General features: G+C 42.4%; 2 protein-coding genes across 2 annotated transcripts in view; both read left to right on the forward strand.

The window, feature by feature from the left end:
* Window positions 1–1,709: 1,709 nt before the first annotated feature.
* LOC306931830 (neprilysin-like) lies at window positions 1,710–51,357 on the forward strand. The gene is made up of 23 exons (XM_079513438.1): window positions 1,710–2,117; window positions 8,550–8,726; window positions 10,032–10,067; window positions 10,181–10,342; window positions 27,452–27,532; window positions 28,352–28,447; window positions 28,577–28,692; window positions 29,065–29,133; window positions 32,083–32,217; window positions 33,159–33,260; window positions 33,401–33,537; window positions 33,695–33,788; window positions 35,010–35,138; window positions 40,018–40,116; window positions 41,103–41,180; window positions 41,403–41,506; window positions 42,144–42,202; window positions 43,424–43,543; window positions 43,643–43,776; window positions 44,324–44,389; window positions 48,644–48,739; window positions 49,203–49,279; window positions 49,442–51,357. Exons 1-23 carry the CDS (start codon window positions 2,075–2,077, stop codon window positions 49,539–49,541), a joined length of 2,310 nt encoding a protein of 769 aa, XP_079369564.1. The 5' UTR covers window positions 1,710–2,074; the 3' UTR covers window positions 49,542–51,357.
* A 15,271-nt stretch (window positions 51,358–66,628) lies between these two features.
* Window positions 66,629–72,089, forward strand: part of LOC306932093 (extracellular calcium-sensing receptor-like) — a gene marked incomplete at both ends in the record, with an annotated part of 8,731 nt that continues 3,270 nt past the window's right edge. The window contains 5 exons of the mRNA XM_079513796.1: window positions 66,629–66,719; window positions 70,504–70,669; window positions 70,994–71,285; window positions 71,440–71,682; window positions 72,008–72,089. The exon at window positions 72,008–72,089 is cut by the window's right edge and continues 225 nt beyond it. Coding sequence (XP_079369922.1) covers window positions 66,629–66,719; window positions 70,504–70,669; window positions 70,994–71,285; window positions 71,440–71,682; window positions 72,008–72,089 — 874 coding nt within the window. The remainder of the gene's footprint in view (window positions 66,720–70,503; window positions 70,670–70,993; window positions 71,286–71,439; window positions 71,683–72,007) is intronic.

Genomic DNA, 72,089 nt, shown 5'->3' on the forward strand with positions numbered 1-72,089 from the left:
CATGTGCACGATTAGTTTAAAGTCCTCCACAGGATCCATTATTCCAAAGCCCGACTAGCAGAGATATATCCTAATGTGAACAATCGATGTAACCACGCCCCTGCAGATCTTAGTCACATGTTCTTTTTTTTGCCCCAAACTATATACATTTTGGGTCTCTTTTTTTAAAACTCTGTCAGATGTCCTGGCACTGGATCTCCAACCATGCCCTCGCATAGCCATCTTCGGGGTCCCCAGTGACACACTAATCCTTCAATCCACCCATGCAGATGTAATCGCATTCACCTCCCTTTTGGCACGAAGGAGGATTCTGCTCATGTGGAAATCCCCTTCCCCCCCACCTATATCGACCTGGCTGGTAGACATCATGTTTTTCCTAAAGCTTGAAAAAGTAAAATTCACAATTAGAGACTCAATCGAGAAATTCCATGCTAGATGGCAACCCTTCATATCACACTTCAACAACTTGGAAACACTCCCGAGCGATCAGTTGTAATTTAATTAATTCATTTAATTTAACTACTCAGCATCAATTTCAATGTCCCAAGGAGGTATATGCAGTAGGCTATATTATACAAATGTCTATTTGGTAATTGTTTGTGTTTTATTCTCTGTTTATATCATGTTTCTTTTTATTCATTTATTGTTCTCTTTTTTGTTCATCTTACTTACTCTACTATTTATTTTTCCTTATTTTGTTGTATTTAAATTTATTTTAATTCTTATGTTTTGCCTCCCCTAGAACCCATGGGAGGGTGGGAGGGTGAACGTGCTGGGCAAGCGTGACCACTCTTGGTCATTCTGCCCAACCTAAGGGAAAGGGTTGCAAAAAAAAAAACGGAGAATGTCACCAATAACAATAACGATGTAAAACTAACCTTGTACCTCTCCCTGAATAAAGAAATATATATATAAAAAAAAGATTCTACTTCTAGTCTATACATTTTGGGGTCCTTGACATGAAAAGGTTCATGGCAAGCATCCATTGATCACTGGTTCTGAACCAGTGTTCATAGCAATGCAGGCATTCCCTCTTTGAGTTGATATCATCTAAGTAGGCTGTTTCTCTCACATTAAGGTTAATAGGTCACAAACCCTTTGACCCTTGACTTGTTTGCTGAGTTAATTGGTCTGGCAAGAGTGACCTTTAAGTGAACTTTGGTGTCCGCAAGCAAGCCCAATTTATAACACATTATATGTCCTCAAAAAGGTATGCCTTTGGGGTACATATGTAGTTTTATTTTATTTGATTAACCATGCAAAACTTTTAATTTGTATTCATTTATTTTTGTGAAAAGAAGACCAACTGGGAAACGTTTCACAAACGGTTCAGTGATTTGCTCAATTCAATGGCTAAAAATTAAATGATCTTGCAGCCTCACACGAGTGCATTAAAGTAGCATAGGCTAAAGCATATGGAACATAATATCATTACATTAGACATTACAGTCTAATGTAATGATCTGCCATAGCCTATAGTCTAATGATTAGACTATAGGCTATGGCAGATGCGTGATGATGGTAGGCTACACTGTAGGCTACATTGAAATTGACTAAAGTAGGCTATCTGGAAGCGCATTAAGAACCTTGTGTAGCCTAAACCTCAAAAGCAGCGGTGACTCACGCCATTCACCTGAACCCCTTCAGCTATTTAGGAGAGCGTTCTGCCAATGGTGTGACAGGGTCACTTTTAAACGCCGCCTTGTAGAGGAAGCAGCGACTCGCGGCACCCGGGGAACTTCACCAGGCTACTTCACTGCCCGTCAGAACATGTGGACAGAGTCCACTGACTGATCACATTATAAGAATATCTGCGACGCGAGAGTCTGATGGATAAATAGACGACCATCGACTGATCGACGTACTACATGCTAGACACGACACTGCATGTAGGCAATACAGAAAGCACTGTGTGCTCACTGAACACAGCCAAGGAAGAGCGAGGCGGGATCCGTTAGACTAGACTAGAGCGTCAAATCACGGTAAAGCAAGTGAGATAATCACCGTTACCAAATTTTCAGTCCGCGCTGGTTCGCTCTGTGGATGTGATAGATGTGTGACTAGTGGGTGTGTGATGCCCATATATATCATCGACCGAAAATTTCCTGATACCCCTGGTAAGTCGTTTAATGCACCTCTCAAGAAGGCAAGCACGTTGCTGCGATGCGATGCCTTGTGTGTCCGCGCGTGCGTAGGCTAGTTGTGTTTGAGAGAGTGTGTGTGTGTGTGTGTGTGTGTGTGTGTGTGTGTGTGTGTGTGTGTGTGTGTGTGTGCGTGCGTGCGTGCATGCGTGGCAGCATACATGCGTTTGAGTAAGTAACTATATCACGAAGCGGGCATGCACCACCAGTTGATCAAGCCATTGCTTGGAGTTTTGAGTGTGCAACAGGAGATGGCACGCAATTAGATGCGTGCGTCTTGTTCAGGGCAGCAGCAAGCAGCATGCTGCGCGGCGGTCTGGCCGATATATGGCCAGCCGCCCAGCCCATGCTGCCCAGTTGACAACTCACCAACATAGCCCTAGGCTATATGTACTGTAGTGTAGTATGGTATAGTGCACTGCACTTTTGAATATGTGTTCTGAGTGTTCACCTGACAATAGAAGCCAATCAAGCCATATAATGTTATTTGAATAATTATTCATGTACCTTCATAGGAATTACACTGGACTCTATGCACACTGATGCGTTTTTCGGAAAACTGACGGAAAAACGCCGCTACAAACGCAGCAGTTTGCAGGGACCTTTCATGTTTATTGTGTTATCCTTTTAACAATCATTGTAAAATCGTACCACTAGACTACTATTTGCAAGATGTTTTCAATCAGTATTCAATCAATACATTTTCTGTGATAAATCACTTTAGGCTAGCCTATATCTTCCACAACACAGTCCAAATGAGTTTAAAAATGGATCAAATTCTGCCCTTGCTGGTCCATTTGGATGAAACAGTTTGACCATTAAAGGGATAGGCTATTCAATGGGAAATTCTAATTGTTATTTAAACTTAATTAAGAAGTTGAACATAGCACTATATTCTGCCATCATAACTTACCTTTGGACTTAACTCCATAGGCGAATAATGTGTCTGTCTCAGTGAATAATGGGCTTAATTTTGTAGTAGTTTGTGAGACCTCATGGGGACTGTCTATGTCTTAGATATAGCAGACAGCAGAGTGGAAGTGTGATTGATAGCCTACAGCAAATGTGGTGATGGGGAGACGCCTTCTGTTACAAGTGAAGTGAGATAATGTTGACAAGTAAATTATTGTCAGAGACCTGCAATTTATAACCTATTATGATTGCATGTGTGGAGGCATTTGCATCCCTTAAACATATATACAATGTTAACCCTAATGAGTCATACAGAAACAGAGCAGTAATTAAGTACCGTATACCATGTGTGTGTTTGTGTGAGTGAAAGTGTGCGTGTGCATGCGCGCGTGTGTGTGTGTCACAGTCAGTGTTCCCAACAGGCCTCACTTTGGGAAAGATTTATTTTGAGAAGAAGGTAGGATGTACGCGTTTCGGCCTGGTTGGCCTTCCTCGCCAACCATGCCGAACCGCGTACGTTGTCCACTCGTCAGAGGTAAATAAAATCATGTGAAAAGGACATGTAATGAGTGCTGGCATTTTCTTCATTTCAACTTGTATCTTCGAGCCTTGCACCTAGAAGGATTTTGTTCTAACCTGGAGTGCTGCGGGTTGTCTGCTTCAGCAGTACTTTTTTTCTCAGCACAGATGAAAGGTAACATGTTAACATGGTAATAGCTGTATTTTCCAAATTCCAACACTATGCACAAGAGGCATCATGATGAGACTGGGCTAATGTCACAGCATTTTAAAAGAAATATGTTATTTTCCTAAATTCCTATGCATCTTGACCTGGAGATATCAAATCTAAGCACAGTGTTTTGTTAACTACTGTATAACCTTTGATAATGGTGGTAAAACTACAGGCGTACTGTCATAATATTCACAAATCACTCTATTTAAAGGTATATTCATTGATTTCACTTAATTCAAATATCACTTTTTTTGGATAATCCTCCCTATAGAGTGTGCTGACCATAAGGACTTCCTCCCTGTCCCCAGTTAACCCCTGGGGTAAAAAAAAACCTAGTTTCGGTTTTGGTGGCGGGTGAGAAAGCCCTCATCCAATCGGAATGAGAGGGGCCTTCCTCCCATCATGATCGAGTGGGGGCGGGCCTTGGTGCACGTGTTGTTGGCCTGTTGCGCTTCCCCCCACTATAGAGCTTGTGCATGTGCACATCTTGTTACCGGGGCGGACCGGGGGGTTTACCAAATCACCCAAATCACTGAATGCTCCTTTAACACTATTAAATTACTAGTAAAAAGGAACATGGTGGTGGGGGGCATTTTCTAAACCCTAAGCCCTATGGACTTCTTTGTATGACAAAATAGCCAATCTATAAGCTCGCAATGTGACGCAGCGTGATGCGTTGTGAGCTCTATAACTATTTTTTTGTGTTTTTGTGGCTTTCGCCTTTATTTTATATTTTTTATGGAGGGACAGACAGTAGGCTGACAGGAAATGGGGAGAGAGACGGGGGGATGACATGCAGCAAGGGCCTTCGGGACCGGGAGTCGAACCCGCGGCACACTGCCAGACTGGATTACCAGCCAAGGTGCCTGGACCGCTGAGCCACGGCCCAGGCCAGCTCTATAACTTCTAGGGAATCTCTGTGTGGGTATACTGCCTGACTGTCCTTCATGTATCTTAAGAACTGTTCGACCAGTCAACTTCAAACTTTGCTATATGTATTGTACCAACTCAGTGGTTCTCCAAAAATATCTATACATCCACAAATATTTGTCTGTCTGTCTGTCTGTCTGTCTGTCTGTCTGTCCCTGTCTTTGCCCCGTTTATGCCCATATTAGGGGGTTCACTTCAGTCAGCATTGATATCTGTACTGTACTTTGATTATGGGTACATCAGGTATAGAGGGTATGCGCATGCTTAAAGTGAATGGCACATCGAGTGGCAAAGCAACATGCAAAGTGAGTTTAACATTGTTTAATGTTGTTTAATGCAATCGGACAGGACTTTTCTGTGTGGATGTATGGGTTGTCAAGGCCAGAAAGTAGTTTTTTGCCACTCAGTAGGCGTTCCTGCATAACTTCCGCGTTTGATGATGATGTCACGTGCATACCCTCTATTGTTGCACTACATAAATTCACAGAACAGTTTCTACCCGCTACTCGGCTCCCATCAGACTGTTGAACAAGGCATGGACACAGCCTGCCTGAGGTGTTCTTTTTTTTTAACTGTAAAATGTTTTGTTTCCTTCTTTTTTGTTTTACCTTTCCATGCTGCACAAACTAGTCTTTGAATTGAAACAGAACATTAAGAAACATTGCACAGAAACATTGTTTTAACCCTGCAGCCTCATGGCATCACATTATGCACACACCTGCTTAAATGTTTCTAAATGGCATGTACACACCGGAATTTGATGCTAAAGATGTACAGTGCACACCTGTATATGGTCCGAATGTTCTAAATATAAGGATAAGACATGCCACAGCTGTGCACGAGAGGAGGACAGGACAACCCAGAGATGTGAGCGTGCGTGCGAGCGGAATGTCAGGCAAGCTACATTACATGATGCACAGCTAACATGAGGGTGGAAGAGACCCCGGACATTTGAGCAGAGCGTCAGGCAAGCTACACTGTCTGACGTCTACTCCTTCGGTTGTTTGGCCTTCTGGCTGAACAACCGAACCGTGCAAACCTGCATCCACAATAAATTGTGCAGACTTATGGAGTTACGTTAAGCTGTAGCCAAATCTCTTCCAGTAGGCTACTGAGTGTTGTGTGCCTGCAGAGTGCAGACCTGCTTTTGGAAGAAACCAGTAGCATAGGGCAAGGGTTATGATGACATCATTAGAATAATTTGTTTTACCCAGTACAAAAAGGCATGTAGCAAAATAGACCATTTGGTTACATGTGTGATTTTGCGTGTACACTCAGAGTTACATTAACACTGATCATTTTACTGTATATTACACACACCTCTCATGCCTCAACATACTGAGAGGGAGTGAATTATGTATAAAGATTTAGGACCATAACATTCCCTCTCTCTAGGGTTCCCCCTGATCTGTTCCATTGGACCATTGCATTCTACATGATGCAAATCAGGATTACAACCGGTCCGGTACACATAATCAGTAATCACTGCCAACCCAACAATAAACTTTCTTCCTGCATGTTCAGTTTACACATGCAGCACATGCTCACATACACACACAAACTACACATACCCATACAAATAAACACACTTCTATGCTGTGTGACTCAAATTCAAAAGAATACTGCATCAGAGCTGTGATATACTACACGTTCCATTTTGAGCCGTCGCTCCCTTGAGTGTAGACAGTATAGAACCGTGGTTAAATAGGTGTGAAAGTTATTGTGCTGTTATCAAAGTGGAAGGCAGCCTGTATGGATGGTGTGAAACTGGGTGTCAGATAAAACTGTGACCAGTCTTTCTTGCAGTTGTGTAAATAGTTGTTTAATGAGAATGATTGGAGGCACAGTGGAACTGTACCGGCGCTGTGTATGTGTGTTTTGTGTCTTAAGAATTTGTGGTCTCTCGACTCGTTGTATTATTGCGACCACAGGTCGCAATAATATATGTGCATTTCCCGTCAGTTAGTTAGTTAGTCCGTCACCCCAGGCATGACCATATATGGTCATGCCTGGGGGTCGTGACATCACGTGACATCATCAAGGATGGAGATCAATATTGTCATCAATATTAAGTCCATATATGGGAATGCCCATATATGGAGATCCCTGATGTCATCAATATTGGCCAGCAACTCTACATCTGACCTCAAACCCTTAGATCTCTATACAGTATATGGGCTGATCCTTCCCCATCCATCCTTCCTCTTCGATGTCTCCCTTTTGACTGATACCTGTCCATTCAAACTCTAGACGGGCCCGCCCCAAAGTTATTAGTGCAGCCGTGACCGGCAGCCGGCAAAAACGAGAGTTCTCAACAGGCCCTACCTGGGCCCTCATCAAACCCTGTACACTCAAGACTCCGCTGCCACCCTTAGAGCTGACCTGTTCTGACATTCCATATGTTGATCTGACCTCTTCAAACCCTGTACACTCAAGACACGCTCCATATATGGCCAGTACAGAATTCATTCCATATGTTGATCTGACCTCCCATGCCAAAGCACCAGCGCTCGCCCAGCAGTCTGCTGTCACCCGGGCGGATAAAGGGCGAGGTCGCTACTCGCCCTCAGGCGTCTTACTGGTATTTTATACTCAATATTAATATTTTGTAGTTATATATTGTGAGCAGTCTGTGGAGCATGTCACACCAACATTTCGCTACTTGTACTGTAGCTACTTGTACTGAGTAAAAATCACACCTGTGTGAAGTGAGCGGTGCAACTATACTGTGTGGGGGTCCATGGGGGGTCCCCGCAACATCCAGACCCCCAGGAACCCGCCCAAGGGGGCGGCCCGGTTCCGGCGAGCCGCCCCACGTCCGAAACCGTCGAGAAATGACAGAGTTACTGTGTTGCAGCTTTCCGTGCTCGGACATACACAGGGACAGACACATATACACATAGCTGCGTAATGGAGCGGAGGTACCGCTCAAAAATATAAACTTCTTTCAGTTTCAATCCTTGAACCTTTGAAGCTGTGGGACTTCCTGGTCAGAGTGCACTCATCCCAGCTAGCATTTTAAGACAAGGTACCTTTTGACATCAGCTTGTAAAAGTGTGTATGGCAAGAGTGTGTGTTGTCTGTGTCTGTGTGTGCATGCGTGCGTGCGCGTGTGTTGCGTCAGTTAAGGATTAAGGATTAATTGCCTTTAGAGAGCTTGCTGGTTACATGAGTTTTCACTTGCCTCCAGACTTCAGAGGTGAAATCAATACCTCAGAGAAACCGAGAGTAAAAAAGAACCCTTTACTTTCTCTGCTATAGAAGTCATCTTTTTGTCTGGAGGATAGGTAAAGGGTAAGAAATGTTCCCACTTATTTATTTTCTAAGCTTGTTTCCCTTTAAATGTATTTTTTATTTGCATTTGATTTTTTTTGTTCCTTCGGTGTCTGCTGCTGCTTCCTCATCACGTATAGTCGACCTTTCATTTCCTCTCTTCGATTTGCACTTTGTTGACAAGTGACTGAAATGGGGGATTGATTCTATTCCAGACAACTACTTTATTGTACTGCTTTACGTTTATTACTTAATCGTGTGCAACAGCTTCTGAACGTTTTCATTCATTTCCTCCCCATTCATCTTAATTTTAGTGTACAATGGAGTAGAAGTTATCTGTAAACTGAAGTATCTTTAGCCCAGAGCACACCTGTAGATGTGTGTTACCTAAGTCTTACAATGGAGTAGCGCGCCACAAATATCTACAAGCTGTTACAGCTTGTACATTGGCTACCTTCGGTACTCGACTCCATTGTACAACAAATTCAGGCTCATATGTTCTCTTCCTTCCCTCTTGTTTCTGCCCTGATCTTCCTCTCTCGTCTCCTCTCCTACTGTAGGTGAGTTGATACAGCCAGCAGCTGACGGGGGAGAGCTGAGCATGACGGAGACAAACGCTCCAAAGTCGGCTAAGAAGCCAAGATGGACATCCCTTGAGATTGGTCTCATCACCATCGTCTCCCTGCTCTTCATCGTCATTGTAGCTCTCGTCATCCTCTTTGTCACACAGAAGACTGGTGAGTTCTGAAATTCTGACTTTAAGCTAGGGGTGTCCACATTTTTTCAAAGGGGGTTGAAATGTTTGAAAATATGAAAATAGTGTATAGGGCCGACTGCATCTCCTGGCAATGTAGCAAAATCTAACTAGGTGTGAAAAGGTCTCCACAAATGTAATTAAAATGAAATAAAGTAAAATAGTAAATACAAATAGCCTTGCTTTCACATCTTGAGAATACGACAACACAAGGTAGAAGCAGTTAGGAATCCTTACAAATTCTACCTGCCCAGGTTAATTTCAAAACGTTCCGAAACATCATAGTAGGCCTATGAATTTCATATGACTACTGTATAACCATAAATAATACTAGGAAGGAAGCTGCAGGCCATTTAAAATCTGCCCTCATGCTGCGATTAGCTCCTGGGCCGAACTTTGAACATGTCTGCTATAAGCGAACCACCCAGTTATGTTAGGATTATTCCTGCCAAATGATCAGCCAAAATGTCTCTCCATCAGTGAGTACGTAAACAAATAATTGTGCTCTTACAATTTGCATGCATAGAGTGAACTGAACATCATGACTGACTGCTGTATTCGGGTACAAGGTACAGTAGGTTATTATGCAGAGAACCCTAAAGAGCTTTTAGACTCTGCCCTGGAATCTGTGTACAATTATGGTCAAGTCATGCATACCTCATTGTTTTTAACCAAGGGTGTTGTTAGGGCCTCCACGGTGCGAAAGTACAATCACTGAGCCAGAGAGATGAATGCAGTGTGCAAAGGTCTTTTACTTTTCAACTTCCATACGACGCTGATACTGCCACAAAATACATTAGTGTCAAAGGAAATGGCACATGAAAGTGCATTATTATGACACAGGTGAAATAGCGTGCCTTCAAATTAAATAGACCCAGCGCGTGCGCGCGCACACACACACACACACACACACACGCCCGAGGGGCATTTATAAGAAATGACTTTAATTTGGGTTTTATTTACTGCCTTTTTCATGAGATCACAAGCAACCATGGTTTGGTAGAAGAATAAAATAGATTAAATCCACGTTATACAAGCAAAACAAAAACATATATATTTCTATACACACACACTGTATATACTGTATTTGTGAGGGTGTGTGTTGGTGTTTGCTAAGCTAATACATGGGGGGGGGGGGGGGGGGGGGGGGGGTACTGATAGACAGAATGATAGAAAATGAATTACTAGGCGCGTCAGTTTAGTTTTTGACATCTTACTTGATAATTACAAGATTATGTGAACCCTAACAATATTAGGGAGTGATGGCTTGTTGTGTATTTTATTTCAGATGAGATCTGCACTACGGCTGACTGCACACAATCAGGTAAGCACTGTGTGTTATGATGGTGTATGACTGTATGTGTGTTGGTCTGTTTGTATGAATGTATGAAACAAACAAATAAATAAATAGAGCTTATTTTCATTCCATCCATGTAGCATCTCGTTTGATTGAAAACATGGATGCCAATGTGGACCCATGTGACAACTTCTACCAGTATGCTTGTGGAGGATGGCTGAAGAAGAACGTCATCCCACAGACCAGCTCAAGATACAGCACATTTGACATCCTGCGAGATGAACTGGAGGTTGTCCTCAAAGGTCAGACTTGAGCCTGAGTTGTACTGAGTTGCGCGAGGGTGTCGCACACGGAAATAGCGGAGTTCACAACGCATCATTTTGTACAGCTTGTAGAGCTGTTATATTCAGTGCTTGACACCGGTGCGCAACCATGTATAAATCAGGTCATAACACACACTCCCACACACACATATGCATGCACGCCTGTACTCATGTGTGCACACACAGTCAATATGAAATTACACACGCACGCACGCACGCACGCACGCACGCACGCACACACACACACACACACACACACACACACACTCGCAACATGTACTATATAACATCATGCACATCATGAAGTAATGTTACATCTTTGTACTTGAACATTATTAAGCTAAAACGGCTATAATAACAGCCTAGCAGTGGTTTGAAGAGGCTGTGATTGGGCTGGGGGCATCACAGATGCTGTGGGAATTTGGCTTCAGAGCTGCCTACCATGTGAGCTAAGGGTTTGTCAACAGAGCTGACATCTCCAGTTCTCCGCTCTGGCTGTACGTGAGGACATCAACACATGGTGAGAAGGGAATATTAACACTGTGTGTGTGTGTGTGTGTGTGTGTGTGTGTGTGTGTGTGTGTGTGTGTGTGTGTGAGTGTGAGACAGAGAGTGTGTGTGTGTGTGTGTGTGTGTGTGTGTGTGTGTGTGTGTGTGTGTGTGTGTGTGTGTGTGTGTGTGTGTGTGTGTGTGTGTGTGTGTGTGTGTGTGTGTGTGTGAGTGTGAGACAGAGAGTGTGTGTGTGTGTGTGTGTGTGTGTGTGTGTGTGTGTGTGTGTGTGTGTGTGTGTACAGTAGCCTACTATACAGTACATTCCCACAAGTATAGTCGAATTTGAGAAATAGACATTTTGAGGACAATAATTGTATTGGTCATCGCAAGAGAAATGGTTGTGTCATGGTTAAAATAGATTTCTAGATTTGCGGGTAGAGTTTGGGTTGTAGAGTTATGCCAACTTACGGTAGAAGCAGACTCCGCCAGAACAGTTCGGTTCCCTGAATCTGAACAAAACTAGAAAAAGTGCAGGTCTCTACCAGGAGGATAGGAGTGTGTGTGATGTAAAATGATGCAAAATGTTTAGGAGTTACAAACATGTTTTGTGTGTGTGTGTGTGTGTGTGTGTGTGTGTGTGTGTGTGTGTGTGTGTGTGTGTGTGTGTGTGTGACGCGGCTTGGCCTGTTGTAGCGCCACCATGAGGCTGATTTGAAAACTGTCAAGTGGCATTTCTTCCTCAGCCTAGTAGGAATATGCATGCACAGTTTCACCGCAATCAGACGCTGCGTTGAGTAGTTGTGGCGATTTGTACAAAGCAGGCTACTCCTGAAAAGTTTAGAAGCCAATCGTAGCCAATCAGGGTGGATTATGAGAAATCAAACAAACCCGTCTTGATCACATATATGGAGAGCATGTTGGGACCTGAATGGAAACAAGACCGCAAGGTCTTTCTTCGGAAATCCCTTTGGACCAAAAAAAAAAAGCCTAGCTGTACATTGTGCTGTTTGCATTTCTTTCTTATTGTCTAATACAATATTCAATCAATCATGTGTACCGATTTGCGTGAAATTCGGATAAAATCTGAAGGAGTAATATTAGAAAATGTGTTTTACATATAGATATAAAGAGCAGATGTGAAAAATTCCAGGCAAAGGTGTTTCCTTGGCCTCTAGGGAGTTGGCATACAAAGTTATACACAGATCTGTGCAGTTAGAGGTAAAAACACTAATCGGCCAGTTATAGCGCCACCATGAGGCTGAGTTGAAAATATTCAAGTGGCATGTTTGGACAAAATCTGTAGGTGTACTGTCCAATTTTCTTTTGCACAAAGCGGGCTCCTGGTGGCGCTATAAGAGGCCAATGTGAAAACCTTGGGGCAGAGGTTCAGCTGTGGCATTAAGGGAGTGTGTGTGCAGAGTATGGCTGCGATCAAGCCAACGGTGCCGGAGATTAGCTGTCCACAGACAGACGGACACACACACACACACACACACACACACACACACACACACACACGGACGGACAGAGTGCAAAACATACTCTCTCCCCATGCCTTTGGCCTGGTGGAGACAAAAATGCATTTCATACTGCCACAGAAGATAGAACATCCAGAAAAGTCTGTGTTCTGGATGCCAGACCCCGCCCACCACGGCTTGTTGGTGGCGACTAGCTGGAGCCAAACAGCATACGTACACTACAGCCAACACCAACACCAATGTACGTGCGCGGGTCATGTCCTGACAGCACTAAGAAGGTATGAGAGTCTCATCAACCTCATCATGACACAGTCGGTTGCTACAGGGAAGATCATATTACATTGTGTGTTTGTGTATGTGCGCACACTGCACAGTGGTGTAAAGTAACTAAGTACATTTACTCAAGTAGCTACACTGTCCTTGAGTACAATTTCTGAGGTACTTTTACATTACTGGAGTATTTCCAATGTTCAATACTTTTACTTCTACTCCACTGCATCTCAGAGACAAATATTGTACTTTTACTCCACAAACAATATTCGAAACCTTTAGTTACTAGTTACTTTGTAGATTTTGATTATTATTACAAAACATACATTAACCACTTCAGCTCTACTGTATATACATTTCTGCCATTTGAAAATAGCAGATCTACAAGCTCACAATGCGTTAAGTGCGTTAATAAGAAGAAGAAGAAAATTATACATTTTTAACTTGTGAACTACTTTTGGTACTTTAAGTATATTTTGATAGCAATACTTTTGTACTTTTACTCGAGTTTATTTATTTTTATTCCAGGCGTTCACTTGTAAATATTTCTACATTGCAGAATTGCAGTGTTGAGAATTAGGGTATGCCCCACTTGAGTACTTGAGTACAGGCTCCAGACTCTTTAGCTTTAGCACGTCTCTAAGCTGTTTATCACTGTCAGATAGGCTGGAGATGAAACAGAATGATTCATTGGATTCAAGAGGGCTGTTCCAAGGAACATCAAGGACTATCATGACCTCTATTACCACGAATCAACCTCTTTATCTGTGATTAAATACAGTTTTGGTATGCAGCACAAATGTTCGTCTCAATCAGTGATTTTGAAACTTTAGTGTGCCCAAGACGAAGACACACCAATAGGCAAGTCAAAATATAAGGCACACCTTTATTCATAGCGAAAATAGTGATCATAAATAATATAGTATTAGTAAAGTAATGCAATTAATTGCATTGAGATTGTAGGTCTGTTATTTTTGCTATTTTTTAAAGTTTGAGGAAAAATTACGATTATTAAATTAAAGAAAATGACATTCAAACTTTTCAACTATACTGAGATGGCCAAAACGGCAGGTTGGATGTGGTTTGGGAACCACTGGTCTAACTGAGAGGCCTGTAGTTTGTGGGTGGCAAAATTACACACCGAATAGATGACTACATAGTGCACAGAATTCCAATGAATTCGTATAGCTCCTCACAACAAGTTCCTGTAAGCCTAAACTGTCACTGTGAACGCTGTAGCATTCCTGATGTGGGTGTGTTAGTAATACTCTGCTGACAATGGCAAGTTTGACTAATGACTAATGATCCATATCTACAGTAATTAGCTAATTATTGTTGACTGGATAAGCCGCTCATACGATATTACAACAGCAAAATAGAATGCAATAAAAGCAGTGTTTTTGTGGTGGGTTGTACCTTTTCATTTTGCCCACTGTTGTAATATGCACCCCAAATGTTGGGTGGACCTTTGAGGTGGTCCTAATTATACACATTGACTGCCTAAGACATAATTGATGTCCTATCAAATCCAACACTTCCGTGCTTAAGACGTATATGTACGTCCTATGGTCTTTATAGTGGTATAAGTTAGGTCTCGGGACGTATGCTACATACATTAGCATTGGGTTGCTGGGCGATGTAGTAAACAGAAAATGAACGGGAAACAATTTGGCCGCGCCCGTTGACTTGTAGTTGTTTAAGTTATTTCAAATGCCTTTATCTCTGATTTATTTCCCAGATTGCTCCCTGGTCAAAATAAGCTTTATTCAACGGTCCAAAATCAAAGGACTGACGATTGCGGTAACACGGTGATATGAGTCATAGTACACGTAGAAAGGAACATTGTTGAATATGTAGTAACATGATGTCATGATGTAACATGATGTCATGATGTAACATCATGTTGTATGATGAAATAAAGTAGTATATCCATATACGTACAAGCGGGTGAATCAATTATGTATGGTCATTGATTGATTGATTGAAAAATGTATTAACAGTTTGCAGAATTACAGTACATTTCAAGCACAAACTCAATACAAAGGCTGTTAACTGTGAGTGGACGACCCAATTAAGCATTACACTTGTTTCCAATAGGGTCCACCATGTTCAATTCATCAAAAACATTTAGAGACGTACAAATAGACACTTCTATATAGACAAAGGACAGAACAGGAATTCATCATAAAGGAGGTAAAAAGGGAAAAGAAACATATACAGTGAGGGAAAAAAAGGGGCGGGCGGTGGGGGGGATTCACGTTCAGCTCCGTTCATTTGTTTGTTTTCCTTGGAGGAGCTGCGTTGGGTCCCCAAGTCGGCTCCGTGGCCGTACCTTGAGTTGGCTGTGTGGCCGTGGTCAAGCAGTCAACAGTTATGGTACAATACTGTACCATAACACCAATTATCTGTAATGGACTATACTGATTAATTCTAGTGCATAAACATGTAGATACAGTCAGTATGTTTGTGACACCATGAGTTCTACTTTATCAAAGTTATAGACCCAAACATACACTATGCCACTGTTTAAGTACAACTCATCTAGAACATAGATAATGTGTGTATGCATCTTTGATATCTTTATCATGACTGACTGTATTCCTGTCTTGCCTTGACTAGGTTTATAGCTTCTGGATCATTCATGTCTCATTTGAGTCATTTGTTTTGAACACGTGTATGTCACTTCTGCAAATTTATAGAACACAAAAACAAATTTCACCCACTTTTGTTTTCTTTCTTTGTTTTCTTCTTTTTTTAATAATAAAGCTGATTCTGATTAGGCTATATTCTCTGTATGTGCTTAATATATAATATGAAATCTTATTCTTAGGGCCTACTGCTTGCTTAACAGAGAAGTAACTCATCTGTAAGATCAGTCACACACCACCCTTAATTTACCCTTGATTTAGGACCATAACAGAGGATTACGTAATTCACAACACCCACTGTTACTCCACAGCTGTGTGTCAAACTTTTGACCCCATCAATTTCACTGCCGATAAACATTAATGTTAACACCTGCAAACTAGAGACATCAGAGTTAAACTAACACTTAGGATTTTTACTGTCTAGAGTCTAGAGCAGGGGTGGGCAACTGGCGGCCCGGGGGCCACATGCGGCCCCCACCATCACATAATGCGGCCCACAGGTTAATATCAGAATAGTGATATTATTTCAGCTGTTGCAATTCCAAACATGCAAACATGACCTGCTTTAATTACACTTTAAGTCTATATATGTAGGCCTAGCAAAAAAAGAGTGAATGATGATGATGTTATTAAAATATTAAACTAACATATAGGCTAACTAACTATAACTAAATGTATTTGAAATTAAATAAAAAGCTTACTTTTCAGGATTGCAATTTCCAATTCAAAAATAGGAAAAAAAAAATCTGGATTTTAATTCAAATCTAGCAAAAATAGCTGATCTACAAGCTCAAAACGCGTCGCAGTGGGGCGGAAAACACCTGGACACAGCAGTGTTACACAGTACGGTGATTGTTTAGTGATTGTTTGATTGTGGCTATTCCTTCATTTCACTGCATTCGCCCTGTTCTTCAAAGTGAGTGAAGCGGACATTTTTTCATTCATGTCATCAAGTGCAATCATTTGTTATTCAAATTACCCATGATCACTCTTTTACTGTGAATTATGTAAATGATTGATCAATTCTCATACACTGCCTGGTTTACTCACCCAATTAAAAAACGTGCAGTAAACAAATAGCACATAATTCTATCCCATCATATACACCTTTGTGGATTTCGAAATCTCTCATACATACAGTAATTATCTCACCACAAGTGTGAATCAAGAAGCAGAAATTCACATTTAGCATTCAAATTATACTCAATTCCTCCAGGCTGTTTGGTTTACCAGTTAGCGCTGTCTTATCGTGTAAAAATCATGTAGAGTGAGAGAGTGTGTGCGTGTGTGTGTGTGTGTGTGTGTGCGTGCGTGCGTGCGTGCGTGCGTGCGTGCGTGCGTGCGTGCGTGCGTGCGTGCGTGCGTGCGTGCGTGGATGTGCATTGATGTGGTTGCTTGTGGACAGATAAAGCCATAAAAGATAGAGGGAAAGAGAAGGAGAGAGAAAAAAGAGGGAGAGAAAGAATGAGTGAGAATGACTGGAGTTAGAGAGAAGCAGCTGGCTTTTACGGTCTCAGCAGTCCCACTTGTTTCTTGTAGTTAACCACTTAAGCCCTATACTCCAGGGGTCTAGCCATGGCCCACTCCTTCCCCTCTACAACACCACATCTCTTTAGTATTGGCTTCATGTGTTTCAAACTGGAGTTGATGAAAACAACGGTTGTCTTGATGGATGGACTAATGCAGTGGCTCCAGACCTTTCCTGGATCAGTGTGCAGCCTTTTGGCTGCCCTGTTAAGTGGTCGGGTGGGTGGGCCATGTGCATTTTCAGAGCATGTTAATTTGAATGATCAATCGATCAATTGTGTTCCGGCTAGGATCAAGGGTATCACTTTTTATTTTTTTATACATTTTTGGGGCTTTCTCTGCCTTCATTTGATAGTGTACAGTAGACTGAAATGGGGAGAGCGAGAGACACGCAACACGGTTGTCAGGATCGGGACTTGAACCCGTGACATGCTGTCAGGCTGCATTAGCGGGTGCTCGGACGTCTACACCAATCCTCAGGGTTACTTTTTAATATTAATATTATCATAAGAATCTTTGTATTTTGCCAATAATTTGGGGGCCCACTTGCAATATCCTTGCGGCCCCGGCCCACAGGTTGAGAAGCCCTGGACTGATGTATTTGGAGGTGTAAGCCCCAGAAATGTGAGGCCTCACAACAGCACTGACCTCGTCTCAGGGACATGTCATCAGACGTGTGACCACTGACCCATGGGCTGGCTGCCGCTGCCTGCCTGTCAGTATATTACCCCCCACTGATGGATGGAACCTAGTAACCTACTGCTGCCAACAGCTGCAGTGGGGCGGAAAACACCTGGACACAGCAGTGCCTCAGGTGGTTTCATAGTAATAAATAGCTCTCAATCTTGTGTGTGTGTGTGTGTGTGTGTGTGTGTGTGTGTGTGTGTGTGTGTGTGTGTGTGTGTGTGTGTGTGTGTGTGTGTGTGTGTGTGTGTGTGTGTGTGTGTGTGTGTGTGTGTGTGTGTCTGCTAAATGCCTAAATTGTAAATTGTAAATTGTGTGTGTGTTTGTGCGAGTGCGTGTGCGTGTGCGTGTGCGTGTGCGTGTGCGTGTGTGCGTGTGCGTGTGTGTGTGTGCGCGCGTATAAAGGTTTGTGGATGCTTGTAAATACCTTCAATTGTTGTAGTTGTAAAAAGCTATAAAAGGTGGGTGTATGTTTTTTGTTTCTCTCCAATTCAGGTGTGGCGTACTCTGAAACAATTTGCCCAATTGACCGTGAGCTTTTTAATTGCCATCTTTTTAATAGGATATGTCAGCAGCCATCCGGTACCACTTTGTATTCAGTACATTGTAGATCTTCCATGGACTCTGTTAGGCACCATTTGCTCAGAAGAACTATGCATTTGCAGCCAACACAGAGGCCCCTTTTCCACCTAAAGAACTTTGGTTCTAGAACTGGTTCTGTTCTACATTCTTGGAATCTTGGTGCTTACAGCGCCACCAGGAGGCCAATTTGCAAAATAGGTCAACCAGACTATAGTAATTGTCACACTTTATTTTTTCTTCTAGAGAGTAACCCCAAAGTTTGGCACGCTACTTGTCCCACAGTTTTGGCAGTACGCACTTGATGTCAAATTGACCGGCTTCATCGGGAATGGTGTACTTGCTTTTTACTAAGAGATATATTGTATAGTTTAATTGATATTAATGTATTCATGCATTACATTTCCCCATTGGCTTGAATGGGAAAATGCGAAAACTCACATTCAAGTATTTTTTCCTCAGAGACCGTAAGGGCTACAGGTTCATAATAATAACAAAAATAATTAACATATAATTACATCGGTCGGCCTCATGGTGGCACTATAACAGCCCACTTTACGCTTTGGCCTATAACTTTTGAACCATAGGTCATACATCAAAATAGGCCAGTGGTTTTCAACCCTTTTCATATCAAGGTCCATTATTTATTCAGCATTTTAGCCACAGACCACCATTTGATGACATTTACCCTCTCAGATCAAAATAACAATTCTTCAACATGCTCTAATTGTGTAGACTTGTAAATTAATTAAGTAATGCAGATGTTAAACAATAATTTAACTCTTGAGAGCATAAAATGAAACCTCTCAAGCTCTCACTTTACGCTTGAACTAATTATGCTAAGGACGTGTATACACGTGTATACACTCTAAACTAGGGCGCTCTCCATGGTTTTGACCAAAAGAGCAATGTTCTGTCTTCATTTCTCACTTCAGGAAGCATCTCGTTTGGAATATAAACGCTTCTAGAGAGACTTTAGATGTACCAGAGTGAGGTAAGAACGGAAAATTATGCCTCCCGGTTTTGGGCAAGGACTATCTAAAGAGGACGAGAAGCGAAGACCGTACGGTGGACGCCATGTTGCTCCATGGAAGGAAAGAAACATGTGCAGTTGAGAACAGGAAGTTGTACATGCACACATTTGGGCCGTACGGTCTTCGCTTCTCGTCCTCTTTAGATAGTCCTTGGTTTTGGGGGGTAACGGAAGGCGGGGCTTTTCGGAGTAAAATATGTCTCATCTGCTGGCACTCTAGCGCCATTATTTTGAAAAAATCCCCAGCAAATGAAGTGTTAACCGTGCGTGCGTGCGTGCGTGCGTGCGCACATGTACATCATCACTGTACTACAGTGTTGTACCCGAACGCGTTCAAAGAACGATAGTTCACGAACGCGTTCTCATTTGGGCTCAACGTACTGTATTTCTGGCCTGATGAACGTCATTGTGAACGCGTTCATTTCTGGCGTGTGTGAACGTCACTTTCTCTCGTTCAACTTCGTTCAAGAGTGGGGGGGGAGTGGGGGTTACAGGCGTTTGTATCCTGCCACAACATTATGCTGCTTTCACACGGGCAGATGCAAAGCTACACTAGTAGCCTACACCTAGTCACAGAACAGTGTCGTCGTTAAGCAGCAGGAGGATCCCACTGGCAGCACCTGTCCGTTTATCATTAGCACAACCACGAACGTCCAACACATATACAATGAATTACTCACCTAATGCTGCCTGCAGGTTCCATGTTTAATTCCAGCGGTGTGTAACCTATATTGTCTAAGTGACAGTTTTCATATTGTAAATATGGTCGCTAACGTGGGACTAGTACTTTGACAGCTCATCCATCGTAGCTTGTTTACAAGTGAAACGGACTTCCTGTGCAGAAACTGCCTCATCAAAATAAGAGCCACTTGTATTGATTAGTCAACACTAGTTTTATTTCTAAGTCTACTTATAGGACGTTAACATCTCATTTGAGTGCCTGTCAGCATTCTCTAAATCCCTGTATCTCGCAGCTGGTGCTCAAATGCGCAAATGGCTATAGCCTAGGCTGTGGCAATAATTTTGAAAAAAATAAAAAGAACGAAAAATAACTAAAATCGTTCATTTTTTGGAACCATGAACTTTAGTTCAAAATGTTGAATTATGAACTATGAACTGAATTAGTTCCTTTTTAAATTTCTGAACTGTGAACTGAACTAGTTCATAAAATAAATGAACTTTCCCAACACTGCTGTAGCCTACTACACATGTTCTAAGGTTCTCATTCAGCTGTGTATATAGAGGGAGGACATAAGTGTTGCTGTTTACTTTATGAGATGAGGGATTGTATGACACAATGGTAAATCCCCCTGTGAAGGACACATTGTAACTGAGAGGGAACAAAAATCCATTATTTCACTGTAGACTGAACATCTGGTATACAGACCTATGGCATCATCGACAAACCAGCTAGATTTTGACCAAGAGATTCTATTCATTGTGACAGCAATGCCATCACAAGGTGGTGGACAATATTTATTTGAGGCAACTGTGCCATCACAAATGCCTTCATAAATGGGACTGCTTGGCAGATTATGACAAGGCAGAGTGATCTAATGTACTTCAAAGTGCTTAACTTGACGACAGTTAAGCCAGAATGTCTGTCATACAATGACAAAAACAAAGAAAAAAAGCTCGACAAAGATTCAAGAAGAGTGAGAATTCAAATGCGCAAGACCACAATTATTTCTCATAAACATAATGAGGAATACGGGAGTTGTAATAAGTAACTGAATCCAGCAAGGTTTTTAGGCCAACTATGATGTCAATCCTGTTTGCCAAGTAACATATTTGCAAATGCAATAGCCTACGATTGTTTTTGCCAGTATCTCTCTGAGTTCATTATTTGGTACCTGGTGTTGAGGGCATCTCCAAGGGCAGGTTTAATTGCAGTGCTACTGAATATTGACTAACAGAGCAAAAAAGAAAAGTTGTTTTCAAGACACAGGCGTTGGAGCCTTTATGACAGCATGAGCAAACGCATGAGCTCTCTGAGTCACATAAGTGTTGGTGATGGAAAATCAAGGGAATGGCTGCTTTTGAAGGGTCATGAAATGTCTGTGGACAGTCTTACTTGGCTAAATTAGAATTCATGAGTGCAGATTTTATAGATTATTTTGGAACCACAGAGTGAAGGGAAATGTAAAATAGCTCGAGTCTGCACCGTATATGTTGGGGTGACATGCATGCATGCATGCCTCCTTCTCTCCTCTCTTCTTATCTTTGTCCTTCACTTGTCTTTCTTTTCAGTCATGACCCAATTCTTTACAGAATGGGTCCAGTCTTCTAATGCTCCACAGGGAAGCTGATACCACAAACTGCACAACAGCAAGTCTCCTTTGGCTTTAGACAACCATGGTATGAGAGGTTCAGGAGAGAGAGAGATAGAGAGAGAGAGAGTGAGAGAGAGAGAGAGAGAGAGAGAGAGACAGAGACAGAGACAGAGACAGAGACAGAGAGAGAGAGAGACAGAGAGAGAGAGAGAGAGAGACAAGTCAATAATCCAATCACACACGCGCCCTTTTACAGGAAGACCCCTATGAAGAGTCCCTAACTAAGGGAATTCATTAAGATTAAATGAGCACATAAAGTGCACAGTTGAAACTTGAAAGGAAGGTTGGAAAAATTCTGAAAAGCGGGGCACGTAACAAGAGTTACAGAGCTGGAGGTGTGAGAAGGAAAAACTGTTTGAGAATTAAAACGATCTTAGTCAGCAATCAAAAGACTTAAGGTGTCAGACAAAGCCCAGTGGAGGCGAATGCAGCTGATTTCCTAGTATTGTTGGTGTATTTTAGGGTTGGCACAAGACCTTCTTGTGAACCATGCACTTCTCCCTACGGAAATAGTTATAGTGAGCAGAATGCTATCATTCCAATTTCCAATCTCTCGACATCGTAACGCAGCGTGTTGTGAGCTTGTAGATCAGCTAATGTTCGCCCAACTCTACCATGGGACATACCTGTATACGTACATACTATTTAGGAAGAGGGCAGTCTGTCCAACATTTTGGTCTCAAACCGTATATCTGGGTAAATGACTTTGTGGATTTCCATTGACTTTGCTGTGCATCATCGTGCTTCCCTGAGGGTGAATCCTATTGATTTTTATGACCCCATGGCCTTTCTTCTAACACCGCCCAAGGTGGTGCTAGAAGAAAGTACCATTTGTAATATTTTCTGATTTCAAGTAAACACGTAGGACTAGGAACAATGCTGTTGTGTAGACTTTAGTAAACACGTAGGACTAGGAACAATGCTGTTATGTAGACTTTAGTAAACACGTAGGACTAGGAACAATGCTGTTGTGTAGACTTTAGTAAACACGTAGGACTAGGAACAATGTAAACACTTAGGACTAGGAACAATGTAAACACTTAGGACTAGGAACAATGTAAACACTTAGGACTAGGAACAATGCTGTTGTGTAGACTAGGACTAGGAACAATGCTGTTGTGTAGACTTTTATTCTAGCATGATAGAAGAAAGGACGCTGAACAGGCTGGTCAAGTTCTTCCAAATTATCGTCTTGCACACAAGATAACTAAATCTATTGGGAGGATTTCCAGGATTTTGTGAGACCCCATAACATTCCCTGTGGCACCAACCTTAGGTGTAAACTTTGCATGTGTCCATGTACAACTGCAAAACCCTTGAAGGTTTTGTAGTTTTGTTAATCCTTAATCCGTTTTGTTAATCCTTCAGTGAATATATTGTACTGTATGTACATTTGTGACCCAGGCCCAGAAAATATATGGTCATCCACAGGATAGCTCAAAAACAACATGGTAATGAGGCTGACATTCAGAATGTCTATACTACAGTATTCACTTTATCATAACCAAAATCGCCATGTAAATATGAAAATGATATGGAAATATAATACTCACCACGGTCGTTAAATTCATTTCAGCTGAAAGTCAGTCTTTTATATGGATAAATGGAAGCAAATTACAACAGCTACAGTAGGTTCCAACATGTGAAAAGCCATCCCAGAATAGTGGAGAAATGTTATAGTAGCAAAGCCCATGATTTGCTTCCATTCATCCACAAGACCAGTGATGAGGTCAGACACTGGTGTGATTAGGCCTGGCTTGCATTCAGCATCCAGTTCATTCCAAATGGTGTTTGATGCTGGACTAAGATCAGGACTCTGAGCAGGCTAGTCAAGTTCATCCTTACTCATCTAAACAAACATTTATCAGTGAAAAAAGAGGAACTAACCAGGTGCTCAATGGAGATAGCAAAACGTGATAATGATAAAAAGGTGCTCACACGGATCAAAAACAGGATTAAGACATAGATAAAAAGAGAAGGATCCGGGCACACAAAGTTAAAAAATGAGGAACGCTTTTATTAAATTAAAAAGGCAACTGCCAACATGTTTTGACCTACAAGGTCTTCATCAGGGCAAGAATGACATGACAACATTTATCAGTGTTGCCACTGTGGTGGACAAAGTATGAACTGTATAGCCTATCCATTGATTGATTGAATACCTTAGTAGTCAGAAATGTAAGCTGCACGTGGTACAGAAAGACATTAAGGCTACTCAAGTACATACTCTTACTAGCTACGAGAAAAATAAAAAGGTCAGGAAATTAAGAAAATAGTGAAAATACAAACTCACAGTTGCATTGTGACACATTATGTGATTGTAGATTTCACTATATTTGAAATAAGAGTTATGTCGCTAATTCATAATATATTTTTGGTACTCCTAGGAGTCCCTTCTTATACATTTAGTGGCATCAAAAGCACTATATTTGTATTTGAAATCGAAGTCAATTATGCATGGAGGGGCGTGGGGGGCATGGATAGGCTGGTTCCAGCCCTGAATCGCTACCATTAAAAATATATATATGTCCTGGCGATTCAGGTCTACCGGTGGTCGGTGGAAAGTAATTGTGTATGTTAAATGTAATTGTGGCTATAGCATGAAGGTAGACCGTCACCAACGCTATGGTAAAAGGCAACGATCCGCAGTGGATCTTCTTCATGTCAGTTTGGCTTTTTACTTTTTGGCTATTTAATTACTTTCCAACACAAAAGTCACTAGTAATTAGGAATACTAATAGAAGGTCTGCAATGCGCTTGCATAACGCGAGTGTAATGTTGTTTAATGCAATCAGATAGGACTTTTCTGTTTGGATGTATGGGCTGTCAAGGCCAGAAAGTGTTTTTTTGCCACTCAGTAGGCGTTTCCCTCATGACTTCCAAGTATGATGATGATGTCATGCGCATACACTCTATTAGAAAGAGTGTCCACATTAACCCTTCTTGATAGTCTATGTACTAATTTGTTAATTTGTCTACTATGGGACTGAGTTATAATGTTGTATAGCCAAGTCCCATAGTAGACAAAGCCTATAGTGGTTTGGCTCCCCTCAAAAACTAGACATGATTGTCCTTGTTGCAATTTGATGTCATGTGATGTTGAAAAGGCATTAGCAAATATGTTTAAATGCAATTTATACATCATTCATTGCTGGTGATGCCTAAGCTTATTTGTGACTCTGATTAAACATAATTACAAATCCTTACACATAATGATTCACCGGTTTCAGCTGAATACCCCCCCCTTGATATTTGAGGTCAGGGGAATTAAAGAGATTATCATAATCATTATCAGTAATCATCATTTGAAGATGGCTTATGCTTCAATTCCAAAAGTACTTAATGGAAAAGTGGATCAGCTCATTGACATGACCACAGACTCTGTCAAGAGGCATGAGTTGTCAGACACAATTCACAGAGCTTACTGCAAAAAACAAAGTATTTTACCTTTTGTAACTACATATCGCTGTGAAAGTGGTATTTCCACACTGGCATACCTGTAAAATTTGTACCGGGCAACATCGGAGCCAGGAAATGACATAAGACTCCATGGGGCAGTATTATGCGTGTCTTAAGTACCAGGTCTCATTACTTAACTTAAGACCTGGAGGCGCCATTTGGCTATTCTGAGTGGCCAAAAAGCATTGACCACGCCTCCAGGTCTTAAGTTAAGTAATAAGACCTGGTACTTAAGACGCATAATACTGCCCCTTGTCCACTGTCCCTGTCCACCACTATAGCCAAGAAGAAACATGTCCTTGTGTCCACTATAGCTAAGAAGAGACAGACATGGACCACCTGTAATTATGCTATGGACCACTAGTGTCCAACTGTCTATGGACCACTAGTTGAGAAGCCTGGTGACCTAACATATTGTCATTTGCATGAGAAGTCGGAAGTCAAGAGGTTCCACAGAAAAGTGAGTTAGAATCTCAAGAATTATTAATTTAATTTGAAGATATTCCCCCAAACACCCTAAAGGGCGAGGTTGCGTGCACACATCCACCTGGGTGACGTCAGGTTGCTGGGAGAGTGCTGGCGCTTTGGCATGGGGGGTCAGATCAACGCAGATCAATGCACTCTCTTGAGGTGCCAACTTGTGCCTTGCACTTATGCGCAAGCAGAGCATGCAAGTACTGCTCTAACTAATGTCTAACTGCTGTTCTAAATCCTTTAGACCCGTTATTGACCTTATACCAACCTTGAAACTTACCTTAGTTACGTGAGTTTTTGTTAATTATTGTTGGTGGCTCGGTATTCAGCAAGGCTATTATTAACCTTATTCATGAATTAAGATAGTGTACTAGACATTTTGCAGACCATACGCACATGATTATCCACTGGTTTTAGGTGAGTCAACTGTCTCATTTATTTTTAGCTGGGACAAATCTTCTGCATATGGAAGTTTAGTTAGATGACCACACGAGCGACACTTAGGTTACTTAATAGTTTGTATAGGACAAAATAAATAAATATTAAATAGTAAACAAATCCATTAAATTGCATAAACAAAATGATGACCTAGGGTCTTTACACACAGATGTATTTGCAGCGTTAGAAATGGATCACATTCCAGACTATATTTATAGTTAGAAAGTTGGCTTCACCAGTGGAGGTCAAAGTTGTAGTAAAGTACAGTGGTCAATGGGGAAGGATCATATTATTCTATCATGGCTGGAATTGTTTTTACTGTAGTTATCTGATTTTGATTGAATAGTTAATCAGACAGAATGTAAAATCACACCTGTGTGAAGTGAGCGGTGCAACTGTACCATGTGGGGGTCCCCACAACATCCAGACCCCCAGGTCCGGCGAGCTGCCCCGTGTCCAAAACCGTTGAGAAATGACAGTTGCCGTGTGGGGGTCCCCGGGGTGTCCCCGGAACATCCAGACCCCCAGGAACGTGCCCAGGGGGCCGGCCTGGTTCTGGCGAGCCTTCCCGCGTCCGAAACAGTCGGGAAATGACAGAGTTACCGTGTTGCAGCTTTCCGTGCTCGGACATAAACAGGGACAGACATACATTGCTACCTAATGGAGCGGTTAAGCACCGCTCAAAAACAGCAACAGAGTATACAGTCAAACGCTTAATCCAAAAGGGATAGCACAAAAAAGTCCTTGCAGTCTTGTTTCCATTTAGGCCCTATTCAATCAATTCATAGACAAATCTATGATTGTTGTAATGTCATACAAAATGTAATTTAACCATACCAAGAAGAAATGTATGCCATGTTCCCAAATCCCAATAAAGATCATAATGAAAGTGTATTATGTTAGTAATGCAACAGTACATGTTTATTCCAATATATTGTTCATAACATTTTATGATAATTATGGTACTGCTGGAGGGCTTTCAAGATTCAAGAGGGTTTTATTTGTCACTCACTCAAGCATTGAAATGTTAGTGTAGCATGTGGCAGGATAACAAGATAATAATAGTGACAATACTGTATGTACAATTTGATAATACTGTAGTTATATAATAATCTTATTATGGAGATATTATAATAACCAAACAAACCCATAAGGGTCCATTTGGTTCCATTTGTACACTCTCTACAAATGGAAGGGTCTATTTGGTAAGGTTCCTAGAGTAACTATCAATGATTTAGCTGAGGAACCCCTGGGGTCCCCGGACCTCATGTTGAGAACCACTGGTTTAAACCATGTGAATGTTTTGGTTGTTGACAGTCTAATCAGCCCACAGTGGATTTGTCCTTGGTCTCATTATAGTGGCACAGCTCACAGTTTCTGGACTTGTGTCAGTGTTTGTTCTTTGCCGGTGAAGGCAAAAATGTTTTGACAGAGAAAGAGAGATCGTTCCAAGAGTGGCCAGCTAAAACTCCCAGAGATCAAATCCATATGGGCTGCATGTGATGTTCTTTTCAAAACCACAAATTTGACAAATCCTAGTCTGTACTTCCTGTGAATGCTGAATTGAATATGTCTCCACCTCCCCACGGCCTCATTTGTTACCCCCCCCCCACCCCCCCTTTCCTCTCCATCCTCCTTATTCTGTCTCTTTCTCGCCTCCATTATTACTGTAGGTGTCCTGGAAAGACAAGTAGAAGGGGAAGCTGAGGCCCTCACTAAGGCCAAGACTCTCTATACATCCTGCACCAATGAAAGTGAGTCAATGTTAAAGGGATTACTGTACATCTGAAACAGTGCCTTCTATTGAGAGTTGCGCCATTGAGTGTGACAAATGCCCATTGACTCCAGTGCATTCCATAAACATTCCGGTTCTTCAATGGCTCAACTCTCCTTCAATGGCTCTGATCTGAAATGTCTCTTCTTATCTAATCCTACTACTGTGCAAATCTATCTATCACCGTCATTATTTCACTGATCAGCGGCTAATTTCCAAAATGACTTTGAGCTTTAAGTAGTCCAGTTCTTCTCCTTTGTATTTGTAGAATTTGTATTTCCCTGCGTAAAAACACAAGATCACAATGCTGAATGTTGACATATTTTATCATTCTTTCAGCTGTGTAACTCTTGTTTTCTAAGCAAGCAAAGCAAGCTCTAACAGCATGTTATATTCTTTTATGAACAAGGACACTTCAACACTAACTCTAACTCGGGGGGAGCCCGGGATCGAACTGGGAACCTCACGGTTCATCTTCCGGCCACTTTATACGGGTTCGTCCCACCGAGTTCTGACATCTGCATAGACTCCATATTTGGGCATGCCTGACAATGAACTCAATATATGGTCATGAATGAGGATACCGCTGACATCACTTCTGACATCACGATATAAGTGCAGTGGTTGTCCGGAACCGCCACAAAAGTCCTCTGCCCGGGCTCTGGGCATTGCCCCTGTCCAGGCTCCCACGGGCACTGGCCCCACGGGTACTGGCCCCACGGGCACCGTTCTAGTGTAACCAAAAGGACAAAAGCTAATCTGTCTGTCTGTCTGTCCTTCTGTGTTTGTTTTGTGTAAGGTCTAATTGAACTCAGAAGAGGGGAGCCATTGCTAGAAGTGCTCCATGATGTGTATGATTGGCCAATAGCTACGGACGACTGGGAGAGCAAATATAGTACAGCATTCTATTTTTCCATTCCAGATTTATACTTGAATGCTGTATCATGCACCAAAAATAGATCCAAAAATATCCTCTATATGCCTCTCTGACCACCTCACTTCTTCCTCCTCATCCGTTCCACAGGTTCGTGGAGGTTGGAAGACGCCATAGCCAGACTGAACGAGCGATATGGAACTCAAGTCTTAGTTAACTTTTTTGTCGGCACAGATGACAGGGACTCAAATTCGCACATCATTCATGTAGGTGTGCAATGCTAGCTGGCAGCTGTCCTGCATTCGTTTCCTCTCACTCCCTCATCCTTTCTTTTACTCTTTCTCTCTCTCTCAATATCTCCCTCACATACACACTCACTCACATACACAAACACACATTGCCCACGCAGCGGCATCACACCCTGTTATTCGACCATAATATAACGCATCACATTTGGACACAAGCTGTTCTTGCAGAAAGTGTCCCATGTCAAATACTTTTTCTGACTGCTAGAATACAAGCTAATCCTATACTCATTGAATCTAGCAATGTACGGGGGTTGTCTGTGTTGGCTTAAGTTCTATATTACAGTTGATTGTGAATTAATAGTCGTGTTCTGTTCCCCTGTTCTCTGATAGGTTGACCAGCAAACCAGTCTCGGACTTGTGTCCAGAGATTACTATGCGTGCACTGGACCTTATGCAGAGGTAGGCCTCTCTTTCTATCTTTCTCTCTTTCACCACAATTTACAATTTAGGCATTTAGCAGACACTCTTAATCTACGTAGAGCGATTTACAGTAAGCAAGTACAAAACATCAAATACATAAAAAGTAGTCATCAAAAATCATACATACGCTAAGAACCTAACAGTGGTATATCTACAGTATATAACTAGAAAAAGTGCCCTTCCGGGCACAGGTCTCCACCAGGAGGATAGGAGTGTGTGTGATGTTTGGCAAAATGTTTAGGAGAATGTTTTTCTTTTCTTCATTTTGTTGAGGAAATGCAGAGCCAGATCACTCATAGCATCTCTGAGGATAGAATTCTGGATGAGCAGGACATGTGCAGCATGTTGTACAAAACGGGCCACTCCTGAAAACTTTGGAAGGCAATTTTAGCCAATCAGTGTACAATCTGAGAAATACAACAGACTCGTCTTGATCACATGACTACAGAGATCATGTGTACCGATTTGAGGCATTTTGTTCCAAAAATGTGTTTTGCAAAAATCAACCTGTTGGTGGCGCTATAACAGGCCAATGTGAAAAGGGTGGGATATATTCCTCAGCCTAGTAAGAAAATGTGTGAAAGATTTCACGTAAATTGCATGCTGCGTTCATGATTTGAGGCTATTGTTCAAAACGGGGCAATCTTGCAAACTGTGAAAGCCAATTATAGCCAATTAGGATGGAATATGAAATATCAGACAGATCCGACTTGAGCACATGACCATAGAGATATTGTGTAACGATTTGTGAGATTTTTGGACAGAATCTGGAGGAGTAATATCAAAAAATGTGTTTTTCAAAATTCGGCCTCCTGGTGGCGCTATAAAAGGCAGATGCGGAAAATGCAGGTAAAAGGTTTGTCCTTGGCCTCTAGGGAGTGTGCATGCAACGTTTCACGCAGATCGGTACAGTTTTAGGTATAAATGTGAAAAGCTGCCTCATGGTGGCGCTATAACAGGCCGTTCTGGAAAATGTGGGGCAGAGGTTCATCGTTGGCATCCAGGGAGTGTGTGTGCAAAGTTTGGCATCGACCGGGTTAACGGTGCCGGAGATTAGCTGGTAACGGACGGACGGAAGGAAGGACGGACGGACGGACACACACACACACGGACGGACGGACACACACACGGACGGAGTGCAAAACATACTCTCTCCCCATGCCTTCGGCCTGGTGGAGACAATGAAACTATGTGTATACACTAGAGCGTAGCAGTCCCGCCCCCTTTCATGACGACGCCAGGCCCAGGAAATGAATCCCAATGCATTTTTCCCATAGACATTTCAAAAAGTATTTATTTAAAGACCTTTTAAGCGTCGTACGAAGCCAACTCGAGTCGTGACAAATCATGACAACAAACACAATATTTTGGACCAAACAAATAATTACAAAGAAGAAAAACAACAAAAAAAGTGTTTTTTTCTACTTTCTAATTCTTTGTTTGGCCCAAAACATTGTGTTTATTGTCATGATTTGTCATGACAAGAGTTGACTTTGTCCGCGGCGTAAACGTCTTTAAATAAATACTTTTTGAAAAGTATGGTGAAAATGAACAGGGATTTCTTTTCCGGGTCTCTCGAGGGGGCGGGACTGCGACGCTCTATAGAGTGCTATGTCTACATAAAATGCTATCTAAGTTACATACTGTATGTTGAGCCTTTGCATACACCTGGAAGCTGGTCAAGGCTATAGGGCAAGTGCTACGGGCTAAGATGGAGTCTTTCAGACTACGATGAAAGATTGGGAGTGTGTCTGCAGTTGTAGATTGCAATGGGAAGTACATTCCATAGTTTTGGAGCCAGAAGGGAGAAGAGTTTGGGACATGTGGAGCGTTGTCCCGGCGTTTTTAGTGAATGTACTTCCAGCTTCCCTGCGTTGGCCAATCTGAGCGCACGGGAGGGTTTGTAGGGTCTGATCAGGGGGGGGTCAGCTCTCAGAGTTTTTAGAGCTGACTGTCCAGGACAACACCAAGGTTCCTGGCTGTTGGGACGGAGGTTACCAAGGCATTGTCTATGGACATAGTTAGCTCCTGCATGGGGGGAAGACATCAGCCAGGCATGCAGTGATGCGCTCTTCCACCTGAGGAGCAGAGTAGAGGGGGGGAAGGATAAAACCACACACACGCACACACACACACACACACGCGCGCGCGCACACATAACCATGGATGCAGTGACCGGATGGATGTATTCTAAGTATTTTATTTGGACCATTACCAGTGAGTTTGGGTTTCATGCCCTCTGAGGCTCCGCTCAATGTCTATCCAAGCAGAACGCAATAAACATCAGGACCTGAGCAGGCCACTTACCAAGTCTTATAGTTTCCTGTGCCTACGCTGATGTGTATGTGTGTGTGTGCGTGTGTGCGTGCGTGCGTGCGTGCGTGCGTGCGGGTGTGCGTGTGTGTACTGTATACACATAGTATTCAAAAGAGAAATATACCCTCTAGGGCTATAATGATGATTAAAATCAAAGCAGCATAATAGGGGAGGTTTGGTACTGTCCCAACCCAGACCAGATGTGTATTAGTTGGACTTGACGTCCTACGGTCTGGCTTCACTTTATAGCTCAACATAATCTCATTGATATTCAGAAAGCACTTGCTTGCCAAGTTCTGCCTGAAGCAAGCAGAACATTTGCATGCATGCGTGCGTGCGTGCGTGCGTGCGTGCGTGCGTGCGTGTTTGTGTGCGAAGATGAGTGTGTGTACCTGAATCTTTTGATTAAACTTGTGCCCTCTCTTCCTGCCAAATAATAGCAAGCTGAAGAGTGAGGATATGAAATTATGAATTGTGTGTTTGTGTGTGTGTGTGTGTGTGTGTGTGTGTGTGTGTGTGTGTGTGTGTGTGTGTGTGTGTGTGTGTGTGTGTGTGTGTGTGTGTGTGTGTGTGTGTGTGTGTGTGTGTGTGTGTGTGTGTGTGTCCTGGCAGGCATGTAAGGCCTATGAGCAGTTCATGATTGACCTGGCCAAGCTAATCCGTACTGATCGGCATCTGACCGTCAATGACACTGCCATCAGAATGGAGGTGACTAGGATCATGGCTCTGGAGAAGGACATCGCCAATGTAAGCTAAAGTTCCTACTCTGCTGCTCTGAACATGCTCTCTTTACTGTTAAATGCCTTCACTGAGTCAAAAGATATCTGTGCTGTTTTTAATTACAGTGAATGCCCAATGAGTGAACTAGTTTTCTCCAATACAACAATACACCTAATCTCCATTATTAGCCTCAAAAGCAGTTATTTCGTTAACATGGTAGTTTCTATTTTCATTGCATTACATTTCATTCTCGCCATTTCAGAGAAAGCTTCTTTCTTTTGTCATTGTCTGTAGGCAGCTGCTGTGTTTTCATGGCTATGAACCAAGCTGATCCTTCAACAGGTCTCCACTGTGTATGCTCTGTGATATGTGACCAGATTTGACTGAGAGACTGCCATCGCGCAAATTCCAGCTTTTCACAAGAGTTATGAGTTAATAGCACAGGCAGATTCTTCACATACTAGAGCATGTCTGAAATAAGTGTCAGAGCTAAAATCGACATGTAAATATGCACTAAATGCTTAAAATGTAGCTATAGGTGTAATGTTAGAGACCACAGAAGTGAACCTTTCAAGCCTGTTTTCTCAACTCGCTGTTTTCTGCAAGACATTACTCTATAAGCCATATCTCCAAAACTGGTGGGTCAAACTGAACGACCAATATGTCAATTTGAAGCTATGATTCCCTGCTTTCAACAAACGAAAATTAAAAAAAATAATCCAATGGCAGTCTCTCAGTCAAATTTGGTCACATATGGTCCAGCTCTACTAGGCTCCACTGCTAACATTTTACAAGACATCCCCAGCCGTCTACGATTTGACATTTATAGACCTTCGACTCCCTTGGGCTCCATGCCTTTTTGCTGTTGTTGGAGATGAATCTGGATGTTTGTGTGTGTGAGAAGTAACTAAATGTATATTCTTTCTTTCTTTCTTTCTTTCTTTCTTTCTTTCTTTCTTTTCCTGTAGGCCACTGATACTCCAGAGGACCGTAACAACCCAGTGTTGCTCTATAACAAGATGGAGTTGGCAGATCTCAATGCCAACTTTACCCTGGAGGTGGAGGAACGGGTAAACACTAACCATTTATTTTGTCAGACGTTTTTCTTTTTTTTAATATATATATTTTTTTAATTTTGTTTACCTCCACATAATATCTCTAAATGTTTCCCCCCCCCGTTCTGCCCCTGGGTGTTGTGTTTGTCCTGCAGGTGTTTAATTGGAGTTATTTCACTGCAAAGATCATGGATACAGTCAACATCACTGTTCCTGACACTGAAAACATCATAAACTACTCCCCTAACTACTACAGGAGACTCAACCATGTCCTGGCCAAATACAGCAAGAGGTGTGTGTGCGTGTGCGTGTGCGCGTGCGTGTGTGTGTGTGTGTGTGCATGTGCGTGCGTCCGTGTGTGCGTGCGTGCGTGCGTACGTACAATGAATTAAAACTGCAATATTAGGATATCTGTTTTTTCTGTCCTGACATCCATGTTGTCCCTGTAGAGAGATACAGAACTACATGGCGTGGCGTTTTTCCATGACCATGGTGGTGGGCCTGAGCAGAGCATACAGGGACACCAGGAAGGCCTTCCGCAAAGTATGTCACCTCTTATATCTTATCTTATAACCTATGTTTCTGTATCAGTGGTTCTCAAACTTTTTCATGTCAAGGGTCCCCAGAATTGCCGCCGACCCCCATTTCAAAATGTCGTTCCAGAGACCCCCCAAAAGCAAATATTTGAGTTCAAAACGTTCGCTGTGAAAGAATATATATTCAAAGATTTGCACACATTTACACGATTTTTGAGCGGTTCCTCCGCTCCATTACGCAGCTATGTGTGTCCCTGTGTATGTTTGTGTGTATGTACTGTATGTGTGTCTGTCTCTGTGTCCGAGCACAGACAGCTGGAGCACCTAAAGTGGCCAGTAGAGTACAGTGCAGAGTAAAGTGGCACAGAGTACACTACAGTACGAGCCCTGGGCGCGTTCCTGGGGGTCAGGATGTTCTGGGGACCCCCACACAGAAATTTCTCGACCGTTTCGGACACGGGGCGGCTCGCCCGAACCGGGCCAGCACCCTGGCCGCGTTCCTGGGGGTCTGGATGTTCCGGGGACAGAAGTGGGGAGAACAGCGACACAGCGTGCTAAAAGGGGGAGGGGCAGCCGGTGCGGTGGAAGCAAGATCTTCAAGCTAATGACGCATCGAGCCTCGACCCGTTGTTCACTCTTTTTGGTGAACGACACCAAATTCTCTAGTCACACGGGTGCTACAAAATGGATTTAACAATTCGCACTGTACTATTTTTACTAGCAAATGCGAGTACCTACTCGCACTGTCGAGCCCTGACAGTAACTATAAATAAACGTATAGTTGCACCGCTCAGTTCACAAAAGTGTGATTTTCAATAGCTAAAGTTTAAACTAATGGTGTTTCAGTCTTTAATGGGTTAATACACAGCAGAATGGTGGTCTGAGTATAACCACAGAAGTTTAAAAATGGAGCCTTAAAGGGTTTTTTCTTGCATTGTTACATTAACACTCAGGCTGTGTGTACAGTGCGTGCGTGTCCATTTTCTTTCTGTCCTCCACCCACCACTTCCCCATCTCCCTCTTCCCTCTGTCTCCATACTAAATAAATTGGTACATGTCGTGCTTCTAAAGCTAATAGGCCAACAACAGAGCTCTACCTAGGGAGTCTCTCCATGATGCAAGGTCAGACCGCTCACTACACCCAGGCTCCACACAGAGAATACATTTACTCCTCATCTGTTTCCGACTGCCTTCATTGAATAAAAATGCTGTGTAACTCCCCCTGTAGGCTCTGACTGGTACGACGTCAGAGGCGGCAGTGTGGCGCCAGTGTGCCCTCTACGTCAACAACAACATGGACAACGCTGTCGGAAGACTGTATGTGGAGGAGGCCTTCTCTGGAGAGAGCAAAGAGCTGGTCAGTAGGGGTGTTTGATCACATTTTCTATCTATAATTCTTTTATCCCACGATTTTGTAACCCATTTTTTACCCCTGTGTCAATTATCTAATGTGATCCTGGGCTCTACACACCCTCCGCCAACCTAGTCCCCATATATGGGGGACATGGGGAGAGCAACGGACTTGAACTCATGCTTCCTTCATACCTGAGTGTCCAAGTTGCTCCTTTTACACCTGACAGGGGGGAGTTTCCCTGGTTGGACGTAGCGCGTGGAAGGAACACGTTATTCCAACAAGTTCCTTTCCCTCCATCAGGCGCCCCGGCTGGCCAGGGGGAGGCAGTTTAGAGACCAGGATTTGATCACATTTGACTAGACTGGATTGGCTTGGAAAAGTTGAACATCCTGCTACGTTAAAATGAACACCGGCGAACATGCGTTTTACTAATGCACATACTAGTAGCATTGGAGTGTGTGTTTGTCTACACAAGGTTGAGACAAACATACATTTAAAGTTAAAAATGGCCGAGCAGGGTGTGTTTCATGTTAACTGTGTTGCAACTGTGCAAGGATGTTTGACCATGTGTTTGGGCCCAAGTTTTTTGAGAATAGGTATTTTAGTCACATTCCACTGAGTTGTTACCAAGTGTATCACTTTGTGCATCTTGTGTAGTCACTACAGTGTTGTATTGTTTGCTGGCAGCCACTGGCAGGGCAGCTGCTTACCACCAGTCATCGTGTACAGACCACACATTCTGTAACAGATAGTGTGTGTGTGTGCGTGCCTGCCTGCGTGCATGCATGCGCATGTTTGTGGGCATGCACGTGCAAGAATATCTTTAACACCTGTCATAATTCTGAGTGCCTCACACACCATAAATCACTGTGTGTGTGTGTGTGTGTGTGTGTGTGTGTGTGTGTGTGTGTGTGTGTGTGTGTGTGTGTGTGTGTGTGTGTGTGTGTGTGCGTGCGTGCGTGCGTGCGTGCGTGCGTGCGTGCGTGCGTGCGTGCGTGCGTGCGTGCGTGCGTGCGTGCGTGCGTGCGTGCGACATATGTGCGTATGGGTGTCTGCCATGAGTATATCTTCCTATCTGTTTGTACTCCTCAGCCTTGAGCATAAAACATGACACTCATTGTACGAATGTGTACAAGCATTTCCTTGAGGTCACAGCACATGCTTACACTCTGTACCATACTATCATCGTCCATCACATGTCACACACACACACACACACACACACACACACACACACACACACACGGTGTAGTATTTTTGCGTGACCTTCATTTGACCTCATATCGTATTCTGATGCATGTGTTCTGTTGAACATGCAGTCCAGGATGTTTTAAAGTGTGTATGACTACCATAAGGATGTTGAAATATTGATGTCACATTCTTCATTATTTGATGGCTCAATAAATTAAAAATAGCAGTAGAAAGGTGCCAATCATTGGAATTCATCCGTTTTGGATTCTTCAAATCTAGAGAACTATTCGGATTTCTATAATATTTTGTGTATTGTCAAATACAAACACACAGTACATAGGCATAAAGGCATTCATACAAAACACACAATTGTAAATGCATAAACACACATGCAGTATAAATACATACACATACTGTATACCCATGCTCGCACACGCAGGCAGGCAGGCTGGCACACACACACACACACACAAACACACACAGACAATGACAAAAGAAAGAAGCTTTCTCTGAAATGGCGAGAATGAAATGTCATGCAATGCCTTTTGAGGCTAATAACGGAGATTAGGTGCATTGTTGTATTGGAGAAAACGAGTTCACTCATTGGGCATTCACTGTAATTAAAAACAGCACAGATATCTTTTGACTCAGTGAAGGCATTTAACAGTAAAGAGAGCATGTTCAGAGCAGCAGAGTAGGAACTTTAGCTTACATTGGCGATGTCCTTCTCCAGAGCCCGCCCACACACACACACACACACACACACACACACACACACACACACACACACACACACACACACACACACACACACACACACACACACACACACACACACACACACACACACACACACACACACACACACACACACACACACACACACACACACACACTGCAAGGCTTTCGTGTGGAAAAGGTCCAGTAAGTAAGTGTCCATTCTAGGTGGCGGCTAACCACAGTGTTGTCAGAGTAGTCAAGGAGTGTGGTAGTTATAGAGGAGACTGCTGATGGTATGTGACGCTGGAATGCTTCTGTCGTTCTCCATCAGGTCTCGGCCTCCTCCCTCTTTTAATTTCTTAATTTTGCTGATTGGTTTAGTTGCATTTTAATCATTCAGGTTTTTCTAACCAGCACATAATTGACATCAGACATCAGACTGTTACAGAATGGTGGTTACCAGATTACAGCAAAAGACAGCTAATATGCGCATAGAGAAAGATATTGCAGCATTCTTTTATTCTTTTCAGTTTCTGCAAGTTGGTTAACTTTGTTGCAAGTGTTCATACTGTTCAGCTTTCTGCAGTTCAAGTTAGGGACTTCTCATAGGCAAAATCACACTAGAAGCTGAAAGTAGTACAGGGATGTGGAGTGAAAAACCATCTTCGATACATTATGTCCAACCTGTCCATCTGCACCTGGGCTGGTCAGGTTTGCATAATTTATGAGCCATTCGTAGATAGAAATAGAGGCATACATACTGTGCACATTCTATCACCAATAAAAAAAAGCCATACTGTATAAATTGACTGTTCAGGCCATCTGTACTTTGTACTGACAGATAAGCATATGATACGTATAGATACTGTAAGTATAATTTGCAATCTATCACCAGTAAAATTGCCATATAGTAGGTAGTATACAGGTACAGTAGTATACAGAGTATTAACAGTAATATGGTTCAATATGTACACTGTGCACGTAGGCATGTATAGGTGGATATAGACATACCGGTAAGTATAATGTACAATCTATCACCAATAAATTGGTCATCTAGAACAGGGGTTCTCAACGTTTTTGGCTGGGGACCCCCGGAAATGCTTTGGTCATGTCTCGCGACAAAAACAACTTTAAAAAAATATATAATCTAGAAGATATATAGGTACAGAGTAGCAACAGTAATGTCTATCTATATTGTACTGTAAGTACAGTCAGTCTGCAATGTATGAAGTGAGCACTATACTGTAAATATATCAGTGTTAACAGCAGTTGGTCTGAGTAAGACCAACGCAGGCCTCTGATGTATACATACAGCCTAGTCGTCCATGAGCAAAAGTGCCAGTGTCTAAATAAAGCAAAAACTGGCAAAACAAAAAGAACGAAGAAATAGGCCTACCATCCTCTCATCAAGACAAAAGGTCAAAATCAATTCAGTAAAGAAATAACTTTTGGTTCACCAGTCTGCTCACGTTCCCTTCAAATCTTTGTCTTTTAAAGCAGACTTATTGGGTTATAAATTATAATAGATAATGATTAGTTTACAATTTGAAATTTACAATTTAGGCATTTAGCAGACGCTCTTAATCCAGAGCGACTAGTATTAATATTGTTGCTATCTTATCAACCATACACTGTTACAGCATTAGTATACAACTTGGCTACTAGACTGTGAAAAGCAATATGACCAACAGCCATGTTGTTATTTGAGTCTGATGACAGATTTGGGAGGAGAGATTCTCATATTCCTTCCCTTTGAATAACCTGGAGCTGCCATGCATGAGCACACACAACTCACCAGGTCTACTCCTGTCCCATGTTGTGTGGAAATATCACGCCCTGTCTCCTGTTATCCTATCACAGTACACCCCATCTAGTGCATAGCCATCTGCATACCTCTCAGCCCTCTGTTATCCTATCACAGTACACCCCATCTAGTGCATAGCCATCTGCATACCTCTCAGCCCTCCTGTTATCCTATCACAGTACACCCCATCTAGTGCATAGCCATCTGCATACCTCTCAGCCCTCCTGTTATCCTATCACAGTACACCCCATCTAGTGCATAGCCATCTGCATACCTCTCAGCTCAGTTTTAAAGAGTTTTGGAGTCCATTCCATGAAGTTGGGCCACTGACAGAGAAAGCTGTCTTGCCCAACTCTGTCTGAGCCTGAGGAACCTTGAGCCTTAAGAAATCACTAGAGCGGGTCTGATAGGTGCTATTGTTCAACTTGGAACAAATATAATATTTTATAGCCTATGACCTGATGTGAGCTTGCAGATCAGCTGTTTTTGCACAAAACAGTTGACTGGCTTACACTTGAGGTTACACCTGTTCAGTCTGAACTGGAAAAAACTGCTTGCCGCCATGATGCCCCCATTTCATGGAACACTTGCACTAAAAATGATTGCCCCAATATCCTATGGACAATCTAATTACCTGCTCTTAAATCTCCCTACCTCACTATGTACTGTAATTGTTTTTAACTTACTAGTTGTCTGTTAAGGTTTTATTTTGTCATTGCTGTGTTGTATATAATCTGTACAGTATATGTCTTGAGTGTGTGTGTGTAATCTCATCAGCATTGCAAATGAGGGTGAACCTCAATGCTCTTTTCGACTATAAAGGTTTCAATCAATAAGGCTCACAGTAGTGGTTAAATTACTGAGGCATGTTCCAGAAAAGTTGCTGTGTTTGGTTTTCATGCAAAAGACTTGCATTCTAGGTACTGTAATGTAGAATACAATGCACTATGCTCTGTTGTACTGTGATAGTTATGTATTCATACTCTAGGACACACAGTAAGAGAATAAGACACAGTGACACGTTAGCGATGTCTTTTGTCTAACAAATTGTCTTTGTGTGTGTGTGTGTGTGTGTGTGTGTGTGTGTGTGTGTGTGTGTGTGTGTGTGTGTGTGTGTGTGTGTGTGTGTGTGTGTGTGTGTGTGTGTGCGCTACATCATCTCATCAGATGGATGAGATGATTGCTGATATCCGGGAGGTCTTCATTAGTAACCTTGATGATTTGACTTGGATGGAAGCGGAGACAAAGAAAGCAGCCGAAGAGAAGGTTTGGCTCATTATTTTCTTTTTTATAAACAGGGGGCACATAACTTTTGGGGGCTAGTTCTCAGAGCAGCACCTGGAGATGTTGCTTGGTGCACACTGTGGGCAGATGTCTCTACTCTACCACAACGTTACTTTAGCCATCATGAGATTGCACATGAGTTCTGCAGCCGCACTGAGGCACTCCAACACAGATAAAACTAGAAAAAGTGCCCCTCGGGGCACAGGTCTCCACCAGGATAACAGCATTTGTGATGTTTGGACAAAATGTGTAGGAGTATGAAAAATCTAACAGATCTGTGTTGAACATGTGTCTATAGAGATAGTGTATACCGATTTGCGTGATGTATGGATAAAATCTGTGCGAGTAATATAAAGAAATGTGTTTTGCAAAAATCGTCCTGATGGTGGAGCTATAACAGGCAGATGCGAAAAATGTAGGTCAAAGGAATTAGCCTGTTATAGCGCCACCATGAGGCTAATTTGCAAATGTTTAAGTGGCATTTCTTCTTCTGCCTAGTGGGAATGTGTGTGCATAATTGCACAGAAATCGCACACTGTGTTGAGATTTGAGGCATTTTGTTCCAAACGGACTAATCCTGCAAACTTTGGAAGGAAATCCAAAGAGGATGGAACAGATCCGTGTTGATCACAGTTAAAGATTGTGTATAGTACCAATTTGCGTGATGTGTGGATAAAATGTGTAGGAGTAATCTACAGAAATGTGTTTTGCAAAAGTCGGCCTCATGGTGGCGCTATAACAGGCCGAAAAATCGGGGCAGAGGTTTATAGAAGATACAATTACATTTAGCAGTAATATCAGCCGTCTTTTCTGTTCTGTTCTATTCTATTTATGGCTATTATTGGCTATTCTATTCTGTCATTCACAACAGTGAACACTTCAACAGACATGATGATAATGGGACTGAAATGATATTCATCATGACACCAGGGTTTGTTTACAATACCGTTCTCCCCCTGTCTCTGTAGGCACGGGCTATCCGCGAGCGGATTGGCTACTCTGAAAACATCATGAATGAACAATACCTGAACAACGAGTACAAAGATGTGAGTGAGGATATGATCTTGAGATTGGTACATGGGCTCATATGCATAAAACTGAATATAGATGAAGTTGAGGTTATTGCAGATCATTCGTATGGAAATGTTATAGTCGCTGGCAGATTGCATGCCATGACTTTTCAGAGAATTAATGACATGTGTGGCTGATTGTGCTCAGTATGGTGAACCTTCCTGTTTATATTTCCGTTGCCTGTGTGTTGGTGTTAGCTCAACTACAGTGCAGAGGAGTACTTTGAAAACATCCTACAAAACCTGGACTATGCGCAGAAGAAACGCCTGAGGAAACTGAGAGTCAAAGTCAACAAGGAAGAGTAAGGTCCTTATCAACTGTGGTTTTCTGCTCGTTTGGAGAACTAGATCATTCCGTATACTTGATTAAACTCACAACACTGAGCACTGCAGATAACGTAGGTGGACCAATTACTGCTCATTTTATCACGGTACAATAAGTGATATCCATGATTCATTGCACTTTAATCCTGGATTCAATTCAGTGGATTTACCTCCTCCTGCACGCACGCACGCACGCACGCACGCACGCACGCACGCACGCACGCACGCACGCACGCACGCACGCACGCACGCACGCACGCACGCACGCACGCACGCACGCACGCACGCACGCACGCACGCACGCACGCACGCACGCACGCACGCACACACACACACACACACACACACACACACACACACACACACACACACACACACACACACACACACACACACACACACACACACACACACACACACACACACACACACACACACACACACACACACACACACACACACGTCAGCCTCCAAGCCTTCAACAGCAAAATAGGTGTGCTAACATTGGAGCGGATATTATTAAACACAGACAATCTTCACATCTTTCATGAAATTCTCGTGTTGTGTGCTATATTCCCCTGCCCTGTTCTCATGCCTCTTTCCATTTTACTTCAGGTGGGTTACCGGAGCTGCTATTGTCAATGCCTTCTACTCATCCAGCAAAAACCAAATAGGTAATTCACATATCATGGGTGCACAACATGCATACATGCCACCAGACAAACACCTACACAAATACATGCATAGCTGCACATCACATGCAGATGCACATCTATCATCATTGCTGTCTCGGACATTATGTCATTATGTGAGATCACAGTTCAAAAAGCTGTTTGCATGGGGTGCTTGTTGGATCAGCTGGATAGTGCACAGAATTATGCTCCTTGTGCGTGTGAGGACTCCTGATCACCGTCTCTCTGCTACTGTATGTCTGCACTTGGTTTCCTGTCTCTCTACACTTAACAATCTACAGTGGGGGAAAGTAACTAATTCAGTCCATTGTATGGTTCTTCTAATCTACCCCATTACGTCTCAGGCACAAATATTGTACATTTTACGCCACTACATTTATTTGACAGCTTGAATAAGTAAAATTAACTGATATGATGATGATGATGATTGTTTATTTATTTTTGTGTCCTGCACACAATGTGCCCAACCCAGACACCATTTCACAATTGCATTTACAGCATGTTTACATTACATAATTCATTACATTACAATTCAGATTTATACAGAGTACTCTGTCTTCTTTCCCAAGCTTGACAAATAAAATCTGCCACAACAAAAGTCCCTTTGGCAAAACATATCTCCATTTTTACATAGTCATTTAAATCTAGGAAATCCCCACAGATAGAAGACATCTTATTAACCACATTAACCATATTTAGAGCAGTAAAACAAAAAGTGAACTTTGTTTTCAATTTCACCAAGTTCACAGTGGCATTAAACCTGCCAGTCTCCAGTGCTAATGGTAATGTTCCTGACCGTATTTGTGCACAGAGAGATCGTCTTTTGTTTAAATTCACTTAAGGTTCTACAGTGTATATGTTCTTGATAAATGATAAATGACGACGTATTATTACCAGCAGCACATAAAGTAAATAAAATTAGCCCTACCATTACCAGGTGCAACATCACAAAGTGATGAATGCATTAATGCATGACTATATCGTGAAATGGGTCATTCTGCCTAATGAATAACAAGTATAGTTTGTCAATACTTTTGTACTTTTATTAAAGTAATATTTGGAATACATGACTTTTTAAAAACTTTATGTATTTGTTTAATATGACATGCTAAAAAGTGGTTACGTAATTGGAATACTTTTTACACTGCCTAAATAAAAGCTTAACATGCCCAAAATGAATAAAGGTTTCCTCCTTCATGTCAGTTTTCCCAGCAGGCATCCTTCAGCCTCCCTTTTTCAGCAAGGGCCAATCTAAGTCTCTCAACTATGGCGGCATTGGCATGGTGATTGGGCATGAGATCACACACGGCTTTGATGATAACGGTGAGTGTCTCCCACACTGTTCCTCCCCCATGCAGCTCTGAGGGATTGCATTCCATTTCATGAGAAAACAATGCTAATGCTGTTTCACTTGCTTACTAGGTCGCAACTATGACAAAGATGGAGACTTGAAGGACTGGTGGACACCAGGATCCACTCAGGGGTTCCTGGAGCTGTCTAAATGTATGGTGGACCAATATGGCAACTACTCCTGGGACTTGGCCAATGGGCTTCATGTAGGTCCTTTACACATTATTGTGATTTACTCGTGTATATGTGCAGTATTATAGTTGTGCTTCTCAGTCTATTTATTTATTTTATTTGTCTGTTTTCACACGTTCCATTTATTTATTTTTCTCTTCTCTCCAATTAGTACTACAGACGAAAAACAGTTTTCAAGTCCACACTATTTATCCATAATGTATAAATGATGGATAAGGGGCCTTTTCGTGGAGGGGTCAGAATAAAATGTGGACTTAAACTGTTTTTCGTCTGTAGTACTCTGTCCTGTCTCATCTCTCCTCTTCTTCGTGCTTCCTCTTCATGTGTGTTTCCACATAAAAACGTCCCTCCTTTGTCTCTCCTTTGATCTTTGTGCTTTTGTGTTTTTGTGCTTTTATCCTTACCAGGCAAAAAAGATTGCTTTTAGCACACAGACTTTACTAGAAATCATCAATGTTTTGCTGAAATACAGCATTATATTTGTAGTCAATCTCTCTCTCTCTCTCTCTCTCTCCCTCTCTCGCTCTCTCTCTCTCTCGCTCTCTCTCTCTCTCATTTTAGTTAAATGGGAACAACACACTGGGAGAGAATATTGCTGACAATGGAGGGATACGACAAGCTTTTCAGGTAAAGACCTAGATCAATGTGTAATTGGCAACTATGCATTATTGTGATTTTGTTTTTGTGAATCCACTGGGAGGCTAGGAACCACTCTGGGACCGCTGGGAAAACAGGAAGCCAAGTAGAACATAATAGTGTAACAATGTTTAAGAACTGGCAGGGAACACAAGGAACGAATCCATAGAGCACTGCCCTGTAGTTACGGTGTCGCTGTATTCAAGCGATTCGTCTATACACACAGGGATGACCAGACACAGGTGAACACAACTGACAATCAACACAGGGATAGGCTAGCCTGAAAGAGCCCTACGCTTTTCTGGGCATAGAGGGGCGGAGTAAACTAGTGCTGGAAACCGACACCGACTTTGGTTCACCAACCTATGAGCCCACCTCCCCTCCGCCCGCTCCCCTCCCTCCCCAGTAGAATGCAGCGGAGAACACTGACGTCACCAAATTTGGAGTGACACCGCTCTGCACTGGTATTGGTTAGATAAATACAAGGTTTACTCCCACTCCTATGTTACTTTTCTTGCTGGGCTCGCCTAGGCTTTTTTTCCCTTTTGAAAACAAAACGCCATGCGGTCCCGAGGCTATAGGGATAGGCTAACACTAACAGAGTCAAATTTCTAGACACAGTTGAACACAAAAGGTAAATAACACAGGATTGGCAAGAGGGCAACAGGACACAGAGAACAACATTGCCAATGACAGGATTGGTGAGACAAGACGGGTAATCAAGGGAAACAGTTAACACTATAGGACATTACTACAAAATTGTCGTATCTTAGCCCCGATGTGTAGCTCGGAAGGAGATGCAGGAAAAAGGACAAAAAATTCGTGTGATAAAAGTTCTCAGGATCTCCCAGCATTTATTTGGTAAAACACACAAGATGAAGTCGCTACAAAACAGAGCATGTAAAAAGGTACACGCGGGTTGTCTGTCTCAACCAGCCTCCGTGTCAATGTGAGACCAGGTCGATTCAGCGCAGAGAGAAGGCCTCCAAGGTCTTATATAGAAGAAATACTCTCTCAAAGTCCCTCCTCTTCACCGGACATGGAATAGGCACTTCCTGACTTTCTGACCAATGAGGTCTGAGTCAGCAGTGGCTTCCGGTTACAGAGGCGGGCACTCCCAGACAAAGAGAAGTCCTATCTTAATTGTTTATATCTTTTAACAGTTAACTTTGGAATAAAACCACAATGATGAATTAAAGATACAATGAAAACATAGTTAAAACATAATGAAACTGAACAGACTATATTAAGAAATGAATTAAGCTGTTTAACCCAGTACATAAAACTATAATCATTCAAAATACCCTGTGTTGTAGTACATTTTAGATCAGTACAAAATGCACTCCCTTGTAATAGTTTATGTATTAGTTTCCTAGCGTTTCTCAGACAGAAGAGTGTTTACGACATTTTAAGCAAGTTAAATGTGAAAACACAACTCGGTGAGAAAGATAGAAGTCTCTCTCTCCCAGATTGTCACCACAGGAGAGCAAGCTTCAAACAGTTCAGAACAATGGCTTTTGAGTTAAGGTGTTGAAGTGTAGACATTCCTTACTGTGGTAAGTAAGAGTCGTTGAATCTTACAGCAAGAGAAACATTTTGGCCTGAACCCTTAGACTTTGCCTAAGAGAAGCCCTCTTTGTAGCTGTCTAATTTTAACATTGTATGTTCAAGTAGTTATGGAATATGCTATATGATTCATGATACACCACAAATAAAGTACAAAAGTGCAAAGTATTCAGTATTTAGTTTAGACTGTAAACTGTAAAAGTATTTAGACAATTTGACAAAGTTTAGAGTGCCAACAAAGTCATTTCAGATACCACATTAAATGAGCCACCCTGAGAAAATCAAGAATCAATTTGCTTTTTATTGAACTGCTAAAAGGGCCACAACACCCATTTTGCAACCAGATCTTATTTTAATTATGTTTGTGAGACAAGAAACACTTTCCAAGGGTTTTAATGTGGGTAATTTGTGTTTATAGATATTTTTGTATTTCAAAATGTCTGTGATGTTATGGACACTGGTCTCGGCAACCTTCCCCGTGTTTCTTCACTAATCCGATCCAGAAGAACACAGTTTGCCGGCCACTGCTACAGAGCTGACAATGAGGCTATATGATCTTCCCTTCTTCTCTGGAGTCCTGCCTCAAAGCAGACCAGAGGTAGAAAACTGTCATCGCTAGGGACACAGGCATCAGTAAGCAGGAACTGGGGATGGCAATGAAGGACCGGGAAGTCTGGCGTGTTATTGTGAAATCCACGATCTCGACCGCGGTCGAAAAATGATGATGACTACAATGACCATAATGCTTTGCTGCACTCACCCCACCTTCTGGATAGGGAGAGGGCTGTCTTACAGAGACAACATGTAGTACAGAAAGGAAGTGAGACCAGTGTCCATGACGTCACATCACTGGCACTTTGAAATACTAAAATATCTAAAGACACGTATTACACACATAACAAACCCCAGGAAAGTGTTTCTTGTCTCCCAAACATCATTAAAATAAGATCTGGATGCAAAAGGGGTGAAGTGGCTCTTTAATTATACAGCCTCATGTTCTTGCACACAGGCAGTTTGTTCACTGACTTCTTAACAAACAGTGTTAATGGAACCGTGTCCAGTACACTCTCTCACTCTTCAACTGGATCCCCCCAGGGCTGCATGGGTGCTTTCACCACTTTCATTTGATCAATCATGCTGATGACTCTGTAATCAGAGCAAGATCCTGGCCCTGTCCTTGATTCATTTCAGGTCTTCCCTCCAAATAAATATGGCTAAGACTAAAGAAAAATGTATTGATTTTCAGAGAAGAGTCAGTTGTAGCAGTGCATAGTATTTGGTCACTGTCCTAGACATGTCTGCATTATTATGCAGACATGACACTGATGAAAATGTTTTATTTAGTCTGTCCCTTCTTCTAATATAATTTACTGTTTTGGTCAGGGCTGGACTGGGACAAAAATTCGGCCCGGTCATTTTCGCATGAATTTGGCCCAGACCGGCCCACCACAACCAGCGCGCAGATAGCAGAAACTCTACCGCCCGCTCCGTCAAGGCACACACAAACAAACAAGCCCTAATACCACCACTTTTACAGAACAACATAAATGATACAAACCAACAGACAAACACAACCCTTTGTAGAGGGGTTATTTGTCACTCACTGATACAGGTACTGTACATTGAAATTATCATGATGTCACTGGCAGAATGGCAGCACGCCCGGACCTTTCCTGGTGGCCTGCCGCCTATTGGCCTGGGTTTTAAAAAAAAATCATGGCGACCCCCTACGGTCGCGGCCCACCGGGAATATGCCCGGTACGTCCTGTGGCCAGTCCAGCCCTGGGTTTGGTCTTAACCCAGTTGCACAAAGTCTGTTTACACAAACTGCATTGGACTCAGTGTCACATTTCTTCATAAAAATTGTAACAAACCAATGGTCATGCTGTGCCATTATGATTACTGGTACTACCTTAGTAATAACCTTCAGCACAGTGAGTGATATCTCAAAGGCCCATGCCATTGTTTTGGACCCTCAACATCCTTGAGTGATATATTGTATATGTATTTGTGTTACACTGTCTGTAAAGCGAACATGCCCCTCAGTGGGCAAATTGTCCCTTGGTGGAGATTTTTACTCAGGTGTTCCTATTTTGGGGTGTTGACGGGGGCTGGGAAATATGATTCCAAGTTACCTCATATTATGGGAAAATAATTTGAAAAATTAAATATGATGTGCCCAGCTAAGACAAGCATTTGAAACTGATTTTTTTCCTTGTTTTTTTTTTTTTTTTTTTTTACAGTATAGCCTATATAACGGCATGTGTCATTTGACAAAACACCAAAACTACCTAGATTATATATATATATTTATATATTAGGGATGTTCCGTTCACGTTATTTTGCTCTTGATCCGATTCCGATTATTTGATTTTGAGTATCTGCAGATATTTTTATAGAACACTTATGCCATATCACAATATCCAAAATCACAGACAATATCCAGTCTAATATCATGATATGGATAATATTGATACTGGGAATGTCAAGTTTTTTTTGCTCTCTCTCTCTCTGTATGTATGTATGTATGTATGTATGTATGTATGTATGTATGTATGTATGTATGTATGTATATATATATATATATATATATATATATCAGTGTCTTGAAATAAAATGCCAACGTTTAAGAACTAAAGCTATGTATGTTGTTGTATGTATGTTGTTGATGCATTGCAGGCCTACAAGAACTATGTGAACAAGCATGGAAAGGAGCATCCACTGCCTGGCATTGAACTCTCCCATGATCAACTCTTCTTTCTTAACTTCGCTCAGGTAGTGGATGGATGGATGGATGGATGATAGTGGTCAGGAGGTAAACGCAACATCCCAGTAAATTCAACGGGTGCTCGAACAAAATAAATAAACTGTAAAAGAAGAAGGAAGTCTGCACATCGTTTTAAAAGCTAAAAAAACAAATATATATATACCAGAGCGAAAAAAAACCATATACAACGTACTCATACTAGTCAGGTGGTATACCTGACAAAGGCCACAGAGGCCGAAACGTATATGTTTTTTCTGCTCTGGTAATTAATTTTGTTTTTGGGAGCTTTTAAAACGGTGTGCAGACTTCCTTCTTCTTTTTTGGATGGATAGATGAAACAGCCTGACAGATGGATAATAGTATAGATAATAGGTGGATGGATGCCAGACCGATCAGTGGATGAATGGATCAAGGACAGCAGCACAGCAATAAGCATTAATGTATTGCTGCCACAATTTGTATCTCTTCCAGGTTTGGTGTGGAACACATCGACCGGAGCAAGCTGTAAACTCCATCAAAGTGGATGTACACAGTCCAGGAATGTTCAGGTAGGTTCAAGCTTCTGCAACTTCTGCATCAATCAGTTTTATAAGCATTTTGAAAGCATCTACAGTATTTATAAGACTATACCCAATAAGTACTATGGCCAATTTCATTTATCAAACAAACGTTTGCCCTTACTCTATCTAATCCCTTCATTTGGGGTACAGGGTACTGGGTTCCCTCCAGAACTTCCCAGAGTTCGCCAAAGCATTCAGCTGCAAGGAGAACAACAACATGGTCCCTGATAATGTTTGCCAGGTCTGGTGAGAGACAGGGGTTTGGTGCAGACTGAGGTGCTCCCAAAGACTCCCAAGGACTTTCCCTCTGTTAGAGCACTAGTCTGGGCTAGGGATGGGTATGCTCCCCCCTTTAGTTCTCTCCTGGATGGACCACACTCTACCAGCCGTCTGCAGTTCACACTTCCTCAAACGATAGCAGTGGACTGCACCTTTTATAGACAGAGTACTGTGTCTCTGTGACTCACTGAAACTGTTCTTCATTCAGTCAGCCTCATTACAGTATGCTGTTCCCCACTGGATATGATCTGTCCTGGTCATTGACCATCTTCAGTTTTTATATATGCCATCAGTCATTTATTTTAGTATTTTATTTTTCTGTCATTGAAATGTATTATTTTTGGAGGCTTCTGTGTGTGTGTGTGTGTGTGTGTGTGTGTGTGTGTGTGTGTGTGTGTGTGTGTGTGTGTGTGTGTGTGTGTGTGTGCACGCATGCGTCTGTAGGACTGGATGATGATACTATTATATTTGGCCCTGAACTGTTCACCTTTCATGTATTCTAGTTGGTTTTGGTCTTAATCTACCAGACCATCTCTTTACATAGCCTACATATGAATGTGCTCTAGGTGTATTCATTGACTGTAATGTAACAGTTATATTAGCTAAATTATTATTATGTTTGTTGCATATTTAAGGAAATCAGATCTATTTTATTGAATAGGCCAGTAAGTACAACTAGAACAACATATTATTCTAGATTTAATGTTACAACTTTATTGTAGTTTTAAACCAAGTGAGAACAGTTTAAGACCAAAAGAATGGTCTACTCTAAAATGAAAACCAAAATTACATTTTTGCCTTTTAAGATGACGCCTCATCAGGAATTATAAAGCTGACAATCGACAGACATGAAACATGTATCCCTTTTTCCACTCTGTCTATTCTGTCTATGTTGCAATGTTTCTTTCTATGCCAATATGATCACTGCATAATGTCAAGCAAATGTGTACGCCTTACATGATGGTGTGTGTGTGTGTGTGTGTGTGTGTGTGTGTGTGTGTGTGTGTGTGTGTGTGTGTGTGTGTGTGTGTGTGTGTGTGTGTGTGTGTGTGTGTGTGTGTGCGTGCGTGTGCGTGCGTGTGCGCGTGCACGAGAGTGGGATGGGATTTTTTGAACATGCACAGTATGCAGGAGAGTAGAAATGGTAAGGAAAGTGTTAAGTGTTCAAAATAGTGTTCATCCTTTCTCAGTTATCTCATGTTCACCTTGCTTTTATTCACATAAACTTAACTGATAATTCACCTCTTATCTCTGGATTCTCCCCATCCACATGAGCCAAATGATACATGAGCCGATAATTGCTAAGGACTAAAGGATTAACTCTAGTCTGAGTCCTTTCTCCTTGAGCTGGATCTTTACAAATCTTCCAAAGTGTAAATGTAGTTTTCTCAAAGCTATTTGAAGGTAGATTGCATCAAGTCAGTGGATCTCAAGCAAGGATTTGTGTTGCTTTATTTCAAAATGTAAGTCTGATGCTGTGATACGTGTACTTGGCACACATTACATTGTGTCTTGTATATGTAAATCGATATAGAGATTAATGTGCCATGATCTGATTGCATACACTTGCCACATCCGTTTTGTACTACACTGTCATTTCACTCTGTCTCCTTGTCTCTGCCTTTTCCTCCCTCCCTCTCTCTCTCTCTCTCTCTCTCTCAAAACACACTCCACCTGTAGAGGAACAGACAGATATACCTCAGTTGCCTGTATTTAGATACTTTGTAATAATGATACTGATAACAAGCATCTTGAGGAGCAATTTTTTTTGCTTTTAAAATAAATCTTTAAAGAAAATACTGTGTCTTCTCTAGGGTAATTGGAGGGATTGTTTTGTTGTGTGCTCACACACCGTACAAGTGTGTAGAAGGGAGTTCCATCCACGCCTCTAGCCTATGGCAGGCCAGTCTGGTGCATCTCAGAAGCAGGACAGGTTACATGCGAAAAAGAAGGCACTGGAGCAGCTCAGACAATAAGGCCCTTCATTTAATAACAGGATGCAAATAAAAGTTAACTTAATTAGGTGTAGTGTGGGATAGAGAGAGCCTGCATGTGTATTATTGTAAAAGTGGTGGGACGATTTGAAATTAAGTCAATGGCAAATACAATAGGGATGCATCAATATGGAAATTCTTGACCAATACAGATGTTTTAAATAACAATTTAGCCGATAGCCAATGCTGATACCGATATATATTTATTTAGTTTTTGGTATTATTATTTCCCCCTTTTGTGCTTGGGAAACAAATACATCTTCATTATAATACATACCTGTTCAGAATCTGCAGAAACACAACATAATTGCCTTGATGCAAGTAGCATTAACACAACAACGAGTGTCAGCTGGACAGTACTTGGAACGATGCAAGTTGGAAATGCATGCCCCACCCAGTGCCCGGCTGTAGAGCACTGAGTCGGTAACGATGGAAGTTGGAGATCCATGCCCCACCCGGCTATGCAATACCCATTGTACCCATGTCGGAGTACCTGTTCCACCCATTTATAGATAGACTAGAGCGGTGCCTGTTGGACGCTGGCCTATAAGGAACGATGCAAGTTGGAAATGCATGACACAGACATAATAACTGGGTGGGGCCCAGTTATTATGTCTGTGTCCCTGTATGCCCATATACAGTATGGAGTTCTTTGTCAGGCATGGCCAAATATGGAGTCTATGCAGATGTCAGAATGATGACAGAACAGGCCAGCTCCATGTCATGTCATGTCTAGCCACTCAGCTACAACTAACCAAATGAATAGATCAATGTTTAAATGATTATCTACTGTATGGCCCCTGCTTGCACTATTTGGGCACGGCAGGGGTGGCCGAACGGATTGCGGAGCGGTCTTGATACCGGAAGGTCGCCAGTTCGAATCAGCGGTCCGACACGTTAAAATTACCACCGCTGAAGTGCCCTTGAGCAAGGCATTGAACCACTACCATGAAATGTTCTATGAGCAGGGCCTGGCTGGAAACAAGTTCTTGAGCTTAGCCCAGATACCATGGGTAAATATATTAACTTTGCTTTTGCTTTGCTTTGGGTGTATGAATGACAGGTTGCTGTAGGTGAACATCACCCACTATCCTGGCAATTCTCAGCATGTCACAGCGTCCTTGTTATTAGCACCTGTGGTATAGCTCGTGCCACAGCGAACATTACAGCCCATCAGCGTGTTCCTAAGCTGAACTGTCTTGCTGTTTGTGCTAGGGGAATATACTTTACAGTAGCAGGACTTATTTTTTTTAATTTGACGTCTCTGTCTATGGAAGAACTTTCACTGTCACAGCAGAGGCACCACCTCTGAATTAGATTTGAGTTCCACTACTTGGAGTGGGAAAGGCTAGGTGACAAACCTATATTAAAATTGGCTAATGGGAGGGCCGGCGGACTTATGACTCAGACAGAACCATACAGTATGACTGCCGGCAGCCCGTCACAGGGACTCAGTCATAACCCTGCCATATGAGCATATACCGATGACATCAGGGATCCCCATACTGTATATGGGCATAAAAGGGACAAGTAGTGACAGATACAGAGATCTCCATATATGGGCATATATTTGTGTGAGCGCTACCTAGCGGCCCAAACTCTAGATGTGAGGGCAACGTACAGTAGCAGGCTAGCAGCCCTAACTTCTAGTCACAGTGTCACAAAGCAATATACAGTATGTCCTTGTTGTCTTTAACACCATCACCGTCATTTTTTAGTCAGTCTCCAAAAACTCACCTGGATTTGTTCCTGCTTTTGCTCCAACACAAAGTAGTTTTTCTCCTCCATTGCACTCTGGTCATTATCCTACTCATGTGCCCTTTAGATGACCCTGACAGTGGGTCCAGTGGTATGTGTGTGTGTGTGTGTGGGGGGGGGCATATAAGACCTTTGGAATGCCTTGTCAGTATTTGTGTGACAGCCCTTGGTGGTTTACACATCACATGGTTTATGAGCGGGCGGGCACGCACGCACGCACGCACGCACGCACGCACGCACGCACGCACGCACGCACGCACGCACGCACGCACGCACGCACGCACGCACGCACGCACACACGCACACACACACACACACACACACACACACACACACACACACACACACACACACACACACACACACACACACACACACACACCCCTTTAATGTTTAATGTGAGAGTTGCAACATGTATACAGGGCTCATTAGAGAAGTGATGATGTTGGGAAATAACTGTGGGCACTTATTATAGATTGCACATCGAAAAGGAGGACACTGACAGTAAAGGGTTGATAAGTAGCCATATTTTTCTCTCTTGAGGTTGAACTATATCCCAACTGATACACAAATCTCTAAAAGTTTAAATCACTGGTTATGTTCAAATGAAAACTATGTGCTTGAAAGAAGTAAAAAGTAAAAAGTAATTCTGTTGTATATTGTGATGGTTGCTATACCAAACAAATGGTTAAAAACCAAACAAAAAGAAACAGGCCACAGGCTTTATTTTTCCAACACCCATGCTTTGTTTATTTGTGGATTCAGATGCAATAACTTTGTGGAAACTTACTGGTCCTCCTCTTAAAGTCCACCGACACATGCAAAGTAAATATTTAGGAGACAAGTAACATGCAGGGGTTGAAAGGGTCAACCATTACGATTAGAGAAACAGTTTAATTCTGACCTACGGAAAGTAAGTGAGAGAGCAGAGAGCTAGACACTGACACAGCAAGCTATTTATGTATTTATGAAGGAATTATGACTGTATGTAAACACAGCAATGTTTTCTAAGGTATAACGACATATCAACTTATCAACCTTACATACCTTAATGTGTAGAGAGAGACATATTCTCTCTGTTAATTTTAGCAGTGCTAAACTGCTAAACTCCTACTGACCTACACTGTGTTGACACAGCAGCTGAACTTTGCCAGACAATTAGAGGGTATATATTATATTATTCAATAGTGTATGTAAAACAGTGACATCCTGTGGTGGTTCAATAGATCTGACCCACTCTAAACACTGGCATGACCAAGAAAGTAACAGCAGGTCGGCTAATATTGCCCAGTTCAAACAAGGCAACACAACACCATGAAAAAAGGAATCAAACTGATTTCTTTTTTTTTCTCTTTTTCTTTTATTTATTTATTATACCCCTTGGTGTGGTTGTCATGTGCAATGATGTCTTCCCTTTGTATTTAGGGTTTCTTTCTGGAGGCTGAAACCTTGACAGTCAAACGTACCAATGAAATAAACAGGGATATAGTGACATCACAATATCATCCCCTAACCCCTCTCCCTTTATTATACAACAGCTGTGGGTGCGGCTTCCGTTCAGGTGGATCATTCACCACCCCTCACCACCCACCAGGCAAACTAGGCATACTTCTTCATCAATTAACTTGTGTACCTGATGATCATATTTTAGGGTGGAAATAAAGACCAACTTCTACAAAGTTGGTGTCATGGAGGGGAAAGGAACTGGTTGGAATAACGTACGTGTTCATTCCACGCGCTCTGAGTCCTAGAGCTCTCTGCTGTCTGGGTACGACTGCTGCTCTGAGTCCTAGAGCTCTCTGCTATTCTAAATCCTTTAGACCGTTATTGACCTCATACCAACCTTTTTTTTTTTTATGATTTGTACTTTATTAAATTTCTTTTGTATATGAAACTGACATAGACAGACAAAACACAAAATAAATGCATAACAAAACAAACACATAACAAAACAAAACAAAACAATATAACAGATGCACAGAAATATCCCGCAGTCCACCCCAGCCCCAATTCCAGACATATTCCTTCAGTGTATTTTTCTAAAGTTGCAGCCCGTTCAGAGCTCACTCAGAGCCAGAAACGAATCAGAGTCCTGATACGTGCATATGGTAAAAGCCCCATTTTAAGCCATAGTCGTCCATCCTATTGAGCAGCCTGTATGACAGTCGCTCGTAAGCGGCCAATAGTCCCATCGATGCATCCCAGAGGGATGGAGCAGGTGCAGATGGAGCCTTCCAGTCCTTGACCAACAGCCTCCTACCTGACATAATGGCCGTTTGTATCCATTCAACCTCATACCAACCTTGAAACATACCTTAGTTACGTAACCAAGAATGGTGACGTAACTAAACGTGGTACAGACAGACACACAAAGCTGGTAAGCTGGGCAACCGGCTTTTGTGTAAGTCAGACTCCTCTGTGTAAGTGTGGAGTCAGACTCCATTCGCATGTATGGAAATGCATTTCTGTGACTTTGTCAAAAAAAAGGCAGAAAAGTGGATCGAGCAAATAATAACAATTTAGTCATCGAGATATCTAAAGTCAAAGGTGTGAGCTTCAGTTCCTGAGGGATCCTCACGGCCTTCTACCATATTGCCGAATTTCATGAAAAACGATAGCAGCCAATGATGACTAAGTCGTGTTTAGAGTTCAGTCAGGACAACTCAAGAATGGATGGAATAGATATTTATTGAATATAAAATGAGCAATATGTTTGATACTATAAATCATAGATTACTACTGGATTAAATTAAATAGATATGCTATTAGAGGGGTTGAAACTTTGTCCTGTGTTTGATTTGCATCAGAAATATCACAACACACAATCTATGGGCCATTATCTGACATGCCCAAAACCAGGACATAATTGTCATCAAAAACACTGAATGATTTTACTGTTAACAATAGAACATGTGATTGTGTCTGGATAGCTCAGTTGGTATAGAGCTCTTGCCTTTGGAACCACAAGGTCATGGGTTGAAATCCAGGTACCGACAACTCAGTGTATGAGTCTTCAAGAACCAACCGTTTGACCGTCAGCAATGAAACTTCGACACACATATGCGTCTCCTCATGCCGAACAAGTATCATGCTCTTACTTTTGACCTCTCACCTTTAGATCACCCGCCATTTTGAATTATATGAAAAACAGTTAAAATCTATCTCCTCCCAGAATCTTTGATCAAAACGCTCAAAAATGCACGTGAATTCGTTTTTTGGCCTATTCTTTACACCTACCCCAATCTCTGAAAAAAGCCAGTCCGAATAGAACTCAGGTGACAAAAAAGCCTGTAACTTCAGAATCCTCACTCTTATCTTAAGACAAACGTGGTTAAATCAAAGGATAAAGTTGTGCCCTCCACAAATTAAGAAAGTGCACAAAGAGATCATTCTGGAGGGTGCCAGCCTGCCAGGGCAACATAAAGCTGTCTGGCTTTTCAAGACATGGTCTGTCCTGCTCAAACTTTGTAGGTGAGTAGTCAGGTGGCAAGTGGCATGTATCAATGAAAGGTTTGTTGATAATTTCACTTGTGTACTTTAAGTCTCTAAACAGTGATATTGGCGGAAATTATCTAAGTTAATTTCCATGGAGAAATTTTTGATATACAGTATGTAGTACCAAATCAAAAGGTTTTCAAGTCAAATTTCTCATCGGTTAACAATTAACACTTGCCTAAAATATATATATAAATCCATTATCCAGTGTTTTTGGGGGTATGGAATCCAGGGGTATGGAATTAAAATGCAATATGAATACCTTAGGCTACTTAATCCCATTCAAAAACCTTTCTCTTTGCATGTTCTCTCTCAACACCAGATTGGTCAACACTAATGAGGGCATGCCTGGTTCTGTAGTAGTGTGTGTGTGTGTCTACTACTACACTACTGCATGACGTGTGGCAACAGAAGTCTGAGGATTGAAGAAGAGCCATGTGCTTGAAACATCACAGCAGAAAATAATTGGTGTGCAACTCTGCAAGGTAACCAGCACCCATATTGGGTATTGTGTTTTAGTCCAGTAATAATGTCATTTGACCTCTAACTAATTGCACTCACTGATTTTGTGTCCTAAATGTGTCCTGAATGAGAGGAAAAAAGTTGCCTGGAATTGCATGGGGGGAAATTAGTTTAAATTCAAAATGGCCGCCAACCACACTATTATTACAATGCTATTAGATATCTTGAAAACTGAACACTGTATGAAGTCGACATGTGTTGCTGAGGACCCATGGAAATGCAGTATCAAATTTGAACTTGTTTGGATGAGCGGTTCTTAAGAAAGCTGCAATTACAGGAAGTGGCCCATTCAAAACAGAATCAACAACATTGTCTGTCTGTTGCCACTTGCCAGCCATTGTTCTTTGGTGTGGGATAATCAATATCTTGCTGAGTACACTGTCTCCAGTTGTATGTTTCGATCTCTTCAGATGTTCTGATCAGTTCTGTCTTGTTTTCACCACTATGTAGAAAGGTAGTCCAGTCTTGGCCCTAGCTGTGGCATAGATTGCCCCTTTTCTGTGATCACAACCTTCCTTCCTGCTTGGACCCTTCTCTTTTGTGTCAAGTCTTTGATTCTGTGTTCCCTGTATAGTTAGTTATACATGACTTTGACTATCACTAGTTTGGTGGCATGCAAAATCGAAGCAGACTATCAGCATATCCCCCCGTCTTCTTTGGGGAAACAGACTGAACATCAGCCTGTTTCAAAGGATATGAGTGGGCTTCCCTTGAACTGGTATATTTGCCTATAGACTGCCACATGCCTGCTTTTCCTCTTTCGGTATGTTAGACTCTTGGTGCTTTCTTTGTTTTTTCTAATCCAGTTTTTATTTTTGAAATCTGTATGGGTTTGAAGAAACGAACTCGATCTGCCCCTTTTCAGCCTGTACTCTATGAACTTCAACAGCAAAGTCTAGCTCTTCTCTCTCCGTTGATTCCAACAATCCTTTCACAACTTCTTCATGTATGGCTTGGCCAGTCTTGAAGTGCCTTGCCACAATTGATTCATGTACTTGGATATCTATCTGGTCAACCAGGACCTTGACTGTTTGTTTTTTTCATGTTATTTTTCAGCACCATAGTTTCCTCATTTTGGCCACCAGATGAAGGCATCTCCTGCTTTGAGTGATGCACTGAATCCTCCTTGCATGGGACCACCCCTGACTTTGACCTCTCTGTTCACACTCAGTCACCTCAGTTATGAAGCCCCCATGAACTGAGGAGAATGAACCTCCAGGATTTGTTTGGTGCAAAGTTGCTAGTGTCACATGTTCGTAAGTAAGATAACTTGCATAATTGATATGTCCAAAGGCGAACCGTTGCGATAGTAAAGGTCGTTCTGCTTGTAAGTGTCTCTCAATGTTGTTTTCTTGTACCAAACTTATCAATGCAAGCATTGCTGAAACATCTGTCAGATACTCAATCGTCATTGTTGATTCTGTACCACTGTTGCTTGAAATTAGCATATACAACATTCTCAAATTCTGGGTTTGACATGAAAAGATCAAGTTCCATTGGAGAGGGGTTACATCTCAGTAATTCCAATGAGTCCCTGAAATCTGCTCCAAAGAGTCAGACTTGTCAGTTGATCTCAAATCAAATCAAATTATCCATACACAGATTATCAAATGAATTGTATGTGTCAAATATGCTAATTATCTAATAAAATATGCACGATACACAAATGTATATTGCAGAATTGGATTGTACAGGAAAAAAATACATAAGGATCAACTGAGAAAAGTTTGGTAAACCCTTTTATCAAATTGTTTTAGGGTTTTCCCTGTCACTTCCACCCATGTGTCAAATATGCTAATTATCTAATTAATTATGCACAATACAAAAATTTACATTGCAGAAATGGATTCTACAGGAAGAAATACACAAGGATCAACTGAGAAAAGTTTGGTAAACCCTTTTATCAAATTGTAGGGTTTAGCATAGTGAAATCTAGCAGAAATGGCCAAAAAGCATTTTTGGTAGGATTTTCAAAACTTCCCCTCAGACAATTCCAGGCAACTTTCTCAATCAGCTGAGTTTTTTTTTTTTGCAATTAGATTGAGGTTGACCCCTTTTTTTCCATAGATTTGCCTGTACTAATTGTGATGTTCGTTCCCTTCTTCTTCTTCTCCTCCTCCTCCTCCTCCTCCTCCTCCTCCTCCTCAGTTTGAGTTCCCAACTGAAATGTAAGATACCGTTACTTGAAATGTTTTGCTGTTATCTCCACATTTCCATCTATAATGGAATTTCTGCAGAGCTGTACAGAGACTGACACATCCACATCGCTTCATCTAAATTTGAAAAGCAGCCAATCAGAACATGCTGTGAATGTCTTGGGACACATATTGGAATGGACTGTATGTTTAGATGGAACATCTGTAGCCTTGGGGTTCCAACCACACATTTTCCCACCAATGCGCGCATTCCGCTGTAAAGGCAGCAGGGCAATAAACACATATCTAAACTGTCTGCGCACAGAGTTAATGTGCCACACCTGGAAGACATCTCATTTCACTGTAACATGTGGTCTACCTGCCTAATGAAACTAATCTGAAGACAAAAATAACAAATAAATGACATCATACATACAGTAGGCCAGGATTCGCTGTACGGAGAGGTGGAATGTGTTGAACGGAGGGGCTGCTTATTGAAAGCCTGGAGGGGTAAACTTCAGCATTCTGCTCTATAACCTACTATCCAATATTTTCATGCAATCAGATAAAGAACCTCTGAGATCTTCCAATACTATGTACAGTATGCACCCGCACATAATTGTGCATGCAAGAGCGTGCGTGTGACCTATGTATTATGTAAATGGGGGTGAGTCACTGTGTGTGTGCAGCATACAATAGCATGTGCACACAAACTTAAATGAGAGGATTTCACACGTTTCTGTTCCAAACACAGTGTAGAAAGGGCTGCTTTCAACCTCGTTAGCCTAACTGACAGGAAATTCACATAAAGTTGCATGCTCACATCTGGTGTGCACATTCAGTAAGGCACCTGTTCACTGTATTATTATGTTTTTAATTGTTGTTTGAATGCCATTAAGAAACACACAAATGTAGGGCTTTTGGGATGAACATTCTACAGCTACAGTAGAGTAGCAGCATGGCATTTTGTTACAACATATCCAGCATGGCAACAACAACCACTAGGCGGCACAACAGGACTACCACTCAGTTGCAAAGATCAACTTTTAATGGCCTACTTACTACTTAGTCTGGACAGTAAAGTAGTAAAATAAGTGTCATTGATAACACTAGACCGCCTGTGCCCGTCGGCCTCCGGCCTACATGGGAACGAAGCAAGTTGGAATTGGGAACAAATGGCCCTATCTTGGGCGCGCCTTTACCCTTTATCCCTAAACCTCTTTGCCATATTTGAAAAACATTTTAAAATAGTTCAACTAGCCGATCTACATCGACATATTGTGAGCGTGTAGATCGTCTATTTGTGGTTGTGTGTCAAATTTGAAGTCGGTGGGGTGAACGGTTGTCGAGTTACGTGGATTACGTGGATGTACGTAGGCTACGTATACGTACGTACATATCGTGTTGCATTTATTGTAAGATGGTGCTTCACTGCTTGCAGTACTTGCAATAACAACAAACCAATTCAGTTTAGGATGTCTTCAAAACTATTTGCATTTCACAGATGTTGATGATGAGTTCATGCACCGACATGTACATTAGGGCTTTTACCCTTACATGACGGCATTGGCTTAGAGCCTTAGACAATGGCGATGTCATATTTGTGTCCCTTGGGACACAAATATGTTCTGCTCATCACAAAATATGTGTTCACAGCATTGCACAGCTCTTTCCTGTTTGCAAAGGGGAAATAAACATTACATACACATAGGCTGAGGCCACACATGGGTTTAGCAGTAGACTACTGTACATAAAATGTGTATACAAACAGTTCATATAATGATTTACGTGCGTGCATATATTTTATGTACAGTATGTATGTACCTAGGAGGAAGACAAAGAAGTTCACCGCCGTGCATCCCACAAACCATCTCACCACCACCAGCAGAACAGAGAAGAAACTAGAAAAAGTGCCCCTCGGGGCACAGGTCTCCACCAGGGCAGGTCAGGTTGTGGCCTCCTGGTGGCGCTATAATAGGCCAATGTGAAAAGGGTGGGATATATTCCTCAGCCTAGTAAGAAAATGTGTGAAAGATTTCACGTAAATTGCATGCTGTGTTCATGATTTGAGGCTTTTGTTCAAAACGGGGCAATCTTGCAAACTGTGAAAGCCAATTATAGCCAATTAGGATGGAATATGAAATATCGGACAGATCCGACTTGAGCACATGACCATAGAGATACTGTGTAACGATTTTTGGACAGAATCTGGAGGAGTAATATCAAAAAATGTGTTTTACAAAAGTCGGCCTCCTGGTGGCGCTATAAAAGGCAGATGCGGAAAATGCAAGTCAAAGGTTTGTCCTTGGCCTCTAGGGAGTGTGCATGCAATGTTTCACACAGATCGGTGCAGTTTTAGGTAAAAAATGTGAAAAGCTGCCTCATGGTGGCGCTATAACAGGCCGTTCTGGAAAATGTGGGGCAGAGGTTCATCGTTGGCATCCAGGGAGTGCGTGTACAAAGGTTGGCATCGACCGGGTTAACACTCAGTGCCACAGGACGCCTTTGGACGCCTCCCCCTTATTATAAAGTGTTACCAAGTAATTTAAAATGAGATGATTGAGAGGTTATAGACTGAAGGAGAGAGAGCATTTTTCAGAAGCATGCAGCCCCTGGTTATTTTCCACTTTGGATCAGCAAGTGTTGTCAATTACATGCTGAGAGATCTCTCTCCCACACTTCCCATCACTTCATTCCAACCCGTCTCAGTGGTCAATCCCTAACCCCATTTTGGCTCCTGCAGGGGCCTCCAAAGTGCTGCTCCTCTCCGTTCCCCTCTCTTCCCTGCTCTCTGATGCGACTCAGTGATTCTCGTGCCAGTCGCTGTGTGCTCCCCTGCGCAGGCAACGCTGAAACGGCACAACACGCGCAAAATAATATAGAAATGGTACTGTACTAACTTAAACACATTATGATGCTTAAACGTCTCCAGCCTACATTTAACTAAGGGAGATGAAAACAACTGCGGCACTAGCTGATTGTGCCTCATTTGGCCAAATGGAAAAGTGATCTTTATAAATACTTAATGAATAAGAACAAAAGTGCTTCACAAGAAAAAGGTATGTGTAAGTAAGAGCGAAACTATTGGAGCGTAAAATATTTTCACATGCATACTGAAAATGTTCAACTTTGACCCAATTTTCACACTGAACTTTAGTTTGGGCACTGTTGGGCACTGGCCTACTCGAACAATGCAGGTTAGAAATGCATGCCCTGACCGGTCATGCAAATCCGTTGTACCCATGCATTCTGTATGTCTGTGCCTCCCTATATAGCCATATTATGGAGATTTCTGTATCTGTCTCTGTGTCTCTTTTATGCCCATATATGGAGTTCAGGTAGCCTGCAACGTCAGAAACATGTGCTCTACGCTGCGTCCCTTTCTAGTTTTTGGTCAATCCTATAATTGTCTCCACCAGGCCGAAGGCATGGGGAGAGAGTATGTTTTGCACTCCGTCCGTGTGTGTGTGTGTCCGTCCTTCCGTCCGTCCGTTACCAGCTAATCTCCGGCATCGTTAACCCGGCCGTTAAGGTCGCCTTTATAATGCATTATAAGCTCATTTATAATGCATTATAATGTGCTTATAAGGCATTATAACACTCGTTATAAATGTTTGTAATCATGTATAACAAGTTATTACCACGTTTATAACATATTATAAGTGCTGGTCATAATGCATTATTATGCTCAGTGGAACAGCACATTATAACTATTATAACTTAGGTGGTTATAAAAACACATAGATTTCTATCTTATATCAAACTCTGCTAGAAATGGTTCCCAATAATTCTCTTTATATAAAAGCCAAGTGGGAGGCAGAAATACAACAAGAGATTTCACAAAGACGCACTGAAGTGCATAAAGTAACAAACTCTAACTCTTGGAGAGAATATCAATGGAGTGCTGGCGGGAATGTGGTGAACAGATCGGTAACCATACGCATATCTTTTGGACGTGTCCTAAATTACAGCAATTCTGGAAATTATCTGTTAATGACATTAACAGAGTGTTTGACACTCAGATACCACAAGATTTCAAGACAGCTATTCTAGGAGTGGTGCCGACTGGGTTTGAAGGTGTACCTCCTCCAGATATTGTTAACAGCGGCCAAAAAGACTATCACAATAAATTGGCTAGGAAAACACCCTCCAAACAACGAACAATGGTTGAATAAAGTAAAAGAAATTAGAGACATGGAAGAAATTACTTATTTGGTGAGGCTACAAAATGAGCAATTTATTAAGAAATGGACGCCCTTCGCACGCATCGAGATTTAACATTACAAAGATGTATTTCTACAAAGAGATCATGAATGTTTAATGTGATATGTACAATATGTGGGTAGATTGTGACAGTATTTATAAAAAAATATGTATGGTACGTTCTGTAACTCGCATATACTATTCATCGTACTCTTTGATTGATGGAACCCCCCCTTCCCCTCTTTCCTTTTCTTTATTTTTATTTTATTTTATTTTCTCTTTCATGTCTGTTTACATTTCTTCACTTTATTATTATTGTTAGTATTATTTTATTATTATTTTTCAAATGTGTTACTTTCAATGTTGCTGCTGTCTCCTTGGGGAGACAATTGTACTGAATGATGCTATATGATGCTTCATGTATAAAATGTGTTGTCTACCCCGGCAATGACAATAAAAAGTTGAAAAAAATAAGTGCTGTAATGTCTGTGTTATAATGCATTATAACGCAAGTTACGAATGTAACTATGGTTATGTGAATTCCTGGATGACTGCCAGTAGGCAGTAAACAATAGTGAATATACCTCTCGCGCTCCGCGTAGGTCGAGTCTTAATATAAACAAAGTCATGTGACGTGTAGGCTGACCGTGCGTCCCGGTAGGCTATATAAGCACGTGACAGCCCACACCCGGCCTCTTAAGAATCTTCTCGCCCTGAAAGATTCCGAGTGACCGTTATTACTGGCAGTCATCCAGGAATTCACATAACCATAGTTACATTCGTAACTTGCGTTATGTTTCATTCCTTACTGACTGCCAGTAGGCAGTAAACAATAGTGGATGACTCATACCAGAAGTGTCACGAGGAATCGAACCAACCTACTAAACTGCCGTAGCAGCCAGTGGCAGGATCGCTGACGTCAGTGAGGATCCAGAGGCCACATCAAGGCGATAGAACCTCGAGAACGTGCAAGGGGCTGTCCAAGACGCCGCCGCACAGACGTCCGCCAGTGACACCCCTCTCATCGCCGCCCAGGACGTGGCAACGCCCCTGGTAGAATGGCAGATGACCTCGGAGGGGGCAGGTTTACCAGATGCTTCATAAGCCTTCTTAATCGCATCCACTGCCCAGTGGGATAGCCGCTGTTTAGACAGCGCGCCTCCTCTATTCTTTCCGCCGTAGCACACAAACAGTTGCTCTGAGCGTCTAATATCCCGTGTTGCCTGAATGTACAGTTGCAACGCACGGACTGGACACAGTAAGTGGGCCCTTTCCTCCGCCTCGGATGTAAACGGGGGAGGATGGAATGCCGCCAACTCTATGGCCTGGTTAACATAATCGGGGGGCAGAACCTTTAGGCAAGAATGACACATTCGGCCAAAGTGTGACCCCAGTGCCACTAGCATTCCACCGAAGGCATGTGGGGCTAATAGAAAGTGCGTGGAGCTCACTCACACGCTTAGCTGTCGTAACTGCCAACAGAAAGGCAGTCTTAATCGATAACGAGCTCAAGGACGACCCAGCCATAGGCTCAAAGGGCGCCCTGCTCAATGCCTGCAGGACCAGAGGCAGGTCCCAAGCTGCAGTACGCCTCACCCTAGGGGGGCGTAACCTCTTGGCACCGCGCAGAAACTGTGTCACCCAGTAATGCGCACCAACTGACCTGCCATCAATATGGCTATGATTGAAGGATATAGCGGACGTGTGCACCTTCAAGGTGGAGGCTGCACGGCCGGCATCCAGTAGACACTGTAAATAATGTAGTACGTGTTGTATAGGGCAAGAGACTGGGTTCAGACCCCTGTCGCTGCACCCTAATGAGAAAGCAGCCCAGCAATTCGAGTACACCAACCTTGTGGAAGGGGCCCTTGCATTCCGCAAGGTCTCACATATTGAGGGGCCTAGCCCACTCAAGAGTGATTGATCCCTTTCAGTGGCCATACCCAAAGCTGAAGGAGGCTCGGCGATGGGTGCCACACCTTCCCGTCCAGCTGGGACAGGAGGTCTATCCTCACTGGAAGCTGCCATCGATCCCCGTTCAACAGACTGAGGAGCGTTGACTACCATATTCTCGAGGGCCACCTGGGGGCCACCAAGAGAACTCTGTCATCTGACGATCTCACCCTGTGAAGCACAGGCAACAACAGGTGGATCGGGGGAAATGCATAAAGGAGCGCTCTCGGCCAAGCGTTGGCGAGAGCGTCCATCCCGAGTGGGGCACTGGTCTCTGCCAGGCTGAACCACAGAGGACAATGAGTCGTGCCCTTTGAGGCGAATGGATCTACGTAGGCTACCCCGTGCCGATCCGATATCAACTGTGCCACCTGGGGGTGCAATCTCCACTCCCCAGGGGGCAGTCTCTGACGAGACAGATAATCTGCCACAGAGTTTAATCTGCCTGGCAGGTGCATAGCCCTCATCGAGGAAAGTAGAGGATAAGCCCACCTCCACAGGCGATGGGCTTCCCTCAGGGACTCCAGAGACCTGGTCCCTCCCTGATGGTTGACATGAAACACCACTGAGGTGCTGTCTGTCCGAATGAGCACGTGCTTCCCCCTGAGAAAGGGCAAGAAGTGCTTCAGCGCCAGGGAAACAGTCCGGAGTTCTAGCACGTTGATATGGCGTCCTCTCCATCGAGAGCGCCATACCCCCTGGACTGACCTCCTCTGCCATACCGCGCCCCAACCTTGAGGCGAGGCATCTGTTGTCACCACCTCTCGTCTCGCCGGGACCAAGCCGAGAGGGACTCCACTCAGCAGGAATGCATTGTCCCGCCAGCGGCGGAGATAACCAAGGCACCTGCGAGTGACTCTGACCTTGACCCCCCTGTGTAGACAGGGGTCCATGTGAAGGCCATTGAACCACCTCTGTAATGGGCGTAGATGTAGCAGCCCCAGAGGAGTGATTGCTGAGACTGCAGTCAGCATGCCGAGCAGTCTGAGCCACCGGCTATGTCCTCGCCCACGCTGGGGCTGGCGAAGCCGCTGCCCACCTCTGGGCTGCTATTGCCCTCCGCCTGCTGCCGCCTGGTCACGTTGCCAGGTCTGCGGCTGAGGATTCAAGTAGCCCAGGCGCCGCGGATCCCGTGCGCCACGTGGCTTAGAGGGTCGACCGGGCGGTGCCCTCGAGCCTCTGGCCCGTTGACCCCAGTCCTCTGAGGCTGCCTTGACTGCTGCCTACGCTGCAGTGCCTCGTTTGCCTCCGGGCCAAACAACTGGCCCGGCACCACCGGCAGCTTCCGTAGCGCCTGTCTGCAACTGTCAGACATAGGCGCCTGAGCAAGCCACACCCGTTCGGGGGAGGGGCCCCCCTGGGGATATCATCCTCGTCATGGAACATAGAGTCTGAAGCTCTAGTTGACATGGCGTCATCATCATCATAACCGTAATCTAATTCTAGATCATCATCGCCCTCCGGCTCCTGGACCGCCTGTGGCGGAGGAGCCGGTGGCTGCTGGACCGCCTGTGGCGGGGGAGGAGGTGGCCGTACTATTGCCTTAAGGCGCTCTATTTCAGCCCTCAAATCGTCCATTTCATGGCGATATGGAGCAGTCGTGACAGCCGCCGTTGAACTCTTCCGGGCCAGGTGACCGCGCTCTGCGCGAGACCCGCGTTTTGAGCTTCACCCTCCCACCAGAAGGGACCCCAGCGGGGACCCCAGAAGGTGGGAGGTTTCCTTTGAACAGGAGGTTCTCCACCTCACGCAGCCTAGCCTCTCTCACAGAGAGTGGTAGAGTGCCACAGTTCATACATGGGTCAATCAGGGCTTCCCTGAGATGACCGACACCCAAGCATGTCGGACACAAGTCATGTCCATCGTCGACTTGGAGCTGAGTGCTACAGGACGTACGCGCCATAGCTCAGTAGTCTCAAGCCAGTTGTATAGCCAGGCAATACCAGCGAGAACTGTACGATCACAGAACGCGTGAGTAACCTCCAGCAAACAGAGTAGCTAACCGGTCAGGCTAAGATGGCCTGCTGTTAGCTTAATGTCAATTTGACACTTAACTGGGCAATCCCCGCGAGAGCTGTGCAGCCACAGAATGCGTGGGAACCTCCAGCTTATTTAGATTGATTAATTAATTAGATTAATCAAACAATAATGTCAATCAGATATTTAACTAGGCAATCCCAGCGAGGACTGTGCAGGCACAGACCATGTGGGAACCTCCAGTAATCTGAATTGTCTTTAAACAAATAAGTTATTTAGATTAACTAATTAATTAGATTAATCATCAAACAAAAATGTCAATCAGATATTTAACTAGGCAATCCCAGCGAGGACTGTGCAGGCACAGACCATGTGGGAACCTCCAGTAATCTGAATTTTTTTAAACAAATTAAGTTATTTAGATGAATTAATTGATTAGATTAATCATCAAACAAAAAATGTCAATCAGATATTTAACTAGGCAATCCCAGCGAGGACTGTGCAGGCACAGACCGCGTGGGAACCTCCAGTAATCTGAATTTTTAAAACAAATTAAGTTATTTAGATGAATTAATTGATTAGATTAATCATCAAACAAAAATGTCAATCAGATATTTAACTAGGCAATCCCAGCGAGGACTGTGCAGGCACAGACCATGTGGGAACCTCCAGTAGTCTGAATTTAAACAAATTGTTATTTAGATGAATTAATGGATTCGATTAATCATCAAACAAAAATGTCAATCAGATATTTAACTAGGCAATCCCAGCGAGGACTGTGCAGGCACAGACCGCGTGGGAACCTCCAGTAATCTGAATTTTTTAAACAATTCAGTTATTTAGATGAATTAATTGGTTAGATTAATCATCAAACAACAAATGTCCATCAGATATTTAACTAGGCAATCTCAGCGAGGACTGTGCAGGCACAGACCGCGTGGGAACCTCCAGTTGGACCTGCAATACAGAACTGATGTACAGATTCTAGGAGCTACACTTACCTACGATACTCACGTCAGGTAGCGAGAAGAAAAAAGAGGCCGGGTGTGGGCTGTCACGTGCTTATATAGCCTACCGGGACGCACGGTCAGCCTACACGTCACATGACTTTGTTTATATTAAGACTCGACCTACGCGGAGCGCGAGAGGTATATTCACTATTGTTTACTGCCTACTGGCAGTCAGTAAGGAATGAAACATAACCAATGTGTTTATTAAATGGAATAATGTCTTATAAACATCAATATACAACGTTTTGTCACTTTACTTAAAGGTCACAAAGTCATGCTATAGGGTATTATAAAATGATACAACTGCTAATAACCATTGAAGAATGTTGCCACTTTACTTTAAGGTCTCAAAGTCCTGCTATAGCATATTATTGATGCACACACACACACACACACACACACACACACACACACACACACACACACACACACACACACACACACACACACACACACACACACACACACACACACACACACACACACACACACACACACACACACACACACACACACACACACACACAATTAATTGCATCTCAACATTATCAAGTTGAGGTGCCCCCAAGTTGCATACCGATAGGCCCAGAATACCAGCTAAGAGGCCATTGTGATTAGAGTGTCTGCCCTGAAACTTCTAGGTCGTCGGTCTTCAATCCCCGGCCCAGTTATACCAAAGACTTTCAGAATAAATGGTACCAAATGCTTCCTTGGTTACTTAGCACTCAGCATCAAGGATTGGATTGGGGGTAAATCCCTGCGACATTCTAGCATCATGTACAGGGGTGAACTTGTACATCAAGCTGCCTCTAAGGAAACAGGAGATAGGCTTGTGATATATAGGCCATAGGTTACTTACTTACAGAGGCACATAATAGTAAACAATACATTCTCAGTCATAATAACATATTTAAAATTGAAATGTAGGATTAAGTCGACATGGTCTACAAACATTAACATGTGATTTGTGTCAGAATCTAAGTATTTTTTCTCCCTTTTTTATTATTATTTTATTTTAAATTTTGTATTGAATCTTACTCTTACATGTTCCTGTTGCACTCAAATGCTGTTGCTGCTATCACACCTGAATTCCTGGGAGCAATACAGTACATGTTTTTTATGTTACAGTATTTTATCTTAAACACATATTAAATTATTTGGTTGAATTTCTCATCCCCAAACTCTTTTCTATGCTTTCCTATGCTTTCTCTGTTGAGTGTATTGGTCAGGCAAAGCCCAATATAATAAATCAAATATTAAGCATTTCGTCAACTCATACAATAGCAAACAATATTATACAGTAAGTGAGATCATTGCTAAAAACCCTTCCACTATAAGAAAGTAAGGAGAATGAAAATACAATTTGTGTCAGCTGTTTTGAAACGGAGGTCCCTTAGCTATATGATCTAAATTAGTGCACATGGGCTTTTCTCTATTACTGTCAACCTGAAATTACAGTAATCAATTTCTGCAATAACAAACTAATTTTCTCCACTCCCCACACGGGAAGCTGAATACTCTCCCTGGTGAGTTTCTTTTGGCAACATTTTCTCTATATCAGAATGTTTCTCCACCTACTGAATGTGGCAAGAAATGCAATCCTGTCACACCCATCTGTTGCTCAAGTTGGTTAGGCCCCATTCACATTCGACAGTTAGTTTCACGTTCTTAGTAAATTAATATGAAAACATGCAGTCTTTGGTCATTTTAGCTTTCATTATAAATGCAATATTTGTGTAATATTACAACACTTTGTCCTGATTATTATTATATATATTATGTTATTTCAAACAACTACTTTTGTGGGGAAAATAGCTTTTTTTTATCTCCCAAAGTGATGTGCGTATATGCCTGGTTGTGGCTGCTCTGCTTGTTATCTGGATCAGTTCAGGGGCTGAAGGAGGAGATCTGCCAACTGATGGCAAAGTCAATCTCAGGTAGTGTATATCAAGCAGGTGACATCGTGATCGGGGGCCTGTTCCCTGTTCATATGGAGGCACCTCAGTCAGAGCTGGACTTCAAGGAGAAGAATAAGAATGCTTCCTGTACAAGGTAAGTTGATTGCAGGATGAAATGCTTACATTTACCAATAAATGTATTGAGAATTGCTCCATATGACAGCAAACAATATACTGCAATATACTACTGAAAATACAATTGCCTCAGCTGTTTTAAATGTTGATGGAATTGTTTATTAGGCCTACATGTTATGTGTAATACTGTAATACATCATTATACATGATAACTATGTTCCTCAATTTATTAAGTTGTCTTCAATGTCCACTAATCTCTCCTTCACTGTACCTAACATGATCCGGCTTCTGTAATTTCCCATGCCTAATTGACTTTTGCTATCCCTTTCTGTCTCTGACATAGTTTCAAGCAGCAACAATACCGTTGGCTCCAGACTATGATCTTTGCAGTAGAAGAGATTAATAATAATCCTGGCCTGATGCCAAATATCACTCTGGGCTACATAGCAGCTGACACCTGCCTGGCAGAGAGTACCACCTTGGGGGCAGCCTTGTCAATGGTGACAGGAGAGGAAGACTCTTTGGCAGGTACTGAATGTGGATCTGGCCCCAGAGTTCCAGTCATTGTTGGTGATGCAAGGTCATCAGCATCTATTGTGGTAGCAGACACACTTGGGGTGTTTGACATACCAATGGTAAGAAGTCATGTTACAATCAGTCACATATCATTTTTACTGCCTGGATTGCTACAGTTACATGTAGATTGTCTTTTTTTTTTATTATTTGTAAGTATTTATAATTATCTAATCATCTCCACATCCACTCTTGTCTCCCTCCAATTTATCTTAGGTAAGCTACTTTGCATCCTGTGTTTGCTTGAGTGACATTCACAAGTACCCATTTTTCTTTCGTACAATGCCCAGTGATGCTGAACAGGCACGGGCCATGGCCAAGCTGGTACGTATGTTGGGATGGACCTGGTTGGGGCTGGTGTCTGCGGACGATGACTTTGGGAGATTTGGGATTCAGATGTTGCTAGAGGAACTGAAGGGAACTGAAGTGTGTGTTGCTTACCATGAAGTCATTCCCCAAGTAATGCTTCTTTCTATTGCTATTCTGTATCTACTCTTCTCATTTTCTGTCTAATCCTTCATCACTGTTTCTAAATGTTTTCTTTTTTTCCCCCCTTCGTGCTAAGGGCTACCAAAAGAAGATCATTCAAAGGATTGTTGACACCATTCAGAAATCCTCTGCCAGAGTAGTGGTGACATTTATAATAAGTTTTGATTCTAAGGTCATTTGATTTCTAAAGCTTTCACCACTAACATTATTATAACTAACAGTATTGATCTGTTATACTACAAACGGAAGATATACTGTATACGCAAACATGTTGTGTTATGTTGTGCTACATCAGGTTTTGCTGGAGGAAGTGGTGCGTCGAAATATAACAGATAAGCAGTGGATTGCTAATGATGCTTGGCTCACCTATGCTCCTG

Source organism: Electrona antarctica (assembly GCF_951216825.1).
Source record: "Electrona antarctica genome assembly, chromosome: 11".
Taxonomy (NCBI): Eukaryota; Metazoa; Chordata; class Actinopteri; order Myctophiformes; family Myctophidae; genus Electrona; species Electrona antarctica.

Coding starts and splice junctions, on each gene's coding strand:
- LOC306931830 (XM_079513438.1), top strand. CDS start 2,075: ATGCCCATATATATCATCGACCGAAAATTTCCTGATACCCCTG. Junction 10,068..10,180: donor GGCTGACTGCACACAATCAG/GTAAGCACTGTG, acceptor CCATCCATGTAG/CATCTCGTTTGATTGAAAAC. Junction 48,740..49,202: donor TCTTTCTTAACTTCGCTCAG/GTAGTGGATGGA, acceptor TATCTCTTCCAG/GTTTGGTGTGGAACACATCG.